The sequence below is a fragment of the Musca vetustissima genome, unplaced genomic scaffold, assembly GCF_032173495.1.
Source record: "Musca vetustissima isolate MV318-11 ecotype Yass unplaced genomic scaffold, APGP_CSIRO_Mvet_v1 utg1381, whole genome shotgun sequence".
NCBI lineage: Eukaryota > Metazoa > Arthropoda > Insecta > Diptera > Muscidae > Musca > Musca vetustissima.
The window spans coordinates 167,347-239,435 of NW_026878567.1; the positions used below are offsets into that span (position 1 = coordinate 167,347).

At 33.2% G+C, this 72,089-nt stretch overlaps 4 protein-coding genes across 4 annotated transcripts; 2 read left to right on the forward strand and 2 right to left on the reverse strand.

Annotated features, from left to right (window-relative positions):
• Nucleotides 1-14,479: 14,479 nt before the first annotated feature.
• LOC133323316 (regulation of nuclear pre-mRNA domain-containing protein 2) lies at nt 14,480-24,139 on the reverse strand. The gene is made up of 11 exons (XM_061532256.1): nt 23,971-24,139; nt 19,980-20,106; nt 19,455-19,911; nt 19,238-19,399; nt 19,074-19,176; nt 18,262-19,002; nt 17,590-17,696; nt 17,399-17,528; nt 17,318-17,326; nt 17,078-17,227; nt 14,480-15,085 (listed from the first exon to the last, which is right to left on the reverse strand). The coding sequence occupies exons 1-11, from the start codon at nt 24,137-24,139 to the stop codon at nt 14,493-14,495; spliced, it is 2,748 nt and encodes a 915-aa protein (XP_061388240.1). The 3' UTR covers nt 14,480-14,492.
• Nucleotides 24,140-29,625: 5,486 nt separating this feature from the next.
• On the forward strand, nt 29,626-46,099 carry LOC133323304 (novel acetylcholine receptor chaperone). Its single transcript, XM_061532243.1, has 4 exons — nt 29,626-29,775; nt 45,569-45,707; nt 45,784-45,935; nt 46,003-46,099. Exons 1-4 carry the CDS (start codon nt 29,656-29,658, stop codon nt 46,069-46,071), a joined length of 480 nt encoding a protein of 159 aa, XP_061388227.1. The 5' UTR covers nt 29,626-29,655; the 3' UTR covers nt 46,072-46,099.
• Nucleotides 46,100-50,508: 4,409 nt separating this feature from the next.
• Nucleotides 50,509-51,150, reverse strand: LOC133323306 (uncharacterized). Its single transcript, XM_061532246.1, has 3 exons — nt 51,082-51,150; nt 50,793-50,978; nt 50,509-50,735 (listed from the first exon to the last, which is right to left on the reverse strand). The coding sequence occupies exons 1-3, from the start codon at nt 51,134-51,136 to the stop codon at nt 50,509-50,511; spliced, it is 468 nt and encodes a 155-aa protein (XP_061388230.1). The 5' UTR covers nt 51,137-51,150.
• Nucleotides 51,151-53,775: 2,625 nt separating this feature from the next.
• On the forward strand, nt 53,776-54,373 carry LOC133323307 (uncharacterized). Its single transcript, XM_061532247.1, has 2 exons — nt 53,776-53,839; nt 53,968-54,373. Exons 1-2 carry the CDS (start codon nt 53,788-53,790, stop codon nt 54,360-54,362), a joined length of 447 nt encoding a protein of 148 aa, XP_061388231.1. The 5' UTR covers nt 53,776-53,787; the 3' UTR covers nt 54,363-54,373.
• Nucleotides 54,374-72,089: the final 17,716 nt, after the last annotated feature.

Genomic DNA, 72,089 nt, shown 5'->3' on the forward strand with positions numbered 1-72,089 from the left:
TTTTGTAATTTTTCAAACAAAAGTCAGGGTCCATTTGACCCGGGTCTTCATTGGCCAGAACCCAAGCTACATGCACAATTTCGTGAAGATTTGGTCCATAACTGTGGCCTGTATCGTGTTTACAAAATATAATGGACAGACGGACGGACGGACACACATGTCTAGATCGACTCAGCTAGTCAAGATATGACGATCGGTATAGCACCAATATTTCGCGGCGGTACAAACTCTTGGGGCTGAACAAAGCTATAATACCCTGACAACATAGTTGTGTAGGGTATAATTAATGATGCTTTTATTAAATATGTTTTTATAGTTCGGAGTGATTTTTCGACCATGACTGTTTTATAGAATATGTTTCTGAATTAGTAGTTCTTGATAATATTACTAAATTTTTATGATCCTACCAACAACAAATCTTTATTCGATCAAAAAGCCGCACATTGTAATTAGTCATTTTGGAACTAGAACCAAAAATAGTAATTGAATTAGCAACAAGGAAACACGAAATTCCCTTGTTAATATAAGTAACTTAAATGCGGAAATGTCGAAAACCCCCACACAGTGTAGGAAGTCAAAGAGTCCGTCATCATACCATTTGTGTTTTCGTCTCATCAGTTGATTTGAGCGGCACGTATCACATTAGGTGAGCGGCGGCATTTGTTTACAGAGATCACAAGGGTTTGTTTTGATTGTTTTGGCTAACGCCCATCACTTAATTATCCTTTTCAAGGATATGACAACGTTGTTGGTACTCGTTGTGTGCTCGTTAATGCACATTATGTTCGGAACATTACAAACAACGAAGTAAAGGAAATAAAAAATGTACCGCCAATATAAAATCATATCCTTGTTGACTTGTCTGCTGTAAGGATGTGAAACAAAAAGAAGGAGTTACTAACGCATTTATTTTAGATTATTTACATTTAGTTAGTTCACTATGGCGAATAGTATCTTGTTAATTAACCGTATTAGATGAAATCAAGTTTAGCTCTGTTTTAGAACTATTTTATTGGAAAATATTTTTTTTTGCTTTAAAGGATGGTTAATTTAGTCAGATGAAATTTAAACTGAAATACTCTTCACTTGTTGTGAGAATGAGTATCAGTTTTGCAGATAATAAGACAAGGACGTAAAAGATAAATATTAATTTTCAGATATTAGTAATTCTATAGATTGATACTATCCTCAAAAATATTAATATTATTTAACTATAGCTTTCAAATGTTATAATAAAATGGCAAAAAGATTTGTATGGCGTTGTAAAATGTCTGCTTTCAATATACCGAAAATAGGCATTTTATATGGGGTCTATTTGCAAACCTTGACAAAAATTGATAATTTGCAGCACATATGTATATCAACACCTTAAACCCCGCAATGAGATCTTACAATTACTATGAATAGAATCACTTTTTGAGTCGATTTATGCATGTCCGTCCGTCCGTCTGTCTGTCCATTGTGAACAAAGTACAGGTCGCCTTTATTATTCGAATTGGATGACATTTGACACAGCTCATCAATTTAGCCCACGGACGAACCCTATTGAAATTGGGAAAATCGGTTCAGATTTCGATATAGCTCCCATATATGTTTTCGTCGATATAATGTAAAAGGTGCACCAAAGTCCCTATATATCTTTCGATTTGCACGAAATTTGGCATAAGGTACTGAATTAAGCCTAGAGTGTTGTTTGCCAAAATCGGTCCAGATTTAAAGATAGTTCCCATATATAGATTCGTCCGATTTAATGTAGTAGGTGCACCAAATCCCTATATATCTTTCGATTTGCACAAAATTCGGAATAGTGTACTGAGTCTGGAGTGATGTGTGCTGAGTTTCGTGAAAATCGGTTCACATATATATGTATATATATGGGCAATATTGACAATTTTTTTAATATTCCATTTTAAAAAAATTTGCTTTTTTTGTTTTTGTGGCACATTAATGATTTTTGGTACACATATAGAAATAAATGTTCTGACTCCGAGACCGTTCGCGATCAAATTTTTGGTTGATGCGCGCAAAAGTTATCGAGGTTCTAATTTTGGGCATAAGAAAAAATCTTAAAATTACGCCGTTTATTATATTGACCAAAAACATTGATATATAGCTTCCTTCGCAAAGTATGAATATGCAGATATTATAAAAACCGCGAAAAAGTTGCAGATCTTCACGAAATATGAGAAAAATAAAAAAATATAGGAGATTACAGCAACATTTTCATTATATTAATAACATACACACACTTAAAAATTAATTTAAAAATATCTACATAATCTAAACTCATGATGAATCAAATGATATTAAAATCACACAAGTCCGTGTAGCGGTTTGTAAATTACAGCGACAACAAAACAATATATTGAGGAAAAATATTTGTTTTTGGTTCGAAAAGATAATGTCATCATATTTATTTTTTTAATTTTATACAAGAAATTTCAGAAAAAATGTTGGGGTTATTCTTCTATTTTACCCAAATTTCGCCGAAAAATTGACATATATAAAAATAATCTCTTTTTGTGTATAAGTATACGCCTTGAGGATTATATCAAGACCCTTCCAATAAATCTTGGGGTTTTATAAATAGGAATAAATCTTAAAATAAAATAATATTATGAAATATACATTTTAAATTGCGTCTAAATCGCGTAATTCTCAAAATCATTTGATGCGCATGCGGATTCCAAGAAGTACTGAAGTTTATCTTCCAAAAAAGATCAAAATCCGTATGTGGTCATTTATTGAAGCGGAAATGATCCACAGAAAACGCAAATAAATCCGCGATATTTTCAAAAACATTTTTTACCAAATTTCGTGTTTTTGGAAGGCCAGTTCCCGCCGTTCTAGTAGATGGATTTTCACGAAGAAGATTTTATATCATCCGAAACGTAAAAAACCTTACTGATCGTGGGTACCCGTATAATTCAGTTGACAGATCTACAAATTTGACCCGAAAAATAGGTTTTTTAGAAATTTGATCGCACAAAATTTTCACCTTCGGATGAGTATTACTCTGAAGCTGTGCATACTACATACACAATATATATCAAATTACTCAGATTCGAGACTACAATAATATTATAATCGATTTTTAGAAATTCCTGTATGCGTATTAAAGCTAGAAGTAAAATTCAAAAAACACTAAAAATCGAGCTTCAAAATGTCAGAATCATTTAAAGGTAGATGCAGTTAAAATTTTGAAAAATGATACATAAGGGGCGTTGTCCCCATTTTGTTGGCTTCTAGTTTCACTTTGACACGAAGGCCGTGAAATGAGTGGCTTAATCAAAAATCGATAGAGAACATAAAAACTGGTTCGCCTCAACCTGTTTTTACACATTTTTTTTACATTAAAGTAGTCACAGCTTCCACCAAAATAAAGTTTGGAGGTCAATATAATAAACAGTTTGCAACGACAGATCAATTAACCCAAAACTATTCACTTTTTTTCATATACTTAAGTAATTCCCGAGTTATAAAGGGGTGAACCTCCGCTTCAGCTATGTTAAAAAATTGGCAATATTGCCCATATATATATATATATATATATATATATATTATATATATATATATAAAAGAGTTGCGTTATAAGTGACTGACTGATCATCAACGCCCAGACGAAACGGCTAAAGCTAGAAACTTGAAATTTGGCATGTAGTTCGGGTTTGGTGAGGAGGCGTGTGATAAGGCGGGGTTTTTGGAAATTCGTACTAAAATGTACTAAAAAGTGTACTACACGGGAACGGTTAGATGTAGAACTCTGAAATTTGGTATGCAGCTTTGCCTACGATACGCGAAGTGGTATGTGCGAAAAAATTTTGGAATTTAGTACTAAGAGGTACTAAAAAGTACTAAATATTATATTTCAATGCAACCGGTGGAGATAGATATCTGAAACATGGTATGTAGCTTAAGCTATTACAAATATAATGATGTGCAAAAATATTTTTTGGAAATTAGTACAAAAATTTACTAAAAAGTACTAAAACTGTATTACTACGGAACGGTTGGAAGTAGAACTGTGAAATTTGGTATGCAGCTTTGTCAATGATAAGCAAATCAGAATGTGTGAACAAATTTTGGAAATTAGTACTAAAGGTACTAAAATATACTAAATATTATACTACGATGAAACAGGTAGGGATAGATGTCTGAAATTTGGTATATAGCTTAAGCTATTGCAAATAGAATGATGTGCAGAAATAGGTTTTGGAAAATAGTACTAAAATGGTACCGGAACGATTGGAACTACAACTCTGAAATTTGGTATGCAGCTTTGTCAATGATAAACAATGCATAATACGCATATTTTTTTTGCAATTTAGTACTAAAGTGGTGATGAAAAGTACTAAATAATAGTATAATTTATAAACTGATAGAAATAGAAATCTGAAATTCAGTATGTAGCTTACTCTATAGCAAATCGAATGCTATGCATAATTCTTTTGGAATTAGTACTAAATACTGTAGTATAATGGAACCGGTAGGAATAGAAATCTGAAACGCGGTACATAGATTTAACTATTACAAATACTATGCGATACAATAACGTATTTTTGAAATAAGTACTAATAATATTAACTTATAATGGAAAAATTAGAGATTGAGATCTGGAAATTAGTATGTAACTTAACTATTACAAATAGAGCGATATGTATAAATGTTTTTGGGAAATTGCTAAATAATTCTAAATATTGTACCACAGAGTACAAAAATGTTCAACTATTAGTACATATAATAGGCTTGGTTTATTGAAAATTTGTCCTGAAATTTTGTATTTATTTTTAGTTATAACAAATTAAAAAGGTTTTTTTTCAAATTTGTAGTAAAAAGTACTAAATGGAAAAGGCTAGAGACAGATATCCGAATTTTAGTATTTGTCTTTGACTATGGCAAATAAAATGTTTTATGGAAATATTTTTCGAACATTTTTACTAAAAGTTACTAATGGTTATATGAAGTACAGTTTCCAATCTCACATGGATCTGTACTACAGCGAATGATTTTGTGAATTTTAGTTAAAACTTCCAATGTAGTGAAAAACGGACGAGATTTCATATACAATTAAGTCAAACTATGCAAACAAGCCGCTGAACACCACATGCACTAAAGTGTACGCACTTTTAAACGCAAATGTTTCAAACATTTCTAAAATAATAGTGCTGATATTTATTTCCAATGATGTTTCCAACCACATTGGTTGGTGTAATGAATAATGGGCTGGATTTTTACGTCGAGGATATACTAAAATACCGACAATTTTTTCATTGGGGATTTTGTAATACGTAACGCAAGAGAAATTGTAATTCGTACTTAAAGGGTACTAAAACGTACTAGTAAGTACTAAAACGTACTAGATATTTTACATTAGTATTAAATTACCGTAAGGAACAAAAAAGGTTAAAAACGTATCATGGTAGGGGTGAGGGGGCAACTTTGAACACTTTTTTCTTTCAAGGGTCATAATTTTTTTTATTTTATAATTTTTGGTTTCTTATAAATTTTAACTAATAGGTACATATGCAACCTTTACAATGAATATACATACTTTAAGCTTGATATTAATATGTTATTACTGTTTTAATGGACGAAGTCAAAGTGTTCAAACCTGAAAAAGCTAGCCAAAGTGGTTTACGCAGATAGCCATATACAAAAATGTAGTTGCGGGTCGGAAAAACGTCAAACAAAGATTTTATGAGCGCTGTTCAAAGGTGCCCCACGTTGAAAGGTGCCCCCTCTCCCCTACTATTTGAATTGGTTCATCGGGAGGATGGAGAAAATAGTACACTTCCAGAAAATATAACAATAAGTAAGTCGATTTAATAGGATAGAAGCATCAACGCTTCTGTTCGAAAGAAATACGAAGTAGGATATGAGATTAAAAAAAATTAAGATATAAAACCTATAATTAAAATGGTTCAAATTTATACTTAAACCAAAAACTATAAAAAGTTTCGCTAACAACGTAGCGGGCCTATGCTAGTATATATACATTCGTTCGATTTAATGTAAATAATGTACCAAAGTTATTATATTGCATAGCGTGCTGAATTTAGTCCAGAATGATGTGTGCCAAGTTTCGTGAAAATCGGTTGAGATTTACATATAGCTCCCTTATATATTTATATATTATCGATTGATATTAAGTAATTGACGCACGAACGAACCAATATATGGCTGATAGGAACAAGACGTACTGAAATTAGTATAACTTAACCTGTGGAAAGTTTCGTTGAATCGATTCCACAAACTAAGTTAAAAAAAATAAGGAAGATCTTCACCGATTGGCTTTATCCTAGTTCATACGAGAGCTATACACTCCCAGAGAAACGTGTTAAAATTTGGAACCGATTGGATTATTAGTTTTTGAGTTATCGTGCCCGCCATTCGTAAAACACTGCTTCGAGAAAAATGCGTTTAAAGTTTGAGAGGCCCTTTAGCGGTAACTTGATGCTATCACAATAAACCGGCTATATCTTCAACAGTTGTTGAGCTTTTCACTTGAAATTTCATAGGGACATTCTTGAATTAGTGTAGATTCGAATTAAATCAAATTATAAAAAATTATAATTTTTGAAATCGAGAGAAGATATATGAATTTAACATGCGAACAAATGATCTATAATAATATAAAAAATTGTTTGTTTAAATTAATCATCTACTCATATTATATTTAAGGGAGGAAAATTTTACATTTCGCGCCATCGGGTATATCCGCCATTGAATGACAATTTTGCCGTTTTGCACACAAAAGTCTTTAATTCAATTCATGCCCCTTTCTCCGTATGAAATTTCCAAATGTTCGGGTCATAATTGTGACCTCTAGAGCAACCAAATCAACAGACAAATATATTTATCAAAAAAACCAGTGAGCGGAGCAGTATAGTCGGACGGGGCCGACCATATAATACCCTACACAACTTCTATGAAAATCTAATTTTGCGTTAACAGGTAAACAAATATTACTAATATTCAGTATACGAGGACTGTACTTGTCCAGATTCTCTTTGCCGTAGGTTATGTTGTGAGGTTGGGCTTTCAATAGCGGCCTATAGATCGACTCAAAAAAAAAAAAAAAAAAAACACACACACACACACAAAAAGTTATAATAGGCGTTGTCCTTGACCATAATTGGAATCTCATGGAAAGTTTTAAACCCATCAGCGCTATGTTTCCGCCGTCTATTGTGTTAATGGGTTACTAAATAATGTCTGAATTCGTAAGCACCTGTAAATATTTAAGTGTAACTCCCACATCTGAGGACATACGACCATATAATTGGTACCAATTTAAAGGTCAACCACTCCTCTTGAACATACTATCAACTTCTCTGGTCTAGGCCCTTCGGACACACATGTCTAGATCGACTCAGCTAGTCGAGATATGACGATCGGTATACCTAAAGGTGGGTCTAGGACCAACATTTCGCTGCGTTACAAACTTTTGGGGCTGCACAAAGCTATAATACCCTGACAACATAGTTGTGTAGGGTACAAAGCTATAATACCCTGACAACATAGTTGTGTAGGGTATAAATAGGCGCCTTTTTTGGCCCGAACCGAAACGACATGCAAAATTTTATTTCGATTGGAAATTTTTTTTTCAGAATTGTTTTACACCCAAAATGCCACCATTTAGCTATTTTGGAGTATGCGAAAATGGGCGATACTTTTACATGGAAATTGAAAGCTCTATCTTAAGTATTATGATTGCTGTCGTGATTTCAACAGGCGCGTGTCCTATGTATGGGGGCTATGGCCCCAAAAAACCTACCTGTTAAAGTGTATCTACCTAACATGGTCCCAGCATGTAAAAGATCGACCTACATTTTTATAACCTTCACCACACTGTGGTACAGGATATTATATATTTATGCATATGTTTGCAACAGACAAAAGGAAACAAGATAGACATATGGTTTCATTTGAGAATATGCATAGAATCACTTTCTGATTCTATAAATGGACGGACGGACACCGGTCCATATATTTATGTGAACAAAGTACAGGTCGCATTTATGATCGGTTCAGATTTAGATATAGCTCCCATATATAGTTTCTTCCGATTTTATGTAAATAGAGCACCAAACTCCTAATATTAGTCCGATTGAGAAAAACAATTCGCACAGAGTACTGAATTAGGTCTGGATTAATGTATGCGAAGTTTTGTTGGAATCGGTTAAGATTTAGATATAGCTCCCATATATAGTTTCGTCCGATTTTATGTAAATGGTGCACCAAACTCCCAATTAAGACTAGGAATTGAGACTAGGATATAGTGTGTTAAGTTTTATTGAAATCAGATCAGATATAGATATAGCCCTGGAAGAAGCAATGTCCGATTTTAGATTTGGACCAACTTTACTAAAAACAAGATTTCATTCAAAAAATGTCTTATCTGATATTTTCATGCTGAATGTGTGACAATTCCAACTATGTACGCAATCAATGGAATCTTGAAATTAATGGAGGACTTTTATTTATGGTCTGAAAAAGTAAAATATGGAATCCGTTAAAATAAAATATACAACCTTTCTTTAAAAATCATCGTAATTTTCCAATATATTTAGGAACAAAATAATGTTTTTTTTTAAGAATTTGTTTAAACAATATCTTATTTGGTAGAAAATAATTTACAAATGATAATTACAATTATATATACATACAAACAAACTATATTTTTATAGTTTGAAGTACTTATTTAATGACTAGTTCTATAACTTAACAATTAAAATATATTCGAGTTTATCACAATTATATAATGGCATAATGTATAAATACACACACAGGCATTTGTTTTAAAATTATTTTAGTAATTATTTAATTATTTGACTTTTTTATTTGTTTCCAGGACTTTGCGGTAAAGGATGTCTGCATCTGTAATATTTATCATATGGTTTGAAAGTACATAGAAATAGTATTTACAAAATTAAAAAAAAACAATTATTTTATCCTTTTTATGGTTGGCGTAGTCGTGTTGAAATTTTGGCAATGTCGTATTTATACGACAAATCGGTATTATGAAAGTCGTTACAATAAGCCAAATTTGTCATGAAAATTTTGATTGACGACAGCATAAAAATAATTAGGAAAAGATTTTTTATTTAACAACTGTTACATTAGAATTTATTTTTTAGCATTTCTCAATATTCATAACAACTGCACTTGCCAGAATATTAATTATGAAACAAACAAAATGACAGTTTTTTCAATATAAAAAAGGGTTCTAAAAGTAAAATTTTTGTTTTGTAACAGAGTCCGGGCCCCCCCGAAATTAATTTTTTTCACAGTAGATTTTTGTTTGCAACAGCGGATTTTTTCATTTTGTACCTTACTAACACACAAATTTGTATCAAATGTTGGATCTTTGATACGTCTTTTGCAAACTATTTCGAATCGATTCTAACCATTTTCATATTTGTGCTAAATAAAGGAATTGTTTCAAATTTCATTACAATCGGATAATTATTTGGACATGAACTATGTTTACAACAATACATGGACTGTCGGACGTACATCCGTAAATTGACTATTTCCAAAATTTTAAAATAGGGTCTACCGTATGGTGTAATTTATAAGAAAGTAAGGGAAGGATCAAGGACCTAGGCCATCACATAGCCCGACTACTTTGCTGACTCTTTTATATCCTTATCATTCCCGGTTTGATTGACATCATTGACATTTGAACACATTATTGAGCACGAAAAAAATAGTTTTTTTTATGATTTTTTTCATGGCATAATTATGCCATGGATTTTTTTACAAGAAATCTACGGAACTTTTTTTTTAATTTTTTGATATATAAAATGTCACACCTTAATCTAATTTCGGATTTTTTTTGAAACATATTGAATTGGAAAATATAAGAAAGTAAGGGAAGGATCACATAGCCCGACTTTGATACTTTGCTGACTCTTTTACATCCATGCCACACCTTAATCTAATTTCGGATTTTTTTCAAACATTTTGAATTGGAAATTATAAGAATGTAAGGGAAGGATCAAGGACCTAGGACATCACATAGCCCGACTTCGATACTTTGCAGACTCTTTTATATCCTTATCATTACCAGGGTCGATTGAAATCATTGACATTTGAACACATTATTGAGCACAAAAAAATTAGTTTTTTATGATTTTTTTCATGGCAAATGCTTATTTATAATTAAGGGCAGGATTTTTATTTGTATAATAGTTCCCACAAACACATACAGTTGCGAAAAATAAAATAGCACCTGCAAGTAACTTATTAATTTTGTTAAAAAAAAATACCTTTAAAATGGAGTAACGTTTTATGGAATCGGACGTGTATTTTATATGAGCCAGTTTGGCATACAAAATTATATATGGAAACTAAACCTATATATGAATCGAATCTCCATATTTATTTAAAAGTGTCCATAAATATTTATTTAGTTTATCTTTGAAACGAGCCTTTTGTGTGCTAGCTTATGTTATTTTCTGTTAATAATTTGAATCGTATGAATGTGACAAAAAAACTGCATTGATTTTAATACGATCATCATTCTTTCTTTAAATACACGTGCCATAAGTCCCAGTCTGACTCTGTTGAGGCAGCTCTTGGGGTGTTTGAAAGAAAAAGTCTCCGAAAGATCTACGGGCCGATCTGCGTCGACGGTAAATATCGTCGTCGAATGAACCACGAGCTTTACAATTTATACGCGGACATCCACATAGTCAGTCGTATTGAGCTGCAGCGACTACGATGGCTAGGCCATGTTGTGCAAATGAATAAGAATGCCCCAGCTCAAAAAAACGGTAAATATCGTCGTCGAATGAACCACGAGCTTTACAATTTATACGCGGACATCCACATAGTCAGTCGTATTGAGCTGCAGCGACTACGATGGCTAGGCCATGTTGTGCAAATGAATAAGAATGCCCCAGCTCAAAAGGCATATAAAAGCGAGCTTACTGATGGTTCCCGTAGAAGGGGAAGACCACAAGACCGACGCGCTTGTAAAGTAAGATTGATATCCTTAACAATTTTCAATCGTCTCAACACTATGTAATCTGTTTCCTTGCCAAAAACCTTAAAACTATGAACTCCAAAGTCCAAATTATGCTACGAAGTGGATTAAAAACCCTTTCCTACTTGGCCTTTATCGAAAATTTTGTGCAATTATGCTTAAAACCAGGAGAGTCAAATTACCGTTCATTCGTTTGGAAAATGTGGCTAAAGCCTTTAACATACTGTTCAATCAGACAAACGGCACTGTTATATGGGAGCTATACCAAAGCGTGGACCGATATATTCCATTTCCAACACCAAAGAAAAGTACGAATGTATTGTACGTAGATATTATGATATCTATCGTGATTTCAACAGACAGGAGGATTCATGGCTCTTGACATAGAATTTTATTCGGGTCAAGAATATATACATATGTATGTATATATTGCAATGTACATTTTAATATGCACACCACATCATGGTGTTTTTCTGGCCATAAATGTAGCTTGCAGATTGATTAAAAATTGATGTCGATTAGGATCAAATATACCAATATGAAGTAGGATCCTATAGGATCCTAAAAAATGTCTGAAATTCGCCATGTCATAATACTAAAGCCTAGACGTACAAAAATTAGAACTCCTAATTTCAAGTCAAGTTTTATACCATCATCCATAGGAATATTGATATTATTTTATTTTAATAATAACTTAAAAAAAAAATCTCAAATTACTAAAAAAATATGTACCCCTATATGAAACAATATCGAGAAATTTTTATAGGGGAATTTGCTACCCAACAATAAATTAAAATATCAAATTACTGCGTTTCTAAAATCCGAAAAAATCCCCTTTTTATAGGTGGTTTCCGCCCAATGTGGACCCAAAATGTATTAAAATCTTTGCAATAGCTAAATGGATGGATGATTATTCCAATAAATTTTGCGAGAACCCTATAACATCCAATGTAAATATAGTTATTCTTTTGTAGAAATATTTGACGCCGAAATAAAACCCATAATATCCGGTATACAGCCAATTCGGTTGAAAATGTGTCCAAAATCCTCAATGTATCAAAAGTTGGAACCATGCATGAAAGTGTGGGGAACTTGACAAACATAAAAAAATATAAGTAAAAAAGTGTCAGTCGGTGTTGCCGATAATAATATTGACCCTTTTCGTGGAATGTACCAGAGGAGAGGGAAGACGGGTCCTACCTTCGGACTTGATCTAGGCTTGGTAAAGATAAGAGGTTGTGAAAAATTTGGTTCAAATCGGGCATCGCCTAATATTGGATTTAAAGATATTGAAAATTTTGACCATTTTGTGGTGGAGGTACCAGAAGGAGTGGACCAATTTGTCCCATCTTCAAACATGATCTAGGCTTGGTTGAAATCGGACATTTCATTAGTCTGATATTGGATTCATAAACATTAAAATAGTTCACCCTTTGTGGGGGAGGTACCAGAAGAAGTGGACCAATGGGTCCCCGTTAAAGTAAGATAGTCCGTTTGCATGTTATTGTAAAATTTTTAGCACAATTTTGACCATTTTGTGGAGGAAGTACCAAAAGGAGTGGAGCGATATTCCCCATCTTCGAACATAAACTAAGTATGGAAGAAATATTAAGATGTGCAACGTTTGTATGAAACCGATTATTCCCAGATCAGACAGACAACGAACGAACGGATATGCGTAAATCGACTCCAAATTTTCTAAATCGGATTTGTTCCAAAGAAACATGGAGTCTAAAACCAATATTTCGATGATGCACATTTTCATTGTATCAAAGTGTATTTAAACTCACATTAGCCATAAGGCTGAGGGTATAAAATTACACACCATGCAGCATTTTGCCAACCTCTCTATATGAATATAAAGTCTACAATGGCCAAACGGATATATTTTTTTTGTCTTGTGTTATAGGGTCGAAAATTATTATTTTGATGAGTTACAAATAAAGTTGATATATCCTTTATATACAACGGAACAGTCGTAAAATCGCGTTTTTAGCACAACAGGAATCGCGAACGGTACACCCCATCCACATCTTTATTATATGACAATCCTTAAAAAAAAAACATCGGAACGCCCTTGCCTCATCGAAAACCTTATTCGAATAGAAATTTTCCTATAAATAACCTCATTCAGCCAAGCTGAATTGAAGTTTTCTTATAGAAAACCATATTCAGCCAGGCTGAATTAAAATGTTCCAATAGAAAACCTTATTCAGCCAGGCTGAATTAAAATTTCCTAATAAAAAACCTCATTCAGCCAGACTGAATTGAAGTTTTTCTATACCAGAAGATTTTAGACACAACCATTTGCATGGTAAGTCTCACCACCACGTTCATAATTTTTGTCAAACAAATTTATAATTTCCTCATAATGTAAATGTTTCCGCTCGGCTGATGTTAACATACATTTTTATACAACTTCTTTTACATTAATTCGAAAAGAACCATTCCGATTTTTTACGTAAATTGATTGATTGTCTTTTATGTTGGATATAATTCTAAGCTTTTTATTTAAACATTTTGGGAGTTATATATTTTCTTGTCTTGTTTTTTTTTGTTGTTTTATATTTTATATGTGTGTGTATGTATGCATTATGCCAAGGGGGTGTGTGTTTTGCAGTATTTTTAAATGTATTTAATAATAACATTAAACTCTATTTTAAACGGGTAATCTTTCATTATTTCTTTTTTTCTTCTTTGTTGTGGTCATTATTAAATATATAATAAATTTGGTTACTAATTACATAGCTTATTTCAAAAATAACTCGTTTTGAAATTGAAAATAATAAACAAGAACTTAATTAAAGTCTGTGTGTGTGTGTAAGCGTGTAAACGATAACTGGGCGGGAAAGAGAAAGGCTAACGATAATCGTCATGTTTGTCGAGAATTCAAATCACAAAATTAAAAAAAAAATAAGAATAAAATAACTAAAGAGAAGAATGAATGAATTTTCACAAATAAAAATATGGAAATTTATATTCTTGGTAAAACTAAAATAATTCTTATTATATACTATATTAATAGAATTAAGTTAATAATAATATAATAACAAACAATGTTATTAAGAAGTTTCTGAAAATTCCTAATTGCTAACGAATGAGGGAAAATAAGTTTTTATTATTATTATTTTTTACACAAATTGCTTTATATTTCCTTGTCTTTAAAATTTTTTAGAATTTTTTTAAAATTTAAAATTTCCATTTTACATACCCAATTGTCTTTTTGTTATTGTATAAACTTTAAAATGTTGGCTAATTTTGAATTTAATTTAAAATTTTATTTTGTTTTTGTGATGGAATCGAAATTCCACGAGAAAAAACTTATTATCCCTCTATATAACTATGACTATATTAAGAATAATAATTTTAGTTTCTTTTTTTATTCTATTTACAGATTGTTAGAAATTCATAACTCTTCCTTTTATATTTAAACATTTAATTTATCACTTATTACTATATTAGTAAGTTCTTTTATTTTGGATTACGTTTTGTTGTGAATTTAAATCCAATTGTTTTTTCCACGAAATTTGCCGCGAAAACCTTGTCCAGGACTGCCACGCATCATCATGGGGCTGCCACCGGCACCGCCACGATTTCCACGACCACCACGATTGAAGAATGGCGAACCACCGCCTCGTGGCGGCCGAGGGAAATTACGAAATTGATTTTGTGGTGAACCGTCCCATGCACCACCTCGCCCACGACCACCACCCGCTGCAGCAAAACCGCCACGTGCCGGACTACCACTTGGCACAGCAAACGGATTATCATTTCCAGTCATACCACCATACGGAAATTGCATACCATAAGGCGGTCTGGGTGGTGGCGGCACTCCATGTGGTCCACCGGCGGCCAAACCTCCACGATTGTTATTTTGCCATGCCATGGCGGACATTTGCTGAGGCCAATCTTGACAATCCCAATTTGTTTGCGGATCATATTCTGCCGGTGTTTCAAGCAGTGGTGGCCTTTGATATGGAACATTACCGTCCGCCACCTCGCCAGCTTCGACATCTCCACCACCATTTGTGTCACTATTGACGCCATCTTTATTATTTTCTGCTGATTGTTCTGCCATTTGTTCATGAACCTCTGTGTTATGCATAAAATAATGGAATGTAAATTAAGATAATTAAGTTTTTTAATTTTCTAGTATTTGTGTTGTAAATTTGTAGCTACATTAAGAGTGTGGGTTGTTTGGAAAGAGAATAATCGTAAGGAAATTGCAGTGAAGTCACCAAACGAAACAAACGTGGATCGATATTCACCATTTATAATACCAATCTTCCTAGAAGTAATAACAAGTCTGCTCAAATTTCAAGCATCTATAATGATTTCAACAGACATAGAATTGTATTTTGATCAAGATTATATGCATGTTGCAAACAGAATATCAAATTTAACATACATCACATCGCATCAGACTTGATACACCAGTGCATCGTAGATTGATGGAACCGTATGGAAAATTATGCTTATGTATCCAATAGTCCTTAGGAATATTTTGATATCAATGCAATCGTTATTTGGCAACCCTTTCGTGATTGTTGATCAATTTTATTGTGCTCCGTAAAGTTTTTTAAAAAATTAATATTTTGTGATAAGTAGGTAATAAATAGTGTCGATGGTTGTAGAAATTTGGACAAAAAATATATTACGTGCTGAGGTTGCAACTTGAAGTTTCTAAAGGTGTTGTAGATTAAAGCAGGTTCCATAGTTGAAAAGAAACGTAGACACGGTGGGAAAGTGAACACCAACTAATCTGTGCCGTGTGTAGGCCAGAGCTGGACACCGAAACAGGAGATGCTCAATTGTGTCCGTCTCCTCCTTGTCGTCGCAGAGTCTGCAGTAATCAGTAACATCATGGTCTACTTGCTGGTAAAGGCCCTCATGTTGCAATGACCAGTAATAACTCCTGCCATTACTCTAATTTCAGTTTTGCTCATGTTCAACATTGTGTTTGTTCGACCGAGTCGGTCATTGCACCTAGGTACGTTGTGCAAATTTCATTGCTCGTTCGAAAAAAAAAATGCCTCAAAATTCCGGAAAAGGTGACAGATGAGTGGTTTGATTGAGTCATCGGTTGCTAGATCTGTAGATTGAGATCCTCGTCTGGATAGGTCGTCTGCTTTTTCATCATTACCCATGATGTCACAATGTCTAAGTACCCAGCACCGCCGATAGTGTTTCCAGGACGACCTCAGACATGATATTACAGGATTTGGTGGTTTTAAGAGCCGCCTGACTATCCACAAAGATAGTCACCGGTATAACGATCTCTGCATCCAGACTTATTATCAATTCAGCTGCCTCCAAATCGCGAAGATTTCAGCTTTCTGTCAAATTTGTAGGTAAGCTCAAAGCCTTGATTTTTCCATATTTCTTTTCAATGTAACCTACCACCTTGCGCAGTGCAGATTCTACAGACTTGCCCTTTATGTATGCGCGTTGTGAGTTGCTAAGAGAGGTGCCAGTTGATGCAAATGAAGTTCGTATCGTCGATCTGTTGACTTCAGATATTATGACGTTTTCGATGTCTTCACGATGACTGAGATGAAACGACAGATAGTATGCCAGCACGAACTGTCTAGTCAACTGCACATTATGTTGCTTATCTGGTCTCCTCATGAAGGTTATCCACACGCGTCATATAGACACAAGTTATATCAACATTTCGATTTTCACTCCGGTACGATCAGAACTCAACTCGTCCAAGGTTTGTCATCTTAACGCTTTATTATTAAAAATTCACGCTTTGGTGTCTATTCTTTAAGCCACGTTTTAAATCTGCTTGTCATAAAATAAAATATTACACAAAAATCCACGCTTTGGCTATAATGTTCTTTAAAAATTTCTATTTCATAATCTTCAGTTTGTAAGGCACAAATCTCCCAAAATTCTTCTTCTACCAAACAACCCACATTTTATGCTACACATAATCGGAAACAAAAAAATTCTACAGATTTTATATCATCAAAAAACAAAATATATAAGAACGAAATAAAAAAAAACAAGCCAATAAGAAGAAGAAAAACATATACAAATATAAAATAATAAAATTATAAAACAAAATATTAAGCAAACCTCTAAATATATCATCTAGATCCTCATCAGACATATCCATATCAACCACCATGTCTGTTGGATCATAACCACCCGTACCTCCACCATCGCCATCGGTTTTTTGTTGCTGTTGTAAACCTGCTACATCTTTTAGGGATTCTTTCGAGGGGCCTTTAAAAGAAATAGAATATTGTAGACACAAGGGAATTTATTTAAATAGAAATAAAATATCAACTTACTTTCATGTTTATCGGCAGATACATTGGAGATCTAAAAAAAAAAATAATAAATAGAGAATAGAACGGTTATTACCAGAAAAATTAAAAGTATTTGTGTGTTTACATACATTTCCAGACTCATCAGCAGATACCGATGATATTGAGGAGGTATCATTGAAAGCGGCAGGCAGTATTGTTGTTTCAATTGTTTTAATAGCTTGCCCAAGTATACGGTAATCAACATCGCTAGTTGCCTATAAATAATTTGGTATTAAAAAACAATTTGATTTGATTTAGTTTGACTGGACAGCTTACCTCATTATTAGATTGATACCAGGATTTCTTATCATTATCATTTGCGCCCGGTGAACCAGTTAATGATATTAGATTTCGATGATCAATATCCAATTGACGGGTTTTTTCTATAAGGTAAAATTAAATGGAATTTTAAATTTATGAATTTGTTTCTGTCTTCAATAAATTATTTAAAAAATCTACGATTCTAGAAGACCTCGAAAAAATTATTTCAAAAACCAAAACCTCGGGAAGTCCTCGACAAAATTTCATTAAAAAAAAATCAAAGCCTCAGGAAGTCCTCGAAAAAATTCATTTCAAAAAGCAAAGCCTCAGGAAGTCCTCAAAAAAATGCATTTTAAAACTCAAAGCCTCAGGGAGTCCTCAGAAAAATGCATTTTAAAAATCAAAGCCTCAGGGAGTCCTCAAAAAATGCATTTTAAAAATCAAAGCCTCTGGGAGTCCTCAAAAAAATTGTTTAAAAAGACAACGCCTCTTGCATAACTCGAAAAAAAATATTTAAAAAATCCACGCCTCTGGTATACCTCGAAAACATTTTATTTAAAAAAAAAGGCTTTGGTATACCTCGAAAAAAATTTATTTAAAAAAATCACGTCTGGTATTCCTCTCGTCCCGTTAGAGAGCCTTGCTTTTTTTCCTTTTCCCACCACTGTATTAAAATGAATAACTCACCTTTACTCAGTCCTAATTTGGGACCAATACCAAAAGCGGGTAAATGTAGCTGGCGATGATCAACATCTTGAGCTGATGACAAGCTTCCATCATGTTCTGTATACTCTAGCGTTGCTGTACTGGCATTATGAGGATCTACATCGAAATGAGGCGGTGATAGTGGTGTATCTATTGGTGTATTACCATATGATGATGTTGATGCACTCGAACTATCCATAGGATTGTTCCATGACATACCCATATCCCCCCAGCCCGAATTGAAATTACTACCACCGCCGCCACCACCATTTTCGGTGGCATCAATAGATCCCATAGCAGGTGGCATTGGTGGTGGTGGCATCAGAGGTTGTGGATTTCCAGCCGCTACACCAGGCCGACCAACAGGTGGACCAGTCGGTATTCGATTATATGCATTCGGATCATAACTATCATTACTGTTATATGAACGGGCATTCATTGGCGCGTATCCAGAATTCATATTCGGATGTATATTATTTGTCATAATATTGGGGGTACCGAATAGCGGAGGATTTGGTGGTGGAGGTAAAACATCACTGTATTGTTGGGAGGATCGTGCCAATGATGTATAACCGCCCGATGGTACAGGCATGGGATTTAAACCCGGTATCATTACATTCTCATTTCCCGGGTAAGCACTTATCGATTCAGGTTTGTAATATTCCGTATTTGAATTGAAATTTTCATCATCAGATCTTGAACCAATTACCTCGATGGGTTGGCCTTAAATGAAATAAAAGGTTGTTACAAAAATATTTTGTATATTTTCAATTAAAAATAATTAATTTACATACTTGAGGTTTTGGATGGGTTTTCATCAGACTTGAAATCATTTATATCAAAAGGCAAATTTCCATCCAAATAGCTGCTATAGCCATTCATATTTTTGAAAAAACTCTGAAATGAGTAGGAAAAAAATCAACATTTTTTATAGATAATATGGTAGCTTTCCGCTTACCATTGATATTGGCGATTGATCATCTGGTAGCTGTAAATCAGCATCTGGCTCCGGTGACGGTGCATTTATATCCGGTGAAGGTATGGGGCTGGGTAAAGTTGGTGTTATTTCATCTAGTTTCTTTTTAACCAATTTTATGCGACTGCCAAAATTTTTATAGGCCTAAAAAGTAACAACAATTAATTTTCCATATATTTCCTCGTTAGCCTATACTTACACTAACAACAACTTTAACTTCTCCCCTTTGATTGGCATAGAATTTAACAGCCGTATCCAAATTGGCTAAAACATTTTTACGACTTTTTATTTCAGCTTGTAAATTTTTATTAAATGTCTCTATATAGGCTGCATAACGTTCCAATTCCTTTTCAACATCATCCGAATGACTTTTATCCTTTAAATGTTGTTTGATATTTTCTATATCACAATTTGGGGCTTTTGGCATTTTCTTAAAGCTTTTATCGGTCAGTTCAGATAACTCAACACATTCTCGAATGCTTGTTATAAGACTGGCATTTTGAAAATCCTCCGAATCGGCAATGGTTGAATGGGCTTTCTTTGGCGGTGCAATATTCAAGAGGCCACATAGGTCTGTAAGAAATTCTTCATTGTAAATTTCACGTTGTTCCCAAATACTAAATATTCGCAGAATTTTATTTTTGACTTTTTCATCTCTGTGAAAAAAATAATTTTATAATAAGTACAAAGTTTATTAACTGGAGATTCTTGAATGTGTGCTTACCTAACCATTGTCGTTGCCTTTTGTAGAGCTGTAGCCCAACTTTCAACGAATTCCAAACGTTTTCTTTTACTGTACTGAATGACATCATTGGCCAAATAGAATAGAACCAAACGATGTTCAACGCGAACTGAAAATATTATGTTGAAAAATTTATAGGTGAAGCAAAATAAAATATATATAAAAATATTTGTATAAGTCCTGTTAAGATAAAATAATGTCGATTGGATTCCGAGGAAATATGATTCATAACATATAACTGAATATAAATAAGAATATTTCAAAAATATTATGCAGAGGACTTTATAATAACAAAAGTAACTCAAAAGTTTCAACCGAAGTGCATTGTTGGATTGAGACTTTTCAAATATGTTACTATAAATTCTGGGTATAAAAATCTGTGTATTCCTCGAGGACATACAAAATCTGAACATATTAGCCAATATAACAGGTATACCACTCTTAACTATCTTATAAAATGTACATAAACCCCTGGAGGAAATAAAAACATCAAAGTCAACTGCCAGGAAGTTTTTAACATAACCAGAAATATGGTCTCTACTTCACAATACGCTTAACTGTCGATGAATTTCGATCAGTAGTGCCAGATGTAACCTCCAGACCAACCTCCAGCCAACTTGTTTTTAACATATATAAATTCGTAGAGTACAATTTACGAATAACACCAAACACTTTTCTTTGAACAAAATCGATGTGGCTTTCAAACGTAAGTTTTTCATTAATATATATATATATATACCCAACATTTTATGAGAGCTTACATAATTTATTAGATTATGATCAAGATAAATATTAAGATCATGGGTAAAAGTTCCAAACCTCATAGCCTTTGTCTTTAAAGGATTCAATTTCAATGCATTATCTAAAGACCATTGACTGAACGATGATAGACAAGAATTTATACCGCTTTCAAGTGAAAAAGGGGCCAGTCGATTATCAGAAAAGTTGAAACTAGACAATCAGCTAGACTATTAACATATAACACAAAAAGCAAGGGGCCATGCATAGAACCCTGTGGCACACAACATGCAAGAGCAAGCGTCCTAGAAGAAATGCCATTATTAAAAACTTATTGAGATCTATCACATAAGTAAGATAAAACATGTTTACAAGCCGTTGCCGAATAGTTAGCGTCATTCTTCAGTTTTCTTATCAAAATATGATGAGAAAATGAATCAAAAGCTTTGGTTAGATCCAAAGAAAGCACCACGGTATTAATATTTAAATTATTTTTAATCATATTTAAATTATTTCTAATCATATATATTGTTGCTAACAACCGGTCCAATATTAGTATCTAAAGACATCAAAAGTACTGAAATTATCTATAATGGGAACCAAATATACATATCAAAAATAAAAAGATAGGACAGAGAGAGAGAGAGAGAGAGAGAGAGAAAAATATAGGGCAGTATGAAGAGCCAATCTTCCAAAATAAGGCTAATTACCAGTTGGTAGTTATCCTAGACAGGTAACATGAAAAGATAACATACAGAAACGGGTCGACAAGGCTCACAGATGACAATATTTCTATTTGTATGCTCTTAATGAGGTTTTAATCGAAAGATGATACACTGCATCTATAGGAGCATTAATATTTACATAAAATTCTTAAATACATTATATTTTAAAAGCACTGCAGAAAGTTCAGAGGACATGCTGCCTTGGTATATATGGGGCAATGCGGACAACACCAACATGAGAATTGGGGACTGAATCTATTAACGAGCGTGTCTTTACGGGGACGGGGTTTAGACTGATTACTTCTTTGAAATGTTTGATATTCTTGTTGGATTATACCATATTAAGGCTCAAAGGAATAGGGATGTGAAGAATCTTATACACAACATATTTTGGGTAATGGCAATCTCGTCAGTGATTACATGAGTTTCTGTCGCGACTAATATGAATATATTTTTGTAAAGTTATTCAGGCATATATTTTCGCAATCAGTGAGAAATCAAAATTTGTCAAAAATGTTAGATTGTTTTAGGTTAAGTTCTGATAGGTTTCTATAATATTACTATAAATTAAATTTCCAAACCCACATGGAATTATGTAGATTTGGCTTAAACTTCCGATGGTCATCTGGTACTATCTGTCGAGATGTCGTTTCTTTAGCAGCGGATTTCGAAAGTTTCTGTGACCACGTGCCACTAGGTCCGAATTTCGTCTGTGGTGGCCCTTGCTCGCTACCAAAGCCGCCTTCGAAGCAAACCCTGGAGGTTCCTGTGAACACTTGTCAATATGTCCGACTTTCGACTTCCCAATGACATCTTGACATGTGAGACCACGGGGTGAACTATCTATCGAGATGTCGTTTCTTTAGCAGCGGATTTCGAAAGTTTCTGTGACCACGTGCCACTAGTTCCGACTTTCGTCTGTGGTGGCCCTTGCTCACTACCAAAGCCGCCATCGAAGCAAACCCTGGAGGTTCCTGTGAACACTTGTCAATATGTCCGACTTTCGACTTCCCAATGACATCTTGACATGTGAGACCACGGGGTGAACTGCTTTCGTCAACAAAGGCTTCTTTGCGGCTAGTTGCTGTTCCTGAGTCAATATAATCCTCATCCCCGCAGTTGGCATCCGAATCCGAGTTCATATTCCAAGTATTTGCGCTTGTTATTGAAGTTGCCACATAATCATCGATCGACGAGATTGTTTTGTTTTGGTTTTTGGGGGGTTTACAAATATTTGAGACTACATAGGAATTAGTTATGTGGAAGACCTAAGGTCAACCATAAATAGTGTCCACTTGGTAACTAAATCTAAAACTCATCGAGGCGCTCGGGTATCGACAAGTCTATGTTAGAATACAGTTTGAACATGCGAACCATAAGCACTTATTGACACGAGTTCGCATAACACACCAGCGTTAGTAAGTCATCCTTTAAGGGAGGGGACTAGAAACCACCCATAAGTTTGATTAATTATTGTGTTCGCACCGTCGGTCCAGAAGGACCTTTGGATATTCCAGATAATCCAGTCCAGAATAAGGGATCCAATCCAAAATAGTAATCCTAGCCGACAATACTTTTCAGGAGAATCCCAAAACTTTAAAAGCCCCAAAACGTGGAACGATACTGATACTCTTTTGATGTTGTTGTAGCAACAAAATACACGACATGGGTTATTCGTTTCCACGACAGAGGGGTCTATGATCCGAAACGACCCGAGTCTTACTAGGCCAATGAAAAGTGATTGGAAATGAAATTTAAGATATTCTACACATTTAAAAGTCCTTCACAGTCATCAAGTTTTCTCATGTTCTCTCCCTGATCCTAGTGAATACTTATTGATAAGTTAAGTTTGTGTTCCTATTTAAAACATACATCGAAAGAAATGGAACAACCCCAATCTTGTTCATAATATATAAATTATACAACTAAATGAAGACATAAACATTACAAATGGATCATCTGCAGTGTAACTTTAGCCATTACTGCCTAAAAGTATGCTATGGTATGTGTCATAAACACAGTTGGATATTTTGTATCGACATATAAACAAACAATCGCAATAGTTTATAGAATTTGATAATAATTGATATAATTGAACAAATTTGTGAATGTAAGTTCAGAAAATACTCTCACTCCATAAAGGATTCACTAGAAAACAAAATTTGTATTATGTACATTTTTATAATAATTCAAAACACTTTGATTTACAAGGAATATGTCATACAACTGGAGGATCCTCCACATATGTTTGATTTGAAAAGGTTTCACTGTCTTGCGCCAATTGGCATTGAACATTTTTTTTTTTTGCCGGCAAAAACTCCAAATCAGTCCATGACTACCCTTCCCCCTCTCAATTAATGATAGGTAGCCAATTTTTGTAAATAAAAACAAAAGCATTTTTTAGTTGTTTTTTGTTGTGATTCTTTTCGCCTCCGCTGCCGCTTTTCAAACAAATCACACACACCCACAAACAAGAGTCGTCTTTTACTAGCCAACCACACACAACATACCTCTCTTGAAAACATTTAGCCAACAGGCAACGATTTTCTTATGATGGGCACGCTGCTTCAAACACCACGCTGACATTTGCTGTATACCATCCTGTGTGTCTTTGAGACCTTCCAAGCGCGTTTCGAAAAGTTCCACATCGAATTCTTCGGACGCGCTAACAGAAGCCATAGCTTAAGTTTTGCACAAATTCTGCCGATATTCTATCGAGTTTTATCACACAACACAACTTTTTCCTTGATTTTTTTTTTCCGATTTGTTATTAGGAGGGATGGACGATAGAACGAATGCCTCTTGGCCGAAAAACGTTCAGATTTACGGCACAATTTCGTTACACTTTTTATTTTTCGAATAATAAAACGATTGCCGAACACTCATAGTCCGTTACCGGATGAAAATTTATTAATAAAAACACATTTTATTATGCAAAATTTAATAAAAATAAGCGCGGAAGCTAGTTTTTCTTAAGTTTTTTTTATAGAGTTGTGTCTAGGGATACGTAAGTCTACTTTTAACTAATCGATTAATCGATTTTTTATATGGCCTATAAAACAGGTCGCATAAGAAGCAATCGTTATCGGTTATTATAGTTGAAAATCTGCCAACGAGTCAAATTTTTTTAACGTTTTTATTCGATTGAAGGTATTTTGGCAGTTTGAGTGAAATCACACGGTCATATCGGACGACTCTAGAATTAGACCATAGGAAATCATAAAGTCGATGTGGTGAAAATCGCAATATTATACTTCGTTTTCAAGTGGAAACTATGCAATCTGATAATCAGCTACGCCCAATAAAAAATTATATAATTCTCAAAATATAAATAAAAAGTTTAATGAAATTGGATAATTTTAGATTTTTCAGCCTCCATTACTTCGAATTTTATCCCAAGGTATGGTACTGCAAGAATCTACTCGATTTTACTATTTTCTTCGATATCATAAAGGAAAAAAGTGTTATCGGAGTAAAATATAGTAGATTCTTGCAGTACGGGAACATACCAAATGTCACCCAGATAGCAATCGAAATCGGAAAACAGCTGTTTTTTTCTCAAGTCTAATGTAAAAAATTTGGACTTTGTTTACTTTGTTTTTTTTTTACATAATGGAAATCAATTCACAATAATGAATATTGACTGCAAACTTGAGTGGCAGCTGATATCCAGCTGGTCTCCTTGGATAACCTTATTTAAAGGACATGGGTCGCATAAAAAGCAATCGTTATGGCAATAATTGGTCTGTTCCCGAACTGCAAGAATCTACTAGATTTTACTATTTTCTTCGATAACATAAAGTAGATTCTTGCAGTACGGGAACAGACCAAATGTTGACAGTAAATCATCTGATTTTATCGCACGACCTTATACTTTCCGAATACAAGTGGCAACTGTTGGTGTGTTCCTGTACTGCAAGAATCTACCAGTTTTTACTATTTCTTTCGATATCACAAAGGAACATTTGGTATCGTAGTAAAAGGTTGTAGATTCTTGCAATATGGGAGCATATGTATTCTGATAATCAGCTGCGCTTGGTCAAGACCAATAAATAAGGTCATGCAGGGAGACCAGCTGAATATTATTAGTCTCTCTAGTTTGCTGTCAAAATCTATTATTGTGAATTGACTTCCATTATGAAAACGAAAACAAAGTCCAAGTTTTTGACATTAGACAAGGCCTATAAATAAGCTCGTCGTCACAATAATTGATTTTAACAGCAAATTTGAGGGGCAGCTGATATCCAGCTGATCCCCACTGGACGACCTTATTAATAGACCTTTATTTCGAATTGTATCCAAAGGTCTATTAATAAGGTCACCCAGGTAGGAATCGAAATCGGACGTTATTTAAAACGTGAACGTTATTTATGTCTTCATATGTGAAGTCTATTCACAATAATACATTTTGGCAGCTAACTTGAGAAGTATCTGATTAGCAGCTGGTCTCTCTCGATAACTCTAGTAAAAAATATAATTTTTTTGCAAATAGATGACTTTAAATATACGAAAGTGTATCGGAACTTACACAATGGGACCCAACATGAGATGCATTTGTTGACGTCTCATGTTTTACGCCCAAGGTCTTTAATAAGGTCAAGCGAAAGTTAGCTGTTTTTTTCTCAAGTCTAATATCAAAAAATGGAAGCCCATTCTATGGCCCAATAATAAGATCTTACGATAAGGCCAGATGATTTTACCCGAGCTGTCAAAATGCTTTCAATATTGACTTAATCGCGCGAAAATGTAAACAAAAAATTTGACACTTTGGGAGTTTTCTACCAAAATTTCCGATAACGAACGTTATCTTGAGAATCAGTTGGTATCCAGCTGGACTCCCCGGATTACCTTATTAATAGGCTTGAACGAACCCTATTGAAATTGGAAAGAGTTAAGATTTAGATATAGGTCCTCTGAAATGATTTTTTACAATAAACTGTGCCATATCGCAATACAGGGCCACTCCTGAAATGAAATTCTGTGTAAGAACTTGGCTCACACATTTTTCCCCCTGTTTCATGTGAATGGTGCACCAAAGATTAACAGAAAACTTATAGCATACATGATTAAGTATATCAAGTTTTCTTTAAATCGGTTCATGTTTAGTTAGAGTTCTCGTATATATTTATGTCCGATTACATATAAGATTTGGACGAAAAAAAATCGATTGACATGAACATTTGGAAGGACATGCACTTTACGGACAACTCTCAGAACATTTTGAAATTTATTTGACATAAGCTCTTTCAATACTTCCGACATTAACATTTGGAAACAAATATAGGTCTCTAAATAGGACCAGGTATATAAATAGGTCCAGGTTGATGTATGCGTTGAAATCGGTTCAGATTTAGATAGAGCTCCCTGATATAGTTTCGTCCGATTTATATGTGAATGTTGCACCAAACTTCCAATATTTGCCCGATTGAGATACAATTTTGCACAGCGTACTGAGTTAGATTCAAATTGATGTATGCGAAGTTTTGTTGAAATCAGTTCCGAATTAGATAAGGCTCCCATCTAGAGATTCGTTCGATTTTATGTAAATAGTGTTCCCAATATTTGTCCAATTGAGATAGAATTTTGCACAACATACTGAATTAGCTCCAGATTGATGTATGCGAAGTTTTGTTCAAATCGGTTTAGAAGTATATATAGCTCCCATATATAGTTCCGTCTGATTTTATGTGAATAAAGCTCCAAACTCCCAAAATTTGTCCGATTGAGTTAAAATTTTGCATAGCGAATGCAATTGAGTCAAGAATGATATGTGTGTTAAGGTTTGTTGAAATTGGATCGGATTTAAATATAGGTCTTATATATATTTTCGTCCGATTTTATGTAAATGGTGCACCGAAGAGCCTATGTTTGTTCGATTTACACGAAGTTTGGCAAAGGGTATTAAATTATGTTTAGAGTAAAGTGTACTAAAGTTACAAAAACCAAATGGTGTATGCAACGGTTGTTCAATTAGGTCCATGTTTAAGAGCATAGACTTTTTAAAAAATATTTTTTAAGAGTTATGATAGCCGTAGATTTTTAAAAACATATTTTTTAAGAGTTATAATAGGCGTAGATTTTTACAAACTTATTTTTTAAGAGTTATAATAGGCGTAGATTTTTAAAAAATATTTTTTAAATATTTAAAAAAATTAAGAGTTATAATAGGCATAGGTGTAAAAAAATTAAGAGGTATGGTACGCGTAGATTAAAAAAAATATTTTTTAAGCGGTATGGTAGGCATAGATTTAAAAAAAATATATATTTTTTAAGATTAAAAAAGTATTTTTTAAGATGTATGGTAGGCGTAGATTTAAAAAAAGTATTTTTTAAGAGGTATGGTAGGCGTAGATTTAAAAAAAGTATTTTTTAAGAGGTATGGTAGGCGTGGATTTAAAAAAAGTATTTTTTAAGAGGTATGGTAGGCGTAGATTTAAAACAAAAGTATTTTTTAAGAGGTTTCTTTATGAAACAATATATATATATATATATATATATTTGAGAGCTGTGACAGGCTTGGATTTTTATAAAATATATATTTTAAAGAGTTTGGTATAATTTTGTTTGGAGCTAGAAAAGGTGTGTGTTTTTATACAATATATTTTTTTTAAGAGATATGATAAGTTTGAGTTTGAAAAAAATATTTTTTAAGAGCTACGATTTGGATTTGTATAAATGTTTTAAGAGCAATGATCGTCGTGGATTAAAAAAAACACAAAATTTAAGGACTATGATAAGCGTTGATTTAAAAAAAATATATATTTTTAAAGACTATGCCATCATTCCAGCAACTGTCCTATTGAGAGCAGTCTTATACTGTAGCGATGGATGTTTATTTCTATTGCTTTATTCCTAAAATTGCTTTCACAGTCATTTGTGCAACATTTGGAAGTTGTATTAATGGTTCCAAAGGTTTAGTGTTGCTCGGTTCGAATTCTACCGATTTTAAATTCTATTTAAAAAGTATTCATATATATTCTATTATTTTTATAGTTATTACAGATGGAAGACATCCTGTTGGATAGAACTTCTTTGTAAAACATTCGGATAGATTACCTGGTATTAGACTTCTATAGATAACTAAATATATATTTTTTTAAATCTATGAATCTTGAAGACCTCCTAAAGGACCTTCATAGATTTCATATTCAGATCAAAATGGCAACACCAGTTTCGTGACATATGTAAATACATTCACATTATTCTCCCATTCTGTAACAGGGGAGAATATGCTGCAGTGCAACATTTAACCACCGGCAAACAACCCTCTTCTTTAACAAAATTCCCAGATGCGAATTAACCAACCACTAAAGCAAAAATATACCAAACAAATATCGGTGTGCATCGTTGTTGTACACGACAACGACATGATTTTGTTCCCCTTTTTTATGAAATTTAGCACATGGGTGGTGGTTGTTGGTTAGTTGGTGGGCATGCATAAGGCCATGAGCGACCAAAAGAAAGATTTTTTGCTCACCGCACATAATAATGAGAGGAGAGCCGGAAAATCTGTCACGAGAAACTAAATGTTTAAGAAGGTACATTGTTTTTCGGGATGCTGCCTACCATCTGGTCGTTTGCTAGTTCGTTCTGCAACTTTTGAACAGCTGAACTTTGCCAACCAAACGGCAGTCAGTCTCTTACGAACGCGAGTGCCGTTAAAATCATAACGCTAAAAAGGAGGGTGCGTGCTTGTTTTGTTGTTAGCTGCCTCCGAATCCGAGTACATATTTTTTCTAAATTGTGTTCATCTTCATTATCGTCATATATACATTCAAATATATATGCGAATGATTTTTCATTTTCGTGTATTTTGAACAAAAAAAATTAAAAAGAAACAAACAGAATAATATAATACTTAAATCATATCTACAACAAAAAAAGAAAAAATCTAAATCTAAAATTAGAACAACGAATGAAACTAATTTCTAATATATATGACAAGAAAAAATTAAACGGAATTTTCAAAAAAAGGGAAACGAAAAAATTAGTTTAAAAAAATCCGAAAAGCAAACTAGCACATAACTCAAAGGATACGAAGCGTGTTTATGCGATTATGCTACCTTGAGTAAATCATTTAGAGGAAAATAATAAATTAACAAAATCCGTGTTCGTAACGAGCTTCTCGAAACTACAAAATCCGCATCCATAGCCTAGAGAATAAGCAAATAAATAAATATAATATCAGAACAAAAATGCCCGCTTCAAATACAATTGTTTTGAAAAGTTTATCCATACTTTTGGGTTTATTTTTCGTTTTTGTGGGTACACTGAAGTTAACGCCTCACATCAGTAAGGATTTATACAAGGATTTGGTAAGCATTGAACAGAAAACAACTATATATACACTGTGAAAAATCAATATTTCCCAAAAAAACAAAAAGTAAAACATATTTTTTCATAGCAGCTATATAGCATAGTGTGTGAGTTTGAGTGGTTTGGCACCACTCATATCTATCATAAGTGTATCTATAAAGAGAACAACATAGAATATATGTACAAATGTTTGTTTGTATGTATGTTTTGCAGGTTTTTTTTTTTTTTGCACAACATATATTATTTGTGTAAAGTACTCTCATATATATAGTTTTAATACTCATTTTTATAACTCTCACGTGAACTCTTTCCCGTATTTTGTTTTTCTTTTTTACCAAATGGCCTTCATGTCATGTCAGGCGAAATCTTCGTTTCGATTTTCCCATTACATTGTTTGTAAACAAATGTTTTTTGAATTTTGAAAATTATTGCAATTTTTTATTTTTGCCTATTTTTTTTAATGGCACTATGTTTATGTCTTGGTATATTTTTAGTTTTGACAACTCAGCATCTAAACACTGACCTCCCCATGAAGAGGCAATGACATTCAGATGTGTGTGGAGAAAGAATTTACATAAATGAAATACGAAAAAAATATATATAAAGAAAAACCTCATAAAATTCAGCCATGTCCAAATTTATATACACTACGTCATGAGAAATAAAAAAATAGTTCAAATATATGTGTAAATGTATATATAGCGGTTACTGATATTCAATTAATTGAAAATAAAGTACAAAAGATTGAATTAGATCCATTTGCACTTATTATGGATTCAAATTTGAATCCTAGAATCTCCTCCTGAATCATAACAAATTTTGTTTATATTCGGCTGAGTTCAATTTCTGCCCTTTTCCTACAGCTTTTCCAAAATTTTAATAAAATCCAATGGATTACAAAAATGTTTTTATGGACTATGATAGCCGTGAGTTAAATAAAAAATATTTTTTAAGAGCTATGATAGGTGGAGTTTAAAAAATATATATGTGTGTGTGTTTTTTTTTAATTTTAAGACCTATAATAGGCCTGGGTAATAGCCGTAGATTTTATATTTTAAGACCTATGATAGGCGTGGACATAAAACGTAATATTTTTTAAGAGTTATTATTATTTATAATATAATTTTAATATTTTTTAAGAGCTATGAAAGCCGTGGATTAAAAAAAAAATTATTGAATATTGTAGATGAATGTAAAATATAAATATTAAAGACTGTGATAGGCGTGGATTTAAAGAAAACAAGTTAAAACGATTTTAAGTATGGCCCGGCCGAACTGTTTATACCCTTCTAGCATACGCCCAAAACTACATATGGGAAATTACAAAAATCTTTTAAATTCCTTGAAGCTGAGGTTTGCAAGGTTATAACTCGCGAAATATGAACATATTGCATATAATTTAAATTCAATTCTATAAAATGAAGTGTTCTTGTCAAAATCTTAAAATATTGGTAATAAATAATAAGTTGCGTGGAAGCTGTGATGGTGGTAATGTAAAAAAATGGGTGAAAATGTGTTGAAGCCAACGAGTTTTTTTGTGTTCGTTCCCGATTTGTGGCTAAACTACACAACGCACGCACATGTGATCAGTGACTAAGTTGCAGAATACCCCATGGACAATATGGTTCTAATGTATGATTTTTCGATATAATCACTGCATCCACCCAAAATGGATGCTGACATTTTGAAGCCGGATTTTCGGTGTTTTTTGAATTTTTCTTATAATTTGGATGCGCATCCAGATAATAGAATAAACTAATTATAGGATTGTAGAACTCGTGATTCTGCTTCGTTTAGTGTATATCTCATGAATGTGCTCACGTAGCTTCTTTGCAATTGGGTGCCAAAGATGAAAATTTGGTGCGTAAATTTTTATAAAAAACATATTTTTTGAGTCTAGAATTAAGAAAGTCCATTCAAATTCCGTGGAACCCCGCGTGATTTTAGTTTTTTTCGTGCCGGATCTAATGAGCCCATCCATGTTCAATTCCGCCCAATAAAACGGCGGATATAGGTACCTTGAATGTGGGAAAAACTGCAAAAACTTATTTTGACAAATTCGCGTAAATAATCGCGGTTTTCTTCGAATTAATTTTACATGCATTTATGCTTGTATTGTCAAATTCGCGAAACTGTGTGGAAATAGGTCAAAAATACATCGATACGCGAATAATATGCGTATTTTATCCAAAATTGATTGTGGAGGCACATCCGCGGTTCTTAACCGATCCTTTTAAAATAGGTGTCCTTTTGTGTATTTTCATAGGAGATTACTGAAATCGGATGCGCATAAAAATCCTATGCACGTTGCGTGATTTTTAGCCATTTTTAGGGTTTTTGCATAGTAAAGTGCATCGAGTGGCACACTTTGACCGCTATATTAAACATCGAAAAATCCATAATTATTGAAAGACATTGATTCGGTTTATACGAAAATCGCATGCGCATCAACTGATTTCAACTAATTCGCGAATTGCAAGCTTTTCAATATTGATCATTTTTATATATTGTAAGTGCAATATATTTAGCCATTAATGACGTCGAAACTCTTATCAGATGAATCTACCGATATTTAACAATCATCTAAAAGAATTTGCAGAAGAAAGCGTCGTATATTTTAGTAGATTAAGGCAAAACCGTATCCTCTTAACCATACTAAAAAAATTGAAAATTCAAAAAAAAAAAAATTGTTTTAATTCAAAAATTAATTTATTTTATTTTCCGATATATGCATGTTTCTATTTGTTTTTCGCGACTATTAAACCGTATTTCAGTGTGATTTGACTAGTATGCAAAAAAAAAACAATGGTGTTTAAGCATTTGTGAAGAAATTCGCGAATTACAACGAATAGAAATCTATTTAATTTAAATTTGAAATACAAGATTTAAAACCGCTATAACTTTTGTGCGCAGCATCCGAATTTGTGAACGCGAACAGATTTCGAATCAGCATATTTTTCTTAACCTATGTACCAAAAATCATAAATGTGCTCGCAAAAAAAATTTTCAAATTTTTTTTAATGGAATTTTAAAAGAATTTTGTAATTTCCCATATATACCCAAAACTACATTAAATTTTATAGTTAAAATAAACATAAATTTGGCTACACAATATAAATTCATATAGATTTATGCATTTCTAAATGAATAATGATTGGTTCTGGAAAATTTCAGATCTTAATCAGCATTTCTTCCGAACATAGGTTTTAGAAGCTTTTATGCTCAAATCCTACTAAATCGAGTACAACGTCCTAATTTAATAATTTTCTGATAGTTAACTATTTTTTCGATCATCCCGATTGACCAATGGTTTTTGAAACTTTTTTGTTCCTTTCGGTAGTTTAAAAGAAGTAGTTTAGGGAAGATTCTCATTAACCCTTTGTGGTCCCATGTTGCCCACGGGCAACAAAATGTTTTAGAGCTTATATTTATTATAAAGCTAGTATATATGCATTTCATGGATTTCCTATATCCATACCTGATAATGGACGACACATATTACAAGAAAATTCTAAAAAATTCAAATTTTTGGTAAAGTTATGAGCCCCGAATTCTTACCCGTGACAATAGAACTATTTTCTGTGCACAGATTTAATGTAACTATCCTAAATAGGATATTCACAAAATTTGACGTCGTTACATCCTTGCATTCGGGAGATACAGTACTTTCTTTCCGAAAAATGAAAGTCCAATATCAACAAAAGCAAATGCAATATCGACGAAAAAATATTTTTAATTATTCTTTAGGTTCTTTTTTACAAGACTTAACAACAATTTTAGGGTTAATATCGTACTTATTACTAGTTTTTACCCATTTTTCCGACAAGATGTCGTTTTAGAACTATTGAATATAAATATATAGTTTATTCTGAGATTTGAAGTGGATTTTGACGTAGAATATTTTATTCTTTGACATTATATACCTAGAATTAAGTTTCATGTCACTTTAATGCACTTTGTCGAAAAAATACTGGGAAATGTCTTTGAAAAAAAAAATACAAGAACATTATGAATTTTTGGTTCAAGATGTATGACTATATATTCGGTATATACATTATATATACAGATTTCTCTTGTTCAGTGACTTATGCTAAAAATTGATGGAGAATATTTTTGTCCCTTATACTATCCTTCTAAAACGACATCTTGTGGGAAATATGGGTAAAAACTAGTAATAAGTACGATATTAACCCTAAAATGAGTTTTTGTTTTTTAAGATTTTTGACGTTTAGGTTGATTTTTGAGTTTTAGCATATTCTGAGACTTATAGTAAAACTTTATGGCGAACATTTCTGTAGAATATTCTGAGCAGCTTTAACCCCGTTTTGAATGAGTTTTCAATCACTCCTGGAAAAGGGGACCGAAAAGACCCCTTTAATGAGTCGGTTGAGGGTTAAAGTTGAATACCAAAATATTCCCCGATATTTTATCAGTAATATTGCCGAAGACACTATATACCTAAAATGCAAGAAATCATAATTCGAAAATTATCAAAATTCTTGAAAAGGGGGAATATTGCCCCGCCTTTTTGGTTATCTCCCGACGTAAACTTTCAAAACGCCGATACATGTGTCTTCTCTTTCATAATCTGTTGGAATTTCGCGGTAATTTTTTTTTGTGTTGCACAGTGTTATTTTTATCAGACTTATTATTATCAGAATTATTTTTGATTGTTGTAATACAGATTATAGAGAATAATTTAAAATGATTTTTTGTCGATTTTGCATTTGGTTTTCTTGATATTGTGCTTTTATTTTTCAGAAAGAATGTACAGTATCTCCCGAATGCAAGGATGTAGCGATGTCAAAGTTTGCCCATATCCTATCTAGGATTATTGCATTAAATCTATGAACAGAAAATTGTTCTATGATTACGAAACAAATTCGGGGCTATCTAGGATAGTTGCTATAAATCTATGAACAGAAAATTATTCTATGATTACGGAAAAAATCGGGGCTCGAAGGGTAAACATTTGCGGAAATTTGGTATTTCTGGTGTGTTAAAAAATCCTCATTGGAAAGAATTGCCGATATATCCTCTACATAAAGATTCAATACATCGAAAGTGGAGGCAGTATAATAAGTTTTAGAAACGTTTGCCTTTAAAAGTAGCAATAATTTAGTACTTGTGGTGTTCAGTGGCTTGTTTGCATAGTTTCAGTTATTCCCGTTGTTTTACTGTTTTTCACTACATCGGAAGTTAAAACCACAATTCACAAAATCATTCGCTGTAGTATCGGTCCATGAGGGATTGGAAACTATATTTCATGTAATTTCCAAAAAAAAATACGTATTATATTTAATTTGTCATAACTAAATATAAATTCAAATTGGAAAAGCACTGTTTTTCATAGAAAAACTTTGTTACAAATTTCTGAATTCTATCTCCACCCGTACCACAGTATACAATGTGTTGCATTTTTAGTACCTTTTAGAATATATTTCTGGAAAATATTTATATATAAATGTTTACTGTCATTGTTCCATACCATTTATATATACCTATATAATAACATGTTCCTATTCTTATCCGTTCCGAATTCCTAATTCTACCACTTCCAATCGCTCAATACCCATGTATTTAGTATATTTATATCTCATACTATTCACCGTGGTACAATGTTTAGTACTAAGTTCCAAAAATGTGTATGCAAATCATTGTATTTGAAATAGTTAAGCTATATACTAAGTTTAAGATTTCAATCTATACCGTTGCCATTATAGTTTAATACTATTTTAGAACTAGCTTCAAAAATATATTACTGCATAGCATAGTCTTTGAAAAAGTGAAATCTACCACGTTTCGGATTTCTATTTCTAGCGGTTCCATTGTAATTTTTATTTAGTACTTTTTATCACCATTTTAGTACTAATATTTTAAAAAGATATCATTCATAACATAAAAGCTATATAAGCTATCGGTTCTATTGTAATATAAGATTTATAACATTTTTAGTACATTTTAGTACTAATTTTCAAAAATTACTTTTGACCATCATTATATTTGTAACAACTTAAGCTACATATCAAGTTTCAGATATACACATATATATATATATATATATATATATATTCCTATATGTTCCATTGTAATATAATATTTAGTACTTTTAAGTACTAATTTTTAGTACTTTTAATATTTAGTACTAATTTCCAAAATTTGTTCACATATTCCTCTTGGCTTATCATTGGCAAAGCTGCATACCAACTTTCAAAGTTCTACTTCCAACCGTTCCGGAGTAGTACAATTGTTGGTGCTTTTTAGTATATTATTGTACTAAACTTCAAAAAATACTTTTGCCCATAATTCTATTTGTAACAGCTTAATCTTCATACCAAGATTCAGTTATGTATTTCTAACGGCTACATTCAAATACATAAAAATTTATTACTTTTTAGTAACTCTTAGTACAAAATTCCAAAAATTGTTCACACATACCCCTTCCCTCATTATTGACAAAGTGGCATACTAAATTTCAAGGTTCTACTTCCAACCGTTCCGGATTAAAACATTTTTAGTACCTTTTAGTACTGATTTCCAAAAAAATAGTTTTGCACCACATTCTATTTGTAATAGCTTAATCTTCATACCAAGCTTCAGATATATATATCCACAGATTTCATTCAAATATTATTTATTTCCAACATAGCACATCGCTTATCATACCAAATTTCAGTTTATCATAGTTTAACATCCCGAGTAATACAGTTTTTAGTACCTTTTAGTACGAATTTCCAAAAACCCCGCCTTATCAAACTACGCACCAAACCCGACCTACGTGTCAAATTTCAAGTTTCTAGCTTTAGCCGTTTCGGCTGGGCGTTGAAGATCAGTCAGTCACTTATAACGCAACTCTTTTGTATATAGATTTTTTTATTATATAGATGACCTTGAATATACCGAAAAATACGTGAGAAAAAGATGTTTACATAATAGGGAGCTAGCGTTTTATGGTGCTATACCAAAACGGGGATCAATATTGATCATTTTGGGTAGTGAAATCATTTTTAGTTCACTATGTGGCGGTAACATTATATGGGGGCTACACTCAAACTTGGTTGAATATTAATAATTTTTAGTACAAGGATGAACTATACAATGAAAACTCAAAATACAAAATTACAGCTAATTTGATTGAAAACGTGTTCAAAATCCAAAAATACCGAATATTGGGTGTACCGTTATTTGGGGGCTACCCGGAAACATGGGTCAATATGTATAATTTTTGGTACGTGAATGAAAAAACGTGTCCAAAATCTCCAAAATAGCGAGGACCAATATATCCTATTTGCAATACTAAACATACTACGAGTACTAGCAATGTATGTGCATTTCATAGCTCTATCTTAAATATTGCGATCGCTTTCTTGATTTCAACAGGCAGACGGATAGGCAGATAGACGGACATAGAATAAGAGGTGTTGCAAAAGGAATGATAAAATTAATTTAAACTCCTCCTTACGGTGGAGGATATTGAAATTGGACAATGATAGGATTTAAAAAAATATTTTTAAACATTATCTTAGACGTGGATTAAAAAATATATTTTAAGGATTCCAATCTGTAAATAAGATTTTGTTTTTATTGTTCATATAAACAAAAGATTTTTAAATATATGGGCAATATTGCCAATTTTTTAATATTCCATTTTCAAAAAATCAGCTTTTTTGTTTTTGTGGCACATCTATGATTTTTGGTACGCATATAGAGAAAAATATTCTGACTCCGAAACCGTTCGCGATCAAATTTTTGGTTGATGCGCGCAAAAGTTATCGAGGTTTTAATTTTGGGCATAAGAAAAAAATCTTAAAATTACACCGTTTATTATATTGACCAAAAACGTTGATATATATCTTCCTCCGTAAAATAAGAATATGAATATATTATAATATTCGCGAAAAAGGTGCACATCTTCGCGAAATATGAGAAAAATAAAAAAATATAGGAGATTACATCAATATTTTCATTATATTAATGTCATGTATCATCCTAAAAATTAATTTAAAAATATGTACATAATCTAAACACGATGGTGAATCAAATGATATCAAAATCACACAAGTCCGTGTAGCGGTTTCTAAATCAAAGCGACAACAAAACAAGATATTGGGGAAAATTATTTGTTTTTGGTTCGAAAAAATAATGTAATCATATTAATTTTTTTAATTGTATACAAGAAATTTCAGAAAAAAATGTTTGGGTTATTCTGCTATTTTAACCGAATTTCGCCGAAAAATTGACATATATAATAATAATCACTTTTTGTGTATAAGTATACGCCTTGAGGATTATATCAAGACCCTTCCGATAAATCTTAGAATTCTATAAATAGGAATAAATGTTAAAATAAAATAATATTATGAAATATACATTTTAAATTGCGTGTAAATCGCGTAATTCTCAAAATCATTTGATGCGCATGCGGTTTCCAGAAAGTACTGAAGTTTATCTTCCAATCCATATATATTTTGCGAAATTTTATTTGACGGCTAAGATGTGCCGCACGTTACATTGAAGTACCCAAAAAATCGTAAAACGCGAATAATTTCCGAAAACTCCATATGCCATTAACGCGCATCCGATTTCGGTGTTCACCCTAAAAAAATACATCGATCTATACCGATTTCAATGTGGTCCATTAAGAACCATGGATGTGCCAGCTCACACTATTTTTGAGATAAATTGGGTACATCTCTCTTTCGGCTGAAGTTTTTAAAGTTCTCTTTTCGAAAAAGATCAAAATCCGTATGAGGTCATTTATTGAAGCGGAAATGATACACAGAAAACGCAAATAAATCCGCGATATTTTCAAAAACATTTTTTGCCAAATTTCGTGTTTTTGGAAGGCCAGTTCCCGCCGTTCTAGTAGATGGATTTTCACGAAGAAGATTTTATATCATCCGAAACGTAAAAAACCTTATTGATCGCGGGTATCCATATCATTCAGTTGACAGATCTAAAAATTTGGCCCGAAGAATAGGTTTTTTAGAATTTTGATCGCACAAAATTCGCACCTTCGGATGAGTATTACTCTGAAGCTGTGCATACTACATACACAAAATACATATCAAATTACGCAGATTCGGGACTACAATAATCTTATAACCGATTTTTAGAAATTCCTGTTTGCGTATTAAAGCTAGAAGTAAAATTAAAAAAACACTCAAAATCGAGCTTCAAAATGTCAGCATCATTTAAAGATAGATGCAGTTAAAATTTTGAAAAATGATACATAAGGGGCGTAGTCCCCATTTTGTTGACTTCTAGTTTTCTTTTGACACGAAGACCGTGCAATGAGTGGCTTAGTCACAAATAGATAGAGAACATAAAAAAACTGGTTCGCCTCAACCTGTTTTTACACATTTTTTTACATTAAAGTAGACACAGCTTCCACCAAGATAAAGTTTGGAGGTCAATAGCATGAACAGTGTGCAAGGACAGATCAATTAACCCAAAACTATTCACTTCTTTTCATATACTTAAGTAGTTCCCGAGTTATAAAGGGGTGAACCTCCGCTTCAGCTATGTTAAAAAATTGGCAATATTGCCCATATATGCTTTCTGCATCAAAAAATCAAAATATTTTATGAAAAGCATAAAGCACTTTAGATTTTATCTGTGTAAAACCCATTAATTAAACACCCTGGTTTCAATGGAAAAGCTAACATTTTGTGATATAGATTCGAAGCACTCTTGAAAAATCACTTTCAATTTTCCACATACTCTAGCTTAGTATGTTTTAATTCTGCATTCAAATTTTTGGATACTTTTGTATTAAAATTTTTATATACATCATTTTTTGTTCTGAGGTTTTTCTTTGACCGCAATGATTCCGAATTCCATGGAGCTTGCAACTCTACGTTCTTCAATCAACTAGTTGCTAACAATAATTGCTGTCGGTACCCCAAATAATGAAATAATTATAGTTGTTTTTGTTTTGTGTATACAAAATTGGGGACTTTTTCATTTTCTGTTTGGGGACTTAAATCCTACCGCCATATTATGTGTTTCCACTGAATAATTATTCTAAGTCTAATAAAAACTGACATTGTAATCTGTAATTGATTAGCAATAATCATACAAGAAGTAATCAATATTGGCCTATGTTTAGACAAAAAAATCCCATATAACGGTACTTTGCGGTTTTATGAAAAAATCCTAACCACAAAAACAATCCATATCAGTCCACCTTTCAGGATTTTCAGATGGATGACATTTTAGGAAAAACTCCTATTAAAATTTGATTTCAAATGTGGTTGCAAATTGGTATTAATAGTGCGCATTGGAAATTTTATTTGAAAAGTAAAAAACGCATTTTTCACTTGTTTTATATTGTGAGTCATTTGTCGAAAGATTATTCTAAAATGTAATTTAGTTGATCTCTTATAACCGCCAATTGGAGAAAAGTGCTATGAAATTGTCGGAAATATTTTCAGATACACAAAAGATTTAAAATATATTAAGATATATCATTCATTATCTATTTCTCTATTTGTTTATAATTAAAATAATTTAATTATGAAACCCTTCTAAACAAAAATGGTCAAACGGCCTTTATAGATTGCAGGTGAATAACCTGGCCACAATGGAGAAAATATTGACTTATGAAAATATATATTCAGAATAATGGATTAACAAAACACACTTAATCCAAAATTTATTTATATAATAAATTAGAAAAACACACAAAAAATAACATTGACCCCTACATACATTTTCCATAGCGCAAACTATCGAGACACCAATTTTAAATGTAAACAAATACATCGGGTCTATTCGTGTTAAGAGATGCTTGTGTCCGATCTCTTTCTTTACATTTTGTTTATGGCTCTCAAAACTGTTTATTATTCTCTTGACCGACCCATTGATAATTATGACGTCTTTGATAAAATATTTAGCCAAAGAGTTCTTGGCGGGCTTTTTGTTTAGTCTAGTGGGCAAGTGGGTGGATGGACGTATGGTTGTAGGTGAATATAGGGGAAGGTGGTGGGTGGTGTTGAGAGAGAAAGCGTTTTCATTTTCGTTTAAAACATAATATTGTTTATTTGCTTGTTTGTTTTTTTGAAAGACCCCAGTAGCAGGTCTTCAAAATGTTATTTATATTGAAAACAATGATGCTCTGCTGTTTTGGGACAAAGTGAGCGCCAGAATTTTGCTATTACATTTATTATTAATTGTGCAATTATTATTTAGGTATGTAGAACACTGGTGCAGTACTAAATTGAATATCAATTTGCTTTTTTTTTGAATGTGCGACATTTCGTTTTTATAGAACCAAACTGCAGACTCTATTTTAGCAGGAAAACTGTATAATATTTACAAACATTTACCAATATTGAATATTGGTTGGCAAAAATTATTTTCTTTACCAAAAAATCCTGTATTCCCAATTACAGACCTTTTATTTAGAAATCCGGCTAAATAGACCTCACCTCAAAAATTAGGTGGGAATTTTATATGGGGACTATGTTTGCCTAAAATATTCAAAATATCAAAAATACTTCATAGTGGATCTATACCAAAACGTGGACCAACATAGCCCACATACAATACAGAACATCCTAGGAGTACAAGCAATGTCTGTGCAAAAGTTCAAAGCTCTATCTTGAATGTTCCGATCACTATTGTGATTTGGACATGGCTAAATCGACGTAGAATTTTATTCTGAATAAGAATACATATTTATATACTTTATGGGGTATTCAATACGACTGATATAAGTCAACCTTCCAGAACCCTTTATACCAAATTACATCCCCATCTACTGGAAAATGCGGCTATAGTCTTCAAATATCGAATATGGGATGTTACCGTTCTATGGGAGCTATACCAAACCGTAAACTGATATTGATAACACAGTGACACATTTTTCAACTTTAAAATCTTGAACCAATCGAGACCCCCAAAATCTTGAAGCTTGTGATGGTGGAAGAAAATCCCTAGCTGGGTTTTGCATTATTAGCTAAGGTTTTTTTTAAATTCATTTTTAAAATATTCGACTGGGGCGGATTTTAGCACAATTTTTGAATAATACGTACTTATTATTGAGTCTATATCTCGTGAACTATTCGAAATATTGCTTTTCTCTCTTAAGCAATATTTTCCCTCTTAATTAGATCTAAAAATTTTCTCTTGAGATAAAACCAATAAAACAACACCATCATACCGAAAATAGCACAACTGCAAAAAATTAAAATTTAGACATACTTTTCCATGTTTTTCACACTTTTTTCAGAAACTGCTACTGACTCGGCCAAACAGTATATGACAAGAAGATAGCCAATAGCAAATCAAACAACTTTTCTTAAAACCCCGATTTCATTGGTTGACTCCTTCACATAGTTATAGCCTCACAAATTCATCAAGATGAACCAAAGAAATTCACTCCCAATTGTATGTTTATAGAAATAAAAATTGCTATGCTTTTTTCAATAAATATGTACAAAATTGAAGTAAAAATTAAACATGGAAAAAGTATGTCGAAATTTTAATTTTTTGCAGTTGTGCTATTTTCAGTATGATGGTGTTGTTTCATTGATTTTATCTCAAGAGAAAATTTTTAGATCTAATTAAGAGGAAAAATATTGCTTAAGAGAGAAAAGCAATATTTCAAATAGTTCACGAGATATAGACTCAATAATACGTACGTATTATTTGAAAATTGTGCTAATTTTAAAAATTAATTTAAAAAAAAACCTTAGCTAATAATGCTAAACCCAGCTAGGGATTTTCTTCCACCATCACAAGCTTCAAGATTTTGGGGGTCTCGATTGGTTCAAGATTTTAGTGCTGCACAGTGTAATTTTTGGTAGAAATATTTGACACCCATAAGAATTTAATTAATAAAAAATACCCAAACCCCTCTAAATACCGATTAATGGGGGCTACCGAAAACTTGGGCCAATATTAATCATTTTTGGGAGATGAGTATCCAAAATATAAAATTACAGCTAATTAGGGTGAAGCATGGGACGTAGCGTTATATGGGGGTTTTGTAAAAAGTGGACCTATATTGATCATGTTTTGTACGAAGATTTGACATCCCATTAGTACCTGAAAAATCAACTTAAAGCAAATTTGGTTTAAAAACGTGCCCAAAATACCGAACTTTGTTTGAAATACGTGCTTAAGCTCCCTAAAATATCGATGTTTTGGGTGTAGCGATATATGTGAGCTTCCGTAAAAGGTGGACCAATATTTATAATTATTAGTAGGAAGATTTTCTACCATACATACCTCAACCCAAAATAACAAATTACAACCAAACCGGATATTGAGGGGTACCGTTTTATGGGGACTACTCTGAAACATAAGTTAATATTGACCTTTTTTGTATACAGATCTGATAGCCAAAGTGAATCCAAAATACCAATTTACAGTAGATCCTGTTGAGAGTTGTGTCTAAAATTCACAAAACGCATTGTTTAAAAATTCACTTCTAGGACTTTTTATACCCTTCACTACACTGTGTCTGTCTTTGGGCATATGTTTGTAACAAGCAAAAGGAAACGAGGTACACACATGGTTCCATTTGAGAATATGCATAGAATCACTTTCTAATCTGAGTCGATTTATGAATGTCGTCTGTCCGTCCGTATTTATGATCCGAATTGGATGAAATTTGGCACAGCTCATTTATTTGGCCCAAGGACGAAGCCTATTGAAATTGGAGAAAACCGGTTCAGATTTGGATTTAGCTCCAATATATATTTTCGCCCGATTTGATTGAAATTATGCTCCAGACTCCCAATATTTTTCCGATTAACACCACACTTTACACAGCGAACTGAATTATGTCCACTTTGATATCTGTGAAGTTTAGCTCCCATATGTAGCTTCGTCCGGTCTTATGTAAATGGTGCACCAAACTCTGCATTTTTGTCCGAATACGACGAAATTTGGCATAACGTATGGGATTGAAACAAGAATGGAGTGTGCTAAGTTTCATAGAAATCGGATCAGATATAGATACAACTCCCATAAACAGTTTCGTCCGATTTTATGTAAATGGTGCACCAAACTGCCAAGATTTGTCCGATTGAGACAAAACTTTGCCCAGCGTATTGTGTTAGGTCCCGCTAGACATATGCGATGTTTTGTTGAAATCGGTTCAGATTTGCATAGAGCTACCAAATATAGTTTCGTACGATTTTATTTAAATGGTGCACCAAACTTTCAATATTTGTCCGTTTGTAAGAAAATTTTCCACAGCATATAGAAATAATTCCAGTCTGATGCCTGTGAAGTTTTGTTGACATCGGTTTAGATTTAGATATAACTCCCATAATACTTTAGTCCAATTTTTTCTTAATGGTGTACCATCCGATATCAGTTATTGTTAGTTATTTAATACAGTAGTTATTTAATTTTTTGAACACCTATTTCTATATGAAGTAGTTGCCAGATCGAAACAAAATTTAACATGTGTTTATGACAGAGATTGGAGTTTACAAAACATGTGCTAGGCTAATAACTTTCCGAACTGCCCTCGTACTACCTACATCATGCAATCCAATAGAAATCTTTTTACTCAATTTCAGGATGCCAGCTTTATCTGTTAACTTTTAATCCAAATTGTATCAAATTTAGTACCATTTAGTACACATTGGTAGACATCTCCAAAACTTCCTACATACCCTTAACTTATAACTTCAAGATTTTAGCTCTATCGTTTCACTCAAATCCACATTTAGTACCATTCTGTACACATTAGTACAAATTTCCCGGCAGTACCTCTAACACCAAATTTAAGGATTCCAGCAAAATTTAGTACACATTAGTACGAATATCCAAAACTTCTAACAAAGATAAATTATACACTAAACAGTGATCCTTACATCAAATTTCAAGATTCCAGCTCTATCGGTTCACCCAAATCCAAAATTGATACCATTTCCACAACATCCCTATCCTACACTTTCTACTTCTAAATTTCAAGGTTTCCAGCTCTATTGGTTCAGCTAAAATTTAAATTGTACCATATTTAGTACCCATTAGTACGAATTTCCAAAACTTACCACCAAGCCCAATTCTACACCCCATCAGTGATTCGAACGACAAATTTCTAAATTCCAGCTCAATCGGTTCACCCAAATCCGCATTTGGTACCATTTAGTACAAATTTCCAAAACTGTATATATCAGTTCACTCAAAATTTAAATTGCACAAAATTTAGTTCACATTAGTAGGAATTTCCAAAACTTCTTAAATAGCTCAATTCTACCCCAACAATTATCCTAACTCCAAATGTCAAGATTCCAGCTCTATCGTTTCACCCAAATCCAAATTTGGTACCAAATAGTACACATTAGTACGAATTTTCAAAATTCCCTACATACGATAATCCTACACCCCAACAATGATCCTAATTCCAAATTTCAATATCACAGCTCTGTTGGTTCAAACAAATCCAAATTGTATCAATTATAGTACGATTTAGTACTTTTCGTAAGTACAACATTTCCATAACTACTCATATATACAAATCCTACTCTCCAGCGGTGATATTAATTTTAAATTTTAGCTCCATGTGTACCTCCAGTTAAAAATTGTACCAAATATAGTACTTTTCGTATACGTGTGTACACGATTTCAAAATCATCTGCTTAAATCGACCCTACTTCTTAATTTGCATTCCAAATTTCAAGATTCTAGCATCAGCCGTTTCGTCTGGGCATTGATGAATCGTTAAATCAGTCAGTCAATCACTTTACTCTTTTATTAGTATAGATTTAAATTTTTAAATTGAAATGATTTTCATAAATTACTATTTCATTCTCAATCTAATTTCAGCGAACAGAATATGTCAAATATGCTAAAGTATTTCCCCTGACGGCTCTGTTTGGTGTAAAAATTCCCTCAAAATGGTATCGACGTTCCGTTGGTGTACTGGAAATTGTATGTGGTTTGGCCATGGCGCTTATTCCATACCGTAAGACAACTCACACACATATTTTATTTATAATAAGATATAACCTAATTTTCTTTCTTCTTCTTCCATTTAACAGATAAAGTTAAGAATGCTGCCAATATAACACTCTTAGTATTAATGCTACTTGGCATTTATCAACATTGGATGGTTAGTGATCCGTTTGAACGTTCCGGACCAGCGTTGGTCTTTACATTTATGTTGGGTGGACGCTTGGTTGTATGGTATCAGGTAAGATTGCAAAGAAAATTGTCGTTCAGATGAAACTAATTTTATACTCATTTTTCACTCCTTACAGACTAGCCGCAAAGAAGCCGAACAAATTGCCCAAGCCCAAGCACAAACAAATGGTGTCAAACAGGATTAGAAAATTAAGTAATACATTTTGATACAATGCACCACACACACAAAATACTATATCCACAGCTATGGGAGAAGTAGATTCATAAAACAAAAGCAAACAAACAACCAAAAAACTAATTTTGTTGTGTATTGTCTCACAACTTGCAACTTGGTTTCTTCAAATCTCAAATCAATTTTGACTCAAATTTTAAACATTTTTTCACATCACACAAAAAAAAACAGTAATTTCTTTTTTTTCGAATATAAACAACAACAATAGCATTTCATACTATTCAAAGTCACAACTTCACACAAAAAGGTAATGAAATTTAAATAAAATAAAAGATAATATATCAATTGAACACTTATAACGAAATAAACAAAAAATTAATTAAATAAACAAAAATGTTCAATAAAATAAAACTAAAATAATGAATTATAAAACACGTTGTTTTATTGTTATCTATCAAGTATATTCAGGGATGCAATACGTATTTACAAAGATCCATGATCATTTTATAATACCTAATAATTCTAGACAACACTGTGAGTTTGTTTCACCTTATACAATTATCTAAGAACGTTGTCGGTTTCAAACAATTTAGTTTTTTATTCACAGTGTGTTTGTTTGATGGATAATAATATTTCTATATATCGTCCTGGCTCTCACCATAAATATTACAGTATAATGTCATGGAAAAATGTGTGTTACAGAAACTCAGAATAGATTCCCGAACAAGCTCTTATACATTTAATACTTCTTGAAGTATATATTCCAATTATCTCTGTGCACAGGCCAAAGTTTTTAGATATGGCGTGATATTTGTTTGCTGCTAATTCTAAAATGCGATAAAAATGCTTAAAATAAAACATATTCTCCTTTTATCTCGAGACCTTTTGTGTGTGTGTTTTTTTTTCATCCTTATTTCCTAAAACCTAAACTAATTAGCACAAAACGATATTTTTTCCATCTAAATGTTTTGGAGAATATAACCGATTCCATTGTCTATTACAACGTAGCATTGAGCTTGGAGTCCCTAAAAAAATATTCGATTTAAAATGTCATTTGGATCTCCCCTGAAAATATATTATTATAAGAAACCAACGATTTTTCCTTTGATATCTCAACACTTAGACCTCTGATAGGCATGGAAGAAAATTGTTATTAAAAACACAACGCTTAGAGCTTGACAAGTCCTGAAAGAATATTTTTTTAAAAATCTATGCTCTTATGGTTTGAAATTACACTCTTTTAGAGGGATCCCGAAATATGATAGCTTGAATTTAGGGGTAGAGAGATGTGCGAAGACGTTACAGTTTAAATTATAATAATAAAAAATGTTTTAGAAGTCCAAGGCTTCTGACCCCTTCCAACTGAATAGACGTTAAGATATTATTAAGCTAATATATTGTTAGTTTTAAGCTTTTGGAGCAGTCTATATTTATACCCTTCACCACACTGTGGTACAGGGTATTATGTCTTTGTGCATATGTAACATGCAAAAGGAATCGAGATAGACCCATGGTTCCTTTTGAGAAAATCGGTTCAGATTTAGATATAGCTCCCTTTATATATGTTCGACCGATTTAATGTAAATGGTTCACCAAAGTCCCTATATATTTTTCAATTTCCACGAAATATGGCATAACGTACTGACTTAAGTCTTGAATGATGTGTGCCAAATTTCGTGAAAATCGGTTCCGATTTAGATATAGCTCCCATATATGTTCGTCCGATTTCATGTAAATGGTGTACCAAAGTCTCTATATATCTTCCGATTTGCACGAAATTTGGCACATCGTACTAAATTGAGTCTAGAATGATGTGTACAAAATTTCTTGAAAATAAGTTCAGATTTAGATATAGCTCCAATATATATTTTTGTCCGATTTCATGTAAAGGGTGTACCAAAGTTCCTATAAATTTTCCGAATTATGTAAGTTTAATGAAAATTGGTGCAGATTTAAATAAAGCTCCCATATATTTTTGCCTGATTTAATTTTACTTTTTAATTTTGAGCGAAATTTAGATATAGCTCCTATATATATTTTATTCCGATTTTAAATAAATGGTGCACCATAGACTCAAAGACCCAAAATATGTCCATTAGGAACAAAACGTGCATAAATTAGTCTAACTTAGTCTATAGCGTCCATATATATTTTCATCCAATTTTAAGTAAATGGTGCACCAAACTCTTCATGTTTTGCAGAATAGAATGGCGTAATTGTGTGTTACTTGGGCTCTAAATATTCTACGGGTGCGCGATTGATATTTATTTTAAATCGGTTTACAGAATTTAGTCCCATAGTAACAAACGAATCACAAGTCGGTTCACATTTAGATTAAGGTCATATATTTTAGTTCATCCAATTTCATGTTAATGACCTTACATGATATTGGCCCATTGTAAGAACCTATCTGACCAAAATTTCATATAGGTTGCAGAATGACATGTTTAATTTCATGTTAATGGTCCTTCGAAAATGGAACGTCTAAAGTGGTGAAGGGTATCATATAGTCGGCCCCGTCCGACTTTACTACTTTCCTTACTGGTTTTTTGTTGTTGTAATCGTAATTCTTTTAAAAATCTTCTTTTTAATGCCCTAATAGTCCTTCTAATTTTTTCTCTAGAAAAATCCTAGTAGTGCTCCTAATAATATCATTTTTAAAGTCTAATCTTATAGCTTAAGTCCTATTGTATCCCTTCATATATAATTTTTTAAAAGTCTACGATATATTCACAATTGGTCTGTTCCCGTACTGCAAGAATCTACTACTTTTTACTACGATAACGAAATTTCCTTTATGATATTGAAGAAAATAGTAAAATCAAGTAGATTCTTGCAGTACGGGAACAGACTAAATATTTCTCCTAGAGACCTTCTAATTTAAAAATAGGAAATAATATTCTTGTTGATTCTTCAAAAAACATTCTGTGAAGAGTGCCTAATAGTCCTTTTAAAAGATTACGCTTGTAGCCTTTATAGTTCTACAAATATTGTTTGGAAAGTTACTAGTACATCTTGTAATATTTCTTCTAACATTAATCATTCGAAGAGGCCTAGTAATACTTTGAAAAATATTCTTTTGTAAAAGTCCTTCTATTTTTTTTTTCTTTGGATTCCTTCTAAAAATATTATTTTAAATAAGAATACCGACAATAAATGCCCAAAATGTGTCATTAAACATATCCTCCAAACATGCAGATCACTTTCTCGACAACAACGCACAATACTACAAAACCAAGGATTCCAAATGCTTAAAACTATTAACATCCAAAACATCAATTGAATCATTCAATATATTAAACTAAACAATATAATTATAAATATTATTTTAAAAGTCCACTCTTATGGCCCTAATGGTCCTTCTAAAAACATTCTTTAAAAAAAGGACCTTCAAATATATCTTTTTGAAAGTAACAATAGTTCTCATATAGCCTTAGTCATACTTATACAAATATTCTTTGCAAAAAACCTGGTATTCCTTCTAATAAATGCCCTAATAGTCCTTTTAAATTTTATCTCTGAAGTAATCCTAGTAGTCCTCTAATTTTTTTAAGACTTTCTAAAGCATTCTTTGGAAACACTAATAGCTCTTCATAGATATTTTTATAAAAGTCCAAGGATAAGCTCTTGTAATAATCTTTAGAAACGTGCTAGTAGTTCTTCTGCAAATATTATTTTAAAAGTCCAGTCTTATAGCCTTAATAGTCCTTCTAAATTAATATTTGTAGTGTAGCGGTGCTTCTAAAAATATTCTTTGGAATCACCTTTTAAAAATATTCTAATTGCCCTTATAGCCATAAAAGAACTTCTAAAAAATTACTAATCCCTTGAAAAATATTTTGGAAATGGTATATTTCAGGGCCACCCCGCGGATTCTTTTGGAAATTTTTACAACATGTAGTCCTTGGGGCCCTGATATTCTTTGGTATATTTTTTTTTATGGCGGAAATCGATATTTCCGGAAATATGGGCCTCCATAGTTCCATTGTGGTAAAAATTTCAAAACGATCCGCGAGGGGGGTCCTAAAATAGACTTAAGTCAATGTTTTTTCTAAAATCCCATTCTTTAAACCCTATTTACACTTTTATAGCTCTATTAGTCCTAATAGCCCTAGATGTACTTCTAAAAGTATTTTTTTTTTAAATCAAAGTATAAAAAATGTTCACCACCTTAACTAAAAGTCAATGCGTTTGTATAAATGTGCGAATTTTTATTATACTCAAGTGATAAAAAAACATTCACATAGTTTTTGATATGGTTTGCACTTTAAAGCTATCGATATTCGATATTTGTTTTAGAGATTCTCATCGTTCTATGGAAAATATAAAATTTCTTATAAACTAATACATAATTTGTATAAAATGGACGGAATGTGTTTAAATCTTTATAGAAAAGGCACTACTATTAAAAAAGACTGCAGGTTCTAATACTACACAACCAACAATTGTTTTAATTGCCTACAACACGAGTAAATGCAAAACCGCACAGCAATATGACAGCTGCCCATATTGATTTGGCCGTTGTCAATGATTCGGAACCATTGCAACTATCGCTGGAACAATAACACTCTTCCCAATAGACACCATTCTCATAAACACCCCAGTTGCAGACACCTGTTACACCGGTATCAGCCACAGAGGCACAACGTCTTATAACTTGTCTCCAGCGACCATCCCCTGTTGAAATAAATAAATTAAAACGTATTCGATTTTAAATGTTTCAAAACCACTTACAAATAAAACCACGGGGTCCCTGTTGCACTACCTTCATACAAAACGAACCAGGCATGTGCGACTCTTCGCTGTTGCATTCAATGGGAATGTGTTCGGTACGATTGAAGGGCTTGTAGGCACCACAACTATCGAATCCTTTGCGATCCTGATCAGAGGAGCATTGATAGCAACGAATGGCCAGCGTACCTAAAAGATAAAAATATTTTTAATTAAAAGTCACTTGTCCAAGCCGATCAAACCAACCACACCCTAAATAATTTCAATATTAATTTCTGTGGACAAAACTTACCACTGATACTTAAAACCAACAACAAAGTGATGGAATTTATCGCCACAGCCTTCATCTTCTTGGTGTTTCGTTGTGCAATGTTAGAAATAATTTAGAATTTAATGAAATTATTATGGAATATAAACAAATGTGTTGTAAATATTAGGCTTAATGAATGAATAATTGTTGTTGTTGTTGTGAAATGAACGTAGTATAGACTAGCTGTCAAAATTAACTCTGGCTTGTTTACAACCAGCGTTGTTTTGTATTAGAAATGGTAGGGCGTAATTACACTACGGTTGCCTTTAATGTCGATAACAAAGTTCGTAAGGGAATAACCCAGCACACAAAGGAAATAATAAAGGTGAAGTAGAGAGCAAATGATATTTATAAAAAATACAACTTGAAAAAATTTTCAAATTTATAAAGAAAAATAAGATTTAATAAATAAGAATTTTTGTAGATTGTAGAACAGAGCAGAAATGTTATATTTTTATACACTTTAACGTATAGTCGCTTCCCGTACAGCAATAATTTATTTATTTTTAATATTTTCTTTGATATCATAAAGGAAAAATTGTTATCGAGCTCTTTGGGGTAGTTTCCATATAACCGTAACCCCAAAATTTCTAATAATAATTATTATTTTTTTATACCCTCAGCTTTTTGATTAATGAGGGTACATAAACATTCCGACAATTTACAGGGTGAGATAAAAAATGCAACAAAGTCATATGCCATAATTTTTACATTTATTTTAAAATGTTATTGAATGAAAGCAAAAAATGTCGGAAATAGCATCCAATTTTAAAATAGGTTTAGATTTGTTCGAATTGGTCACCTTTGGCATGAATTATGGCCTTAAAACGCCAATGAAACCGTCACACGCTGCCGGAATGCTGATCTGTGGTATTTTGGCCCATTCCCGGCGAAGCACTTGCTTGAGGTGATCGACACTTTGGTATTTTTTGGTGCCAACCTTTAGCAACTCTTTAGCTCTTTTGAGTCTATTTTCTTTCTATTGCAGTGTAAATTCTGGCACTTTTCGGAAATTCAATGGCTTTACCCCGAGCTCATTTTTCGGCCACTGCGACACGGGTTCCGATCAAGTCGCTTCTTTACTTTTCGAACCATTTCTGATTATGTTGCTGTTTTCTTCCGTCCACTTCCTTGACGTCGGGCTACGCCAGTATTCCGCTAACGAGCGATGGTATAAGACACAAAAGATTTATTCACATTTAAATGCTGGAGTGCTAACGATTCGATTGGAAACTTCAAAATCTCAAATTAAGTGAATGGAATATTCAAATTTCAACCAAACAATGCATACCATAATATTTTAATCAGTCTTGTTCATGTCGGAAGGTGTGTAATCATCACTCCACTCCTTCTGGTACCTACCTCACTATGTGTCAAAGTTTTCTAATTTTGTTCATCAAGCGAATGGAAATTACGATTTGATACAAACTGTACACATCAATTGGACCTTTCGGTCTAATCATTCTAGTACTTCCCCCCAAAGTATCAATAGTTTTAAAACTTGTATTCCAGTGAATGGAATATCTTAATATCAACCAAACTTTAGACATATTATTTTTAACAAGCTCTAACAAGTTCCCATTTTTGACTCATCGGTCCAATCCTTCTAGTGATATTATAATAGTTTACATTCCCTCTATTAAAACAGTCTGACTTTTGATGGGCACTTTAAGTTCGAAGATGGTCTATACCAATTAAGCACAGTCCCCATAAAAATTCTCATAAAAAATTGCTAAAATGTTGTATTTCTTGTGTGGGTAACCCGTAACCTGAAAATGCAATGAGGCACAAGGAAATAGGAATATGTCGCACTTCACTCTGGACATGCAAATGAAACACTAGGAACTATGGTGTACTGACTTAGGATCGATAACTATATATGTCGCAGTCGCAATCGCAGACTAAAATTTCGAAGGCAGTTCGTGAGGCTTAAACTTCGTTGAGATCCAGGTCATAGCAATATAAAAGGGAATAACTAGTTGAATAGTTTGCTTCAGGTGGATCAGGGTTGATCGATACGGCATATCATTGATTTTATTTTCGGTAAGAAAGAGATGCAACCTATTATTCGAATCAAAGTAGGTAACTGCAGAATAAGATAAGATTTGGTTTGGCCAAGGCTTGGCAGATGAAATTCGATCCATCCTATTTTTTTCTTTTAATTGGTGTGACAGCCAAAAATCGAGTTTTTTTTAAATTCCAGCTTTGTGTAAATGGTTTAAAAAATTATGGTCGATTTTTAGGTCCTGGGCGATTTTACAACTGCTAACATGTCGGTAAGCTACGATAATTTCTCCGATTTTATCGACATTTCCAACGACCGGACTAATGGATTTCTTTTTTCCCAACCTAATAGATCTTACCCCTGAGTTACCCGGTACCTATACGATTCGTACCAGTCAGTAAAACGGTTTACACACTATTAGTTTTTATCGTTTGCCAATTTATCTGAGAATCGATTTTGATACTAAGAAATCGATTATTCGATTAACACAAAATCGACTTACATACCCCTACATAACGCAGCAGCAGAGAACGCAAACAAATTTTAGGGCGGGTCAGTTGTTTTTCATTTTAATTAACTTGCTGTTTGTTTTTATAAAGTTTTACTTATTGTTTTATTTAAAAATTAATAAATTGTGCATCCAATAAAAGCTGACAAACCATATCATGTTTCAATTACCAATAATGCAACGTGTATTTGTGTGCAGCATTCTTGTATTGTGTTTGGCCCAAACAGGTATGACAAAACATAAGCAGCAGCTACCAATAAAACCACAACAACAACGTGAAATGCTGCTGGTTGTGATGATTCTAATTCTTTTAATTTTTTTTAATATTCATAATTTATTTTATTTCCTTTTGCAGTTCTAAGCATCAAATGTTGGGATTGTCGTTCCGATAATGATCCCAAATGTGGTGACCCATTCGATAATAGCACCTTGGTTATTACGGACTGCAATCAATTAAAAGATTTGGAGCACTTGCCGGGCGTACGTCCGACCATGTGTCGTAAAATCAGGCAGAAGGCTCATGGTGAATGGCGTTATTTCCGCAGCTGTGCCTTCATGGGAGAACCTGGCATTGAAGGAGATGAACGTTATTGTTTGATGCGTACGGGCAGTTATAACATTTTCATGGAATACTGTACATGCAACAGCAAAGATGGTTGTAATGGAGCCAGTCTCATGAGTGGCAATCAATTGGCCATAGCAGCGACAACAATGCTGGTATCAACCATTGCTTGGTTTTTGCGACAATAGTAAAGAGGGGGTTGAATGTTGTTTGTAGTACAAAGAAACATAGGAAAACCATCAGACCATCCGTCCACAGAAGAAGCAACAACAACAAATAAACTATAGACAATTAATAGTGTGCCTTACCATTTCGAATGTATTTGCTCGAATCTCCGTGTTTCTTCAAAGAAATGCAGAAATTGTACTTTTTTGTTTAAATGTTTTTTTTCTTGAAACAAATTTAAAACCACATACTTAAGATGACTCAATGTATTGCCGTCCAAATCTATTATTATAATATTGTAATAGAACGTAAAAACATTCCATTATATTTAACTTGGGTTTCTGATTCATGAAAATTTCAATTAAAGTTATTTTAATTCTTTTAACAAAACAACGATATAAACTCAACGTAATGTGCTAATTGGACAGTTGAACTTTTTGAACATTCCATTAAATTGTAATTAAACAAATATGTTTTTTTTTTCATAAGATTATATTAAAAATAATTGCTTTAATTTTAATTGAAATTTACATTCAGAATACCCACTAAAGTCTCCAAGTATGTATTACTGTATAAGCGACACAATATTTTTATATATTTTATATACATATATTTTATATTAATAAATACTACATATTTTTATGTAAACCAAATACATATTTAACATAAACGATATTGATTTGTAATTCATTTAATTTTTTAAGGACTAGTAGCTAAAGTGTATTCCAAAAATGATAAAAGATTTTTGATAGAATATTTAAAGGACCAACAGATAGATCTATATGAATATTGTGTTAATGGCAAAAACACTATAAGGGTGTGAACTAGGAGGGCTAAATAAGTGTTTTTTTTAATATATTTTTTTCAAGGGCCCGAAGAACCACAAACATTTTTTTTAAAAGAATTTTTTTTTGATGACCAACAGATCCACAAGGTTGGATTATTAAATGAATATTTTCAAGGATATATTTTTCAATGACCAGAAGATCCACAAGCATGAATGTTTCAAAAAAATATTTTTCAGGGGCAAGAAATGCTGGATTTTTAAAATACTATTTTTTAAGGAACAGACACAAGCGTGGAATTAAAAAAAATCAGCGACCACAGTACCCACATGAATATTTTTCAAGAGCCACAATACACACAAGCGTGGATTTTTAAAATAATATTTTTCTAGTTTCAGAAGAGCCACAAGTGTGAATTTTTAAAGTAATATTTTTCTAGGTTCAGAAGAGCCACAAGCGTGGATTTTTAAAAGAATATTTTTCTAGGTTCAGAAGAGCCACAGGCGTGGATTTTTAAAAGAATATTTTTCTAGGTTCAGAAGAGCCACAAGCATGGATTTTTAAAAAAATATTTTTCTAGGTTCAGAAGAGCCACAAGCGTGGATTTTTAAAAGAATATTTTTCTAGGTTCAGAAGAGCCACAAGCGTTGATTTTTAAAAGAATATATTTCTAGGCTCGGAAGAGCCACAAGCGTGGATTTTTAAAAGAATATTTTTCTAGGTTCAGAAGAGCCACAAGCGTTGATTTTTAAAAGAATATATTTCTAGTTTCGGAAGAGAAACAAACGAGGATTTTTAAAATAATATTTTTCTAGGTTCAGAAGAGCCACAAGCGTGGATTTTTAAAAGAGTATTTTTCTAGGTTCGCTAGAGCCACAAGCGTGGATTTCTAAAAAAATATTTTTCCAGGTTCAGAAGAGGCACAAGCGTGGATTTTTAAAAGAATATTTTTTTTAAGACCAGCAGCGTCACAAGCGCGGATTTTTAAATAAATTTTTTTTAAGGACCAGCCAGCCACAAGCGTGGATTTTTAAAGGAATATTTTTAAGGACCAGCAGAACTACAAGCCTGAATTTTTAAAAGAATAATTTTTATGGAACAGCAGAGCCACAAGCGTGAATTTTTAAAGGAATATTTTTAAGGACCAGCAGAACTACAAGCCTGAATTTTTAAAAGAATAATTTTTATGGAACAGCAGAGCCACAAGCGTGGATTTTTAAAGGAATATTTTTAAGGACCAGCAGAACTACAAGCCTGAATTTTTAAAAGAATAATTTTTATGGAACAGCAGAGCCACAAGCGTGGATTTTTAAAGAATATTTTTCTAAGTTCAGAAGGTTTGTCCGATTTAATGTAAATGGTGCACCAAAGCCCCTATATATCTTTCGATTTGCACGAAATTTTGCACAGTGTAATGAATTATGTATAGAATGATGTGTGTTAAGTTTCTTGAAAATCGGTTTAGATTTAGATATAACACCCATATATATTTATTTATAACACCCATTTATAGTCCCTATATACCTTTCGATTTGCACGAAATTTGGCACAGCGTAATGAATTAGGTCTAGAATGATGTGCTCTAAGTTTCCTGAAAATCGGTTCAGATTTAGATATAGCTCCCATATATAGTTAATGTAAATGGTGCACAAAAGTCCCTATATATCTTACGATTTGCACGAAATTTTTCACAGCGTAATGAATTAGGTCTAGAATGATGTGTGTTAAGTTTCGTGAAAATCGGTTCAGATATAGATATAGCTCTCATATATATTTTCGTCCAATATAGAGTTGGGATTTATACAACAATTTTTTTCATTCAAATAATGTAATTACATTACTAATTCATAGAAAATTAATTAAAAAATAATTTACACATTTTCCTCAATTTTCAATCCCTTTCACAAGCCAATTTCTGTTGCAATTGCTTAAAACCTTCATCCTGCCAACCAGCTTCCACATCATTCGCCACCGCAATATACAATAAAGAAACGCAATTTTTATATGTCTTTGCTGCCATATATGATTTTTTATCACTTGACCATTGTATATCTTCTTTCAGATCGTTGTTGGGGGTAAAATTATCAGGATACTAAAAACAACAACAAACATCATTAAATATTTTTTAATTGTATATTCAATCGCATTACAAATCGTCGATACAATTCCAATGGCTGATTTTCACTGGTCCATTTCAAAACTTTTAAACAATAACGAAAGAAACGATTGTTATTGCGTCGCACCTCAACATGACGACTATTATTAAGGGTTTGTACTTTACGAAGTAGATCGTTACCGACTTCAATATCACGCGGTCTCCTTAGCGTATTCATTAACGCCTTTGCAATGCGCATATAATTATCAAATTGTTCACCTAATAGTGATAACTCATCATCCTTATCAGTTATTTTATTCTGAGGGTTATCGTTTACGGGCTCTGTATTTTCTGGCGGAGTTATTTCTTCCGTTTGCTCAGGCTTGGTGTCCAAATTTTGATTTTCTTCTGCCATAACAAAAAATTTGGAAAAAAAATTATTTAGAAATATATATGTAAATAGAAATGAAATTATTTTTCTAATCTACGTATTTTGATTCGTTTGACATGCTAAATGTTAAAATTGCAGAGTTGTAATATTTTTCAATGGTCAACAGATCTATAAATTTTAAAAATAATAGTTTTTAATGTGTTGTAAAAGAATATTTTCAAGGACCACAATGCCCACAAACGTGGATTTTTAAAAGAATATTTTCCAAGGGCCAGAAGAGCCACATGCGTGTTAATTTTTAAGAGCCAGAATAGCCACAAGCGTGAATTTCGAAAAGAATAATTTTCAATGACCTTCTTAGTTGGCTTGTGACAGAACGTTTGTTCCATAAGCCGAACTTAAAAAAGATTTCCAGGCTCGTCGACCTTGTGCTCATCTCATCCATCATATTCGCGGTTTCCCCTTCTGCGTGAGCCATCAGCTAGTTCGCTCTTATATGCCTTTTGAGCTGGGGCATCCTCATCAAACGTAGTCTCTGCAGTTCGAGACGTATGACTATGTCGATCTCCGAGAATATAAGGTATAGCTCATGGTTCAGTCGACGGCGATATTCACCGTCGACGCAGATCGACTCATAGATCTTCCGGAGAATTATTTCACTCAAACACACCAAGAGCTGCCTCATCTGCTTACGCAAGTACTCAGATCCATACAACAGCACGGGTAGTATAAGCGTCTTGGAGAATGTGGGTTTGGTCTGGCGAGAGGTGGCCTTGCTTTTTAATTGCTTGCTCAGACCATAGTAGCATATGATGGCCAACACTATTCTTCTCCGGATATCAAAGCTGATTTTATTAGTTTTGTTTATGACGATACCGATGTATATAAAATGGTTCACTACCTCGAAGCTGTAGTTTGTCCGAGTCTAGTGGACGTTTTAGCGTTGATACCATCAGCTTGGTCTTCTATCCATTTACTGCCAGTCCCAATTTGGCAGACTCCTTCTCAATTCGTTCAAAGGTGGCGCTTACAGCTCGCAATGTTCGACCTTTTATGTCGATGTCGTCGGCGAGTAACATGTGCTGTTTGGTGTACAGAGTGCCATTCCTGTTCACATTTACATCTCATATGACCATTTACAGCAAGATGTACGACAACAGGTCATACGACAAATTGTTACCTTGCCTGCATAGCCGTATTAATTTTGGTTTTGTCAACACTGCTTTAAACACCTCTGAGCGGATTGGGCAGTCGAATGCAGCATTGTTGTCGACGAATAGGTAGAATGTGTCGATGTATTTTTCGTGAGTCTTTTCCATGATTTGGCGCAGTATGAAAATCTGGTCTATGGTGGATTTGCCAGGTCTGAAGCCGCATTGGTATGGCCCAATAATGTAATTGAATATTGGCTCCAGTCGTTCACACAACATGCTGGATAGCACATAATATGCAATGGGAAGCATACTAATTCCTCTTGTCTCCTTTTTTGCGCACGGGACAAAGGATGCTGAGGTTCCAATCATTGGGCATGCATTCCTCTAGTCAAATTGTACAAATCACCACCAGCTTTGAATAGTTCAACTGATAACCCATCGGCACCAGCTGCCTTATTATTCTTCAGCCGATTAATTGCTATTCTGACCTCAGTTTGGCTATGTGGTATAAAATCTAATGTCATCTCTTATTGGTTCTAGGGCATCTTTCTTACCGCCACTATTTGATACCAGAAGCTTTTCAAAATGCTCCTTCCAGATCCTCAACACCCTGTCTGTATCTGTCATCAGGATTCCTTCTTCATCTCTACAGGAGGATGTGCCTGCACCAAAGCCTTCGGTTTGGTGTTTTACTCGTTGGTAAAATTTCCGTACCTCAATCTGACTCCTGTACATCTCGCTGCGTTTTTCATGTCAATTGCATTACGACACTCCTGGTCGTACCATGAGTTTCTTGATGGTGGTTTTTGGTATCCAAGTATTACTTTTTCTGCCCTTTGTAGGGAGTGGGCAGTTCGTTGCCATTGTGCTTCTATACTATTATCGGGACAAGAAGTGCTTTAGTCAAGCAGATGGGTAAGTTGAGCGGAGTAGGCCTCTGTTACCTGTTGTGTTTGCAGCTTTTCGATGTCGAGTTTCCGTGTTGTGTTAGATCGCACCTTTGCTGCTACATTAAGACGCTCCTCGTATCGATCAAACGTCTAAAACACTGGATGAATGCCTTCCGTCTATCACAAAATAATAGATTTGATTTCTCGTTGTTCGATCGGGAGAAATCCAAGTGGCCTTGTGTATATCGAGATGCTTGAATTTGGTGCTGCCAACTTCCAATTTTTGCATTAAAATCTCCTAGCAGAATTTTAATGTCATGGCCGGAGCAGCGGTCATATGCTGTTTTTTAAGCTCGTAAAATATGTCTTTGGTCTGTTCATCTTTGTTTTCCGTCGGAAATAAGACAAATAAGGGGTTTTCCGAGTGTGGGCAACTAACCCGACGCCCAACCCATTTTTATAGTTCTCATGGGTGAACTCGCGACACATATTAGCTCACTATTTCAACGGATGATGAAAGTAGCAAACCCAGGTGATGAGATGAAAGAGGGACCAAGATAAGCCTGGACTTTGCCATGCTAAAGCCAATCAGAGCCGTTGCTTGATATCTATCGTCCCCTACGTCACCCATGTTTTTCAATTATCAAAAGATCTATAAGCGAGGATTTTCAATGAATTACCCCCCAATTAAAAGAAAATAAATAAAACAGAAATTTTAATTTTTATCACATTTAAATCTATATTTTCTTTTTTTTTTTGTTCTGGTTGTTGTTTTTTTTTAATTGCAATTTTACATAAATCTGTTTAACATTTTATATTATTATTATTTTATATGTTGTTGCTTTTTAATATTTATTATTTTTTGTTTAGCACACATTTATTTGATTTGTTTATATAACTGCGAGTATTATTTATTATTATTGTTTTTTTTTGTTTTCAAAAAATGTTATCGCATTTAAAAACTTTACTTGCATTTTTTAATTGTAAGTTGTCTGTTTTGCAAAACGCATATAGTAGCCTCTTTTATTGTTTTTTATAATTTTATTCATTTTAATACTATTGACTAAAAATCATGTTAACATTCAGTAATGTTTTTATATTATTTTTTTGTTTGTTATATATTCTAATTGTATTTTTTGTCATATAAAACATTTATTTGAGATGTAAAAAGTCAATAAAGGTGTAAGAGGTATATTTTGCAGAGAATCATGATCATTATCATTTTTAATGTTTATATCAAATGAAATACTTTGTTAATTTGACATTTAAATCACAATGTCATTGCAATTATATAAACACCATGATGTAAACATAGCTTAAGTGTCGGACATTATGTCACCTGAAACAGCGGTCTTTAGAAAATGAGTTGTTATTTTAATTCTATTGTCATGAAATGACATCTTAAGTGACAGGTTTTATTAAAACAAGTTTGATGTAAACATATCGTTAGGTCATATTTACACAGAATAAATAATCATTTATTCGTCAAATAAATTACGATTTTCGTACGAAATCTTGGATTTAAATGTAACCTGGGTGTAAATATACCCTGTTAACAATGCTCTAAACCCCATACACCTAATGAAATGCAACACTGGTTTCGAACGAAAAAATACATTCTATTGAATATCCATTTGAATCCACTCGATCTGATATGTCAATTTCAAAGCGTATATGTGAAATATAATCCACTGGATTCTTTTACTTCATGAGGATTTATTTGACATACATGTAATGGAATTGTCAATTTAACCCTGCTTGGTTTACGAAACAGCTGTTAACAAAAACGCCTGTTTTTTCGTCTATCTGTCAAATTTTATCTAGTAAATTTTTCATGGTTCGCAATATTGCACGTCGATTTCAAGTAGAAACCATGCTGCAATAATAAAGTGATGTATCAAAACAAAAGCCTCCATTTTGTCCATTTGACCATTTAGTCACGACAATCTGTCTAATGTTTCCTTATAATATTTCACATGGTTGGCAACATTGTACATTGAATTCAAATAGAAATTACGCCATTTGACAGTTAATCGAGTCATCAGCTGCGCTAAATGGACTACCTATTCATTGTGCCATGGTAGAAGCTATGCATTTTGACAGTTATTATTATTTATTATTGTGCTTTTATAGTACACATGGTAGTAAAGTAGCCGCATAGGCGAATTTCTATAAAAAACATCGGTTGTTGTATTTTGATATTTCAAAAATATTTTGATATTTCAAAGATTCATAAGGTTTTTTTTTTATACAAATGCTTGTAGAAAATGTTAGCAAAGGTATTGCCAAACAAGCTCTTAAAAATTCGGAGAATTTCATTTATAATTTTGTTTTTTGTTTTAATTTGTTGGTTCTACATTACAACAACACTTTGACATTTGTTTGCACCAACAGCTGTGCCGATGCGGCTACCTTATTAAATATACTTTGATAGTACCCAATTCATCAGCTGACTGGAATTTATATCATGTCTACTTGGTTATTATTGGTCTGTTCCCGTACTGCAAGAATCTACTAGATTTTACTATTTTCTTCGATAACATAAAGGAAATTTTGCTATCGTAGTAAAAAATAGTAGATTCTTGCAGTACGGGAACAGGCCATATGTTTTTCAAGATTTCGATAATCAAATCGATTTAAAATCGTATATGCAAATGTACTTTAACGATACACTTATATTAAAACAGTTTTAATTAAACTTGTCATTTATATTGTCAACTGTCATGAATATATGTCAAATAAATTACGTATCTTCATAAGTAGTAAGTAATTTATATGACGTTCTATTGACGATAACATCGCATTTATAAATGACATAAATGTCACTCCGCAATACATTCCGATTACACCTTTATTGACCTGGTACATTTTACTTATTCTGAACCGTTACAAAAATTCCGGCCATATATTTCCCTTAGTGTTAATGGTGGTGAGTGAGTGATTTTCGAGTATAAAAGTGACTTAAATATTAAAACAAATAAAGAATTTGATTTGCATAAAAATATATTTAATATGTACGTAATTATATTATTGATTTGGTGGGATCTGTGAATATTTGATTGAAGATTATGTATGTGTATTATATAGAAAAAAATTAATGTGCTGCTGCTAAAGTGAGTTAGTTTTGAAAGAAATTGATATGACAATTTTACTAAGTAGAAAAAGAATTTAACAGTATTTAAGTATTTATAATATTTTATAATATTGTTTATGCATGTTTGCCGTATGTCGCTAAATTTAATAAAACTACAACATTGTTTGTATAAAAAAGTTGCCAGACAGGGATGCTAGTGTGTACACCGCTTAATTTTTTAATCTGACAATGTTGTCACTAAGAATTCATATTCACCGAACATGTTTTATGATAAATCATCATTACATCGTCGTTAAAGTAATTATTTCACTTGTATAAATCTCAAATAGATGACTAAAGATTTTTGTAAAACATTTTCAGCGTAAATCTGGCTAAACGTTTAAATACATAATAGCGCGTTTAGACTATACTGACAAATTTATATAATTTTAATACAAGTCTAAACCGCATGTATTTAGTTGATCGATTAAAAAGGTGTATCGATTTAGAAGACATAGTCTAAACGCGCATATATTATGTTGGTATTGGATTTATAAATTAGTTCACCCAGCAAGATCGTATATTTTACTTGTTCGCTGTAAAAATGCAAAAACCAAAATCGAAAAACTGCTCATTTTTTCACAAGTTTCATATCAAAATTTTACACGTTATTTACGTTTCATTAATGTGACGTCAATTCTCAATAATTGATTTTGACAGCAAATTTGGGAAACAGCTGATCTTCCTGACTGATCGTATTAATAGGCCTTAATTGTGAATTGGAACCGAACAATTACACGTAAAGGGTGAAGCATATATGAAGATTCAGGCTTGCCTAGTTAAGTTGGCTTCGTGTGAATTGTCAATTTATAAACGAATATCAAAGTCAAACTTCTCTTTTATTCTTTTACAATAAAAAGCCAACTCAAGATGCCAAGCCTGAAATTATTTACGTTTCATTAATGTGACGTCAATTCTCAATAATGGATTTTGACAGCAAATTTGGGAAACAGCTGATCTTCCTGAGTGATCGTATTAATAGGCCTTAATTGTGAATTGGAACCGAACTATTACGCCTAAACGGTGAAGCACATATGAGGATTCAGGCTTGCTTGTTAAGTTGGCTTCGTATAAATTGTCAATTTATAAACGACTATCAGAGTCAAACTTTTCTTTTATTCTTTTACAATAAAAAGCCAACTCAACATGCCAAGCCTGAAAGTCCTCTTATGTGTCTCCCCCTTTAAGATCTATTAATATGGTCACCCACCTAGCGAAAGATAGCTGTTTGTTAAAATGTTGGCTTTTGTTTATGTTTTTATAATGGTTGTCAATTCACAATAATGGATTTTGACAGCAAACTTAAGAGACAGCTGATATCCAGGTGGACTCCCTGGACGAACTTATTTATATGACTTGATTAGGCCCATGTTTCCGCTTCGGCCAACATTTTTTATTAGAAAATAATTTTTATTTATCCAATTCAAGTTAAAATGTAAATATATATTTGTTTTCCTTAATACAACTTTGGCAATAGTTTTTAAACTTTGTAGTTCTATAAAACTAGCTATTTACGGCATTTAGCAAAAATATTATATATAGGGTTCTTTTTTGTATGTATGCGCAAATGTTTCCCAAAAAATATATTACTTAATAATATATATGTAGCGCAACGAAGTGAAAAATATTGCTCAAATTATTTTTTGTTATAGCAAATTATTTGAAAAGCGTTGTTTATAGTTTGATGGCGGAATGAGAAATGCAAATGATATTTTTTATCTTTTAGATGTGTAAATATCTGCACAGCTTTTTCGGCCTAAGTATGAGATTTGTGATTCTGTCTTTGTATGTTTCTATGGTTGAAAAAAAGAAAGAATATTTGAAAATTAAATATATGAATATTAGAAAATATGAAACATAGATTAAAATAGGTAGTATATCTAAAGATGATTATATGCAGACGTATCGAATCCCGATAGTGTGGGAAAACTTAGGAGCTTAATAAAAATACGAAGGTATTTCAATATGTATCCAGTCTCTAAGCAAAAGGAAGTAGGATAATAATATAATAACTACGACTTCAGATTTTGAGTCCAATCAGAGGTGTAAAATATATGTGGATGTCAACAAAACTATAGCAAATAACAAAATCCGATTGAAGATCTAAGGGATTTAGACAAGCCATAGATGATGGATTTTAAGGTTACGATCGAATATTGATTCGGGCCATTATCTTGTGGCAGCCAAGGTTCGCACCCGTCTTAATGTAGCAGCAAATGTGCGATCTAATGTGATGGCTTCGCTCAACTTACCCACTTGCTTGACGAAAGCTCTCCTTGTCCCGATAATAACATAGAAGCACAATGGTAAATAATTGCCCATTCCCTACAAACTGCTGTAAAAGCAACACTTGGGTATCAAAAACCACCATCAAGAAACCCGTGATACGATCAGGAGTATAGGACAACCCTGTTGAAAGTAGCAACAAGTAATGCGATGGAGAATAATCGGGAGAAAAGGAAAGAGGAGAAACGTATTTTCAGAAAAAAAAAATGAAATAACAAGAAAAACGTGAGCGTCAGCAAATCGAGATATACAGGAGTCAGAATGAAGTCCGGAAATTTCATCAACGAGTAAAACACCAAACCGAACGCTTTGGTGCATGCACATCCTCCTGTAGAGATGAAGATGGAAACCTGGTGACAGATACAGACAGCGTGTTGAGGATTTGGAAGGATCATTTTGAAAAGCTTCTGGTATCAAATAGTGGCGGTGAAGAAGATGTCCCAGAACCTATACGAGATGACGGTATAGAGTGTACACCACCTAGCCAAAGTCAGAGAAGCAATTAATCGACTGAAGAACAAAAAAGCAGCAAATGCCGATGGATTATCAGCAAAACTGTTCAAGACCGGTGGTCAGATGCTGGTCAGGACGCTTATGTACCAGCTTATTAGTACAATTTGGCTAGATGAATACATGCCCAATGATTAGAACCTCAACAACAAAAAAGGAGACAAGACGATATGTGCCAACTATAGAGAAAATATGTCTCCTTTCCATCGCATATAAAGTGCTATCCAGCGTGCTGTATAACCGACTGAAGCCATTATTGGACCATACCAATGCGGCTTTAGACCTGACAAATTCACCATCGACCAGATTTTCACACTGAGTCAAATTATGGAAAAGACTCACGAAAAACACATCGATACATTTCACCTAGTCGTCGACTATAAAGCCGCATTCGACAGCCCTATCCGTTCAGAGGTGTATAAAGTCATGTCTGCGTTTGACATTCCTGCAAAATTAATACGGCTATGCAGCGTAACTTTAAGTGGCACAAGGTCGGCAGTTGACGAAAACTCTCCAGCGATAATAACATAGAAGCACAATGATTCCCTACAAACTGCTGTAAAAGCAACACTTGGGCATCAAAAACCACCATCAAGAAAACCGTGATACGATCAGGAGGCGAAAAACGCAGCGTATAGGGCAACCCTGCTGAAAGTAGCAATGCGATGGAGAATTATCGGGAGAAAAGGAAAGAGGAGATGACGGTATAGAGTGTACACCACCTAGCCAAGGTCAGAGTAGCAATTAATCGGCTGACCGCACCGAACTATTCAAGACCGGTTGTCAGATGCTGGTCAGGACGCTTATGCACCAGCTTATTAGTACAATTTGGCTAGAGGAATGCATGGCCTATGATTACAACCTCACCATCCTGTGTCCCGTGCACAAAAAAGGAGACAAGACGATATGTGCCAACTATAGAGGAATAATTCTCCTTTCCATCGCATATAAAGTGGTATCCAGCGTGCTGTGTAACCGACTGAAGCCAATGGTCAAAGACATTATTGGACCATACCAATGTGGTTTCAGACCTGGCAAATCCACCATTGACCAGATTTTCACTCTGCGCCAAATCCTGGAAAAGTCCCACGAAAAACACATCGATATATTTCACCTAGTCGTCGACTATAAAGCCGCATTCGACAGCCCTATCCGTTCAGAGGTGTATAAAGCCATGTCTGCATTTGGAATTCCTGCAAAATTAAAACGGCTATACAGGATAACTTTGAGTGGCACAAGGTCGGCAGTTAAAGTCGGAAAGGACCCTTCGAGGATTCAGACAAGGTAATAGTTTGTCGTGTGACCTTTTAAACATCCTATTGGAAAAGGTCATACGAAATGCAAATGTGAACAGAAATGGCACTCTGTACACGAAACAGCATATGTTACTCGCCGACGACATCGACATAATGGGTCGAACATTGCGAGTGTTAACAGCCAACTTTGAATGAATTGGGAAACAGTTTGCCAAAGTGGGACAGGCAGTAAATGACGAGAAGACCATGCTGATGGTATCAACGCGCAAGGCGTCCAGTAGACTCGGACCAATTGTGGAATTTGAAAACTACAGCTTCGAGGTATAGAACGATTTTAAATAACTCGGTACCGCCATAAACAAAACTAATAACATCAGCTTTGAAATCCGGAGAAGAATAGTGTTGGCCAACAGATGCTACAATGGTCAGAGTAAGCAATTCTAGAGCAAGACCACCTCTTGCCAGACCAAACTCACACTCTACAAGACGTTGATATTGTCCGTGCTGTTGTATGAATCTGAAGCATACTTGCGCAAGCAGATGATGCAGTTCATGAATTGTTTGAGAGAAGAATTCTCCGACTGATCTGTATCGACGGTGAATATCGTCGTCAAATAAACCATGAGCTATACCATCTATTCTCGGACATAGACATAGTCAGACAGATCGAGCTGCAGCGACTACTTTGGCTAGGTCATGTTGTGACAATGGATGAGGATTCCCCCAAAAAAGGCATATAAAGCGGGCCAAGTGATGGTTCTCTCAGACGGGGAATTCCACAAATCCAATGGAAATATCAAGTAGAAGACAACATCTCGGAACATGGTCTATTAAATTGGATGAGATGCGCACAAGACAGACGCGCTTGGAAACCTTTTTTAAGCTCGGCTTTTAAGCTCTATCACAAGCCAGGCAAGTAAGTATAATTACGATTGATTTCGTGGCATTGAACACATTCTGTAATAATTAAACTCAAACTGCAAATGGCGCCCAACGATTGTTAAGCTTACTTGTAAAACTAAACAGTTTTACAGAAATAGGACAATATTGTAGTCACCAAGTCTCAAGTGATTAATATTTTCATTACATTTGTCATTCCGTTTGCAGCAACTTAGAATTATTCCTCGGAGGTATACCCACCATATAAGGTAAATATATATTCAGTATTTTGGTTACGTTTTTAATCGAATTGCCTGTATATGATATTTTGTTTTGAAATTATTCTATCCGATGATTTCTTAATGGTGCCTCCATTATTACAAAATATCAATATGTGTCCAAGTTTTTAACTTGAGAGTTTTTGCGGAGCTTACTACATGCCACAGTAATGAAGACCGTGATCGATTTTGATTAAGAACATAACCTTCATTTGTTGACGAGTTGACAGATGTTATATTTAAAATCGTGCACATCTTAAGTTTTCCCACAATTATTACAAAAAATCGTGCTGGTAAAACACGACAATTCTTCGAATTTTCTTTGCGAAAAGACGTCTGCATATATCAAAAATATCTTGAATTCAGTTGTTGGTTATAATCTAAATAAATAAATATTTAATATTCTAAATTTTTCCTATAACACAATAATGTAAACATGTTATACATGTCATCTAACATTAACATATACATATATTTTTAAAACATAAATATTATATAACTATAAATATATTAACATAATATAATATGTATTAATTAACAGCTATTGTTTTTTTTTGTATTTTTAATCGATCTATTCTGTTGATGATTCTGATAATGATAAATAATTAAAACTATATAATTATATGTATGTATGGTTTGTAAAATAACGGAGTTAGGGTAAAATGCATGGTATACAATGTATGGTTGGTTGGTAGGTACAATTTGCAATTATTGTTTTTTTAGACACATCAAAATCAACACTGACTATTTAAAGTTATATAATGCAGGAAGTAGTTCAATAGAATTGCTTTGTTCATCTAGAAGATAAAAAGTGAATTTTAAGAAAATATCGAGGAAAGTTCCCACAGAGGTCTTGTACAAATAGAAAATATGCCTAAGAGGAAGTGAAATAGAAATCCAAAGTTGGGCGCCATTATCTACATCTCCTCACCCAAAACCAAACTAAATATATCAGACCCTTTGAATGTCCTATAACAGTGGATAGTGTGCCTGGCTACAAAACCAATGTGTCCCGGGTTTGAATACCAGGGAGGAAAAAATCTATCGAATAGATTTTCGAATATTTGGAAGAGCGGTTTACATCCTCCTCCAGAAAAAAATGCATCCGGAGCCCCCTATCATTCTAATAAACGAACCTCAGCATCAACACTTGAGTATAACACAAAGTAGATAGGCAACTTATAGGAAAATGACAATATATAAATATGCAAGAGACATTCCACAAACTTCAAAGAGGGGTTGTTCCTAGGATACGATACGATACGTCTTCCCTCATTTTAGGCCATGTAATAGGGATAAGTAAATCGACTAATCGATTAGTTGACTTTTTGTATTGAAAAGTCCAAAAGTCGAAGTGAACTTTTGATTTTTAAGGAAATCGAAAAAGTCGGTTTTTCAAGATCGGCTTTCGATTATTTTCATTAATACATGGTTTATTATCACAAAGCAAAAATTGCCCAAAAATTACACATTCCGTAACATTATTTTATCTGTTGACAACAATTCACAAAATCGAAAGATCGAAAAGTCGACTTTTAAGTCAAAGACAAATATCGAAAAGTCCAAAAAATCAGGCAACATCAGATCAATTATCTACTTAGCAAGAATAAACAACAACGGTTAACGAAACTAACTTAAGGACTAATCGGTAGAAATTAGAAGTAACCAGTAAGGAAAGTAGCAAAGTCGGACTGGGCCGACTATATATAATTGTATGTCAATTCTCCCTCGAAGGAACATACTCATGTCTTTCTGCAACCTATGATAAATTTAATTTCATTCGGGCAGATTTAGAGACGTCTGCGTACCATGGGACAAATTTATGGAAAACTATTTATAGCATAACTAATACACGCTATTCGGTATGCCGCACTGTTAAAAATTTAATTTCAATCTGATACCCGTTCGAACAAACATCAGGAGTTGGGTGCACCATTGATGTAAAATCGAACGAAAATATATATGGGAGCTATATCTAAATCTGAACGGATCTTCATGAAACTTTACGTACGTCATTCTAGGCCTACTTCAGTACGCTATGACAAATTTCGTTATTTACCTTAAATTTTACCTTAAATCGGACGAAAATATATAATGGAGCTATATCTAAATCTGAACCCATTTTCACAAAACTGAGCGCACTTCATTATAGACTCAATTTAGTACGCTAGGCAAAATTTCGGGCAAATGGAAAGATATTTAGGGACTTTGGCGCACCATTTACCTTAAATCGGACGAAAATATATATGGGAGCTATATCTAAATCTGAACCGATTTTCACGAAACTTAGCACACATCATTCTGGACCCAATTCAGTACCCTATACCAAATTTCGTGCAATTTAAAAAAATATATAGGGACTTTGGTGCACCATTTACCTTAAATCTGACGAAAATATATATGGGAACTAAATCTACATCTGAACCGATTTTTCCCAATTTCAATAGGGTTCGTCCTGGTGCCAAATAAATGAGCTGTGCCAAATTTCATCCAAATCGGATGATAAATGCGACCTGTACTTGTTTACAATTTAACATTAAAAGTCGGACGGACAGGCGGACGGACATGCATAAATCGACTCAGAAAGTAATTCTATGCACATTCTGAAAAGGAACCATGAGTCTATCTCGTTTCCTTTTGCCTGTTACAAACATATGCACAAAGACGTAATACTCTGTACCACAGTGTGGTGAAGGGTAAAAAAATTCAAACGTTGGGCGCCATTATTTAAATTAAGGAAAAAATCACTGGCCACCAGTGGTTCCCCTACGTATAAAAGCAGTAAGCAAGGGGCCGTAATGGGACGTCTGTCCGACTTTGTGGCGACTCTGATAGCTTCCTAAAAAATTTTATTTCCAAATCTACGCCTCTGATAGCCTCCTAAAAAAATTTTATTTCAAAATCTACGCCTCTGATAGCCTCCTAAAAAATTTTATTTTAAAATCTACGCCTCTGATAGCCTCCTAAAAAATTTTATTTCAAAATCTACGCCTCTGATAGCCTCCTAAAAAATTTTATTTTAAAATCTACGCCTCTGATAGCCTCCTAAAAAATTTTATTTCAAAATCTACGCCTCTGATAGCCTCCTAAAAATTATTTTAAAAACCTGCGCCTCTGATACCCTTCCAAATTTTTTTAAAAATGCTTCTGATAGCATTTTCAAAAATATTTTAAAAATATTCCTTTCGAAAAAATATTTTCAAAATCTACGCCTCTGGTATTTTTCTAAAATAATTATTTTAAAAATCTACGCCTCGAATTACTTTCGAAAAAATATTTTCAAAATCTATCCCTCTGGCAGTTTTCTAAAATAATTATTTTAAAAATCTACGCCTCTGACAGTCTTGTAAAAAATATTATTAAAATCTAAGCCTATGTAGTCTTCTAAAATAATTACTTTAAAAATGTACGCCTCTGATAGTCTTCTAAAAAAATTATTGTAAAATCTAAAGAAATTATTTTAAAAATCTACGCCTCTGATAGCCTTCTAAAATAATTATTTTAAAAATCGACGACTCTGAGAGTCTATTAAAAAATTTATTTTAAAAATATACGCCTTAAATAGCCGTCTACAAAAATTATTAAAAAAACTACGCCAATCTACGACTCAAATATTCTCCAAAATATATCCAAATTGTGTCCTACATAGAGACCAACCTCCAGGTATCTTTTACATGTGGAAATCTACTCAGGAGAAGATCTTTGAATACCCTTTGAAGATGGTAATTTAATCAGAGTTCTTCTTCGTTTAGATACCCTCCTAAGGTTCTTTTATTTAGGAGCGAATATATTTTTATAAAAAATCAATAACGTTGGGCGCCATTTTGTATATAAAAACAAATCAAATCGATAAACCACCTCTTCCTGCATTATTAACACAAAAATGTTACCAATAAAAAAAAACAGTTCTATTTTCCTTTCAAATTTCCTTAGACCACAATCGGTGTACGAACATCTAATGTCTTACTATCGGTCAATGTCGATGACAGCGAACACGATGTATTGTTGTTATTAACATTGCTTTCAATATCGGCATCATCGTCACCATCATTTGTGCTGCTACCATTCAATGTTCTCGATGCTGTTGTTGTTG

Excerpts from the sequence above, each read along its gene's own strand:
- LOC133323316 (XM_061532256.1), bottom strand. The coding sequence starts at position 24,139 with ATGGCTTCTGTTAGCGCGTCCGAAGAATTCGATGTGGAACTTTTCGAA. Across the intron at positions 20,107-23,970 it reads GCTAAATGTTTTCAAGAGAG|TTCGCGTTGAACATCGTTTG; the intron begins GTATGTTGTGTG and ends TAATATTTTCAG. Across the intron at positions 17,697-18,261 it reads CAAATTAGGACTGAGTAAAG|AAAAAACCCGTCAATTGGAT; the intron begins GTGAGTTATTCA and ends TTTACCTTATAG.
- LOC133323304 (XM_061532243.1), top strand. The coding sequence starts at position 29,656 with ATGCCCGCTTCAAATACAATTGTTTTGAAAAGTTTATCCATACTTTTG. Across the intron at positions 45,708-45,783 it reads CATGGCGCTTATTCCATACC|ATAAAGTTAAGAATGCTGCC; the intron begins GTAAGACAACTC and ends TCCATTTAACAG. Across the intron at positions 45,936-46,002 it reads GCTTGGTTGTATGGTATCAG|ACTAGCCGCAAAGAAGCCGA; the intron begins GTAAGATTGCAA and ends CACTCCTTACAG.
- LOC133323306 (XM_061532246.1), bottom strand. The coding sequence starts at position 51,136 with ATGAAGGCTGTGGCGATAAATTCCATCACTTTGTTGTTGGTTTTAAGT. Across the intron at positions 50,979-51,081 it reads GTTGGTTTTAAGTATCAGTG|GTACGCTGGCCATTCGTTGC; the intron begins GTAAGTTTTGTC and ends TTTATCTTTTAG. Across the intron at positions 50,736-50,792 it reads GGGACCCCGTGGTTTTATTT|GGGATGGTCGCTGGAGACAA; the intron begins GTAAGTGGTTTT and ends TTATTTCAACAG.
- LOC133323307 (XM_061532247.1), top strand. The coding sequence starts at position 53,788 with ATGCAACGTGTATTTGTGTGCAGCATTCTTGTATTGTGTTTGGCCCAA. Across the intron at positions 53,840-53,967 it reads ATTGTGTTTGGCCCAAACAG|TTCTAAGCATCAAATGTTGG; the intron begins GTATGACAAAAC and ends TTCCTTTTGCAG.